At 34.8% G+C, this 60,948-nt stretch overlaps 10 protein-coding genes across 10 annotated transcripts; 5 read left to right on the top strand and 5 right to left on the bottom strand.

Annotated features, from left to right (window-relative positions):
• Nucleotides 1-1,833: 1,833 nt before the first annotated feature.
• On the bottom strand, nt 1,834-25,757 carry LOC122611131 (DExH-box ATP-dependent RNA helicase DExH14). Its single transcript, XM_043784103.1, has 49 exons — nt 25,542-25,757; nt 25,325-25,386; nt 23,509-23,677; nt 22,892-23,318; nt 22,711-22,776; nt 22,209-22,313; nt 21,808-22,107; nt 20,800-20,916; nt 20,652-20,711; nt 20,300-20,371; nt 20,108-20,224; nt 19,863-20,024; nt 19,654-19,719; nt 19,388-19,540; nt 19,220-19,303; nt 18,816-18,890; nt 18,603-18,734; nt 18,456-18,521; nt 17,672-17,737; nt 17,457-17,579; nt 17,154-17,303; nt 15,349-15,561; nt 14,322-14,477; nt 14,003-14,227; nt 13,420-13,521; nt 13,249-13,329; nt 13,061-13,141; nt 12,259-12,462; nt 12,054-12,170; nt 11,839-11,961; nt 11,020-11,109; nt 10,699-10,824; nt 10,495-10,557; nt 9,619-9,707; nt 8,898-8,988; nt 8,555-8,704; nt 8,261-8,452; nt 8,040-8,105; nt 7,028-7,183; nt 6,810-6,953; nt 5,872-5,939; nt 5,623-5,788; nt 5,394-5,456; nt 4,999-5,094; nt 4,740-4,907; nt 3,771-3,938; nt 3,053-3,199; nt 2,831-2,962; nt 1,834-2,402 (listed from the first exon to the last, which is right to left on the bottom strand). Exons 1-49 carry the CDS (start codon nt 25,652-25,654, stop codon nt 2,319-2,321), a joined length of 6,246 nt encoding a protein of 2,081 aa, XP_043640038.1. The 5' UTR covers nt 25,655-25,757; the 3' UTR covers nt 1,834-2,318.
• Nucleotides 25,758-30,044: 4,287 nt separating this feature from the next.
• Nucleotides 30,045-32,516, top strand: LOC122578477 (PLASMODESMATA CALLOSE-BINDING PROTEIN 2-like). Its single transcript, XM_043750450.1, has 4 exons — nt 30,045-30,264; nt 30,365-30,604; nt 31,251-31,284; nt 32,175-32,516. The coding sequence occupies exons 1-4, from the start codon at nt 30,213-30,215 to the stop codon at nt 32,410-32,412; spliced, it is 564 nt and encodes a 187-aa protein (XP_043606385.1). The 5' UTR covers nt 30,045-30,212; the 3' UTR covers nt 32,413-32,516.
• A 2,154-nt stretch (nt 32,517-34,670) lies between these two features.
• Nucleotides 34,671-35,241, top strand: LOC122610645 (putative disease resistance RPP13-like protein 1). Its single transcript, XM_043783615.1, has 2 exons — nt 34,671-34,833; nt 34,919-35,241. The coding sequence occupies exons 1-2, from the start codon at nt 34,671-34,673 to the stop codon at nt 35,239-35,241; spliced, it is 486 nt and encodes a 161-aa protein (XP_043639550.1).
• Nucleotides 35,242-35,287: 46 nt separating this feature from the next.
• Nucleotides 35,288-38,233, top strand: LOC122610644 (putative disease resistance RPP13-like protein 1). The gene is made up of 2 exons (XM_043783614.1): nt 35,288-37,429; nt 37,975-38,233. Exons 1-2 carry the CDS (start codon nt 35,288-35,290, stop codon nt 37,981-37,983), a joined length of 2,151 nt encoding a protein of 716 aa, XP_043639549.1. The 3' UTR covers nt 37,984-38,233.
• LOC122578395 lies at nt 37,566-53,208 on the top strand. The gene is made up of 4 exons (XM_043750351.1): nt 37,566-37,581; nt 42,403-42,407; nt 52,086-52,206; nt 52,745-53,208. The coding sequence occupies exons 3-4, from the start codon at nt 52,132-52,134 to the stop codon at nt 53,153-53,155; spliced, it is 486 nt and encodes a 161-aa protein (XP_043606286.1). The 5' UTR covers nt 37,566-37,581; nt 42,403-42,407; nt 52,086-52,131; the 3' UTR covers nt 53,156-53,208.
• On the top strand, nt 39,188-39,707 carry LOC122610643 ((13S,14R)-1,13-dihydroxy-N-methylcanadine 13-O-acetyltransferase AT1-like). Its single transcript, XM_043783613.1, has 2 exons — nt 39,188-39,452; nt 39,568-39,707. Exons 1-2 carry the CDS (start codon nt 39,188-39,190, stop codon nt 39,705-39,707), a joined length of 405 nt encoding a protein of 134 aa, XP_043639548.1.
• LOC122578394 (AT-hook motif nuclear-localized protein 16-like) lies at nt 40,886-41,590 on the bottom strand. Its single transcript, XM_043750350.1, has one exon. It carries the CDS (start codon nt 41,588-41,590, stop codon nt 40,898-40,900), a length of 693 nt encoding a protein of 230 aa, XP_043606285.1. The 3' UTR covers nt 40,886-40,897.
• Nucleotides 41,985-46,012, bottom strand: LOC122578393 (glycerophosphodiester phosphodiesterase GDPD6). Its single transcript, XM_043750349.1, has 8 exons — nt 45,851-46,012; nt 44,320-44,498; nt 43,932-44,115; nt 43,771-43,845; nt 43,269-43,378; nt 42,972-43,190; nt 42,729-42,884; nt 41,985-42,346 (listed from the first exon to the last, which is right to left on the bottom strand). Exons 1-8 carry the CDS (start codon nt 45,861-45,863, stop codon nt 42,101-42,103), a joined length of 1,182 nt encoding a protein of 393 aa, XP_043606284.1. The 5' UTR covers nt 45,864-46,012; the 3' UTR covers nt 41,985-42,100.
• On the bottom strand, nt 48,215-48,988 carry LOC122610642 (protein PFC0760c-like). The gene is made up of 2 exons (XM_043783612.1): nt 48,706-48,988; nt 48,215-48,621 (listed from the first exon to the last, which is right to left on the bottom strand). The coding sequence occupies exons 1-2, from the start codon at nt 48,986-48,988 to the stop codon at nt 48,215-48,217; spliced, it is 690 nt and encodes a 229-aa protein (XP_043639547.1).
• Nucleotides 53,209-53,481: 273 nt separating the features above from the next.
• Nucleotides 53,482-58,706, bottom strand: LOC122578392 (nuclear transport factor 2-like). The gene is made up of 9 exons (XM_043750348.1): nt 58,539-58,706; nt 57,931-58,122; nt 55,776-56,079; nt 55,103-55,341; nt 54,834-55,014; nt 54,549-54,670; nt 54,396-54,461; nt 53,996-54,059; nt 53,482-53,898 (listed from the first exon to the last, which is right to left on the bottom strand). Exons 2-9 carry the CDS (start codon nt 58,120-58,122, stop codon nt 53,657-53,659), a joined length of 1,410 nt encoding a protein of 469 aa, XP_043606283.1. The 5' UTR covers nt 58,539-58,706; the 3' UTR covers nt 53,482-53,656.
• Between the last annotated feature and the right edge of the window lie 2,242 nt (nt 58,707-60,948).

The raw sequence follows: 60,948 nt of genomic DNA, 5'->3' as shown, positions 1-60,948 counted from the left end.
AGGGTCCAAATTGTAAGGGTCACCAAAGATATATATATATTTTTTAATAACGTTTGTCATCATTTATAAAAGAGTAATGATAGATCTACCTAACGAATGTGTTTAAAAATATGCCTAATCCATTCAATCTTTGACACATGGATTCCACATTTTCTGTTTTTTTAAACTTTACCATTGATCATGGCATATGTCAATCTTTCCTTTTTAGAAATACTTTTAGGCGTACATTTTAGACACATTAATCATTTTCCAAGTTGTAATCATCTTTCAACACTACATACTTATGCGTATGAATTCTCCTGGGCCCTCAAGACAAGTATTATAAGCTTTTTATCTGCAGATGTTAAGACTTTGGGTTATTAAAAAATATGGGTTGGAATTGGGTCAGAATGAACATAGTGTATGTAGAGGTGAACAAAAACCGGTTTCTACCCAACCCGAAACCGAACCCGAACCGGTTTTTCGGTCGAACCAAAACCGGGTTTGACCCAACCCGACCCGGTTTGAAACCGGTTTGGGGTCAAACTTTGACCGGGTCTGACTCGGTTTTTTTGACCAAAAACCGAACCCGACCCGAACTCAACCCGGTTTCTAACCGAAAATAAACCCGAAAACCCAAACCGGTTTGTAACCGCCGGGTTGGGTCAAACCCGAACCGGTTTGGGTCAAACCCGGTTGTTGACCAGTTTCGGGTTCGGTTTCTTTTCGGGTTCGGGTTCCAACCCGGTTTTTTTGTACACCTCTAAGTGTATGTACACGTTTCAAAAAGCAATAATCTAAAATCCTATATTTTACAGAGTTATAGAATTTTCATTTTGGATTATACAAGGAGTTTATGCTCAACCTCTTTAGAGAAGAAAAATAAAAATCGAGACAGACTTTTCCTATGTCCTTAATCATTTCTTTAAGTCATATATGTATGGAACCGAATCGTTTCATCTTCAAGTATTATCTGTATAGTACCATCAAATCTCGAAGTAAATGACAATTAGTCAATTAGTTCAAGATTTGAAATACAAAAACAAAAGAGCATGTTACTATTTCACCATTTGTTGATCAACACCATACATGCTATGCATCATTGTTTGAAAAACAAAACAAAAGAACATGTTATTATTTCACCATTTGTGTTCAAAAGCCATAGAAAGTAGTAGAGATATATAAAAACATGGCCTTTCAAGCATATACACAAAAGAAAGAAAACATACTAAATCAGTTGAAAAGGGAATTTAAAACTGTCTAACACCTAAGCTTTGGTGTAAAACCCCTCACATACTAATATTTTATTATTTCTTGTTTAATAAATAAATGTTTAAGCCCCATGATTTTTATGGTTTAAAAAATTAACACCCTTATATTCTCATCCCTCATCAATTAAATAGCACATCTTGAACTTCTTACATATTGATACACAAATTTAATCGAGATTGAGACCAATTGGTTTGATTTGGTCACAAAAAGTGATGGGTTGTTCAAAGTGGTCATATTTGGTGTGGACTTTTAGACTTTTTGTATAAATTTAGCATGTACTATAAATCTATAACAATACAAAGCGAATACTATGTGATTAGCAATGAATGACTGTAATTGTAAGTCGTAACTTGTTTAAATAGGTATCAACAGTTATGTAAACAATTACGAGACTGTAATAACAAATTATTGGATAAAGATGACTGGTTGTTGTATAAATAGGATAATTGTGATTAATTGTAGTGGATGTTTGAAAATAAGTGGTAACAGGCTAACAGCCTTGCAGTAACAAGTTACTGAACATATAAATATATATGAATGAACGTAAAAGAATAAGGACGCTCAAAATACAAATGATAGTCATGAATTAAAAAACAAATATTATATTAATTTGAAGTACTTTTACTTGCAATGGTAAGTGGAGAATTTGGTTAGAAAACACGAAAGCAGGGCAATTCATGTCATAGAACGAGCCATGACAAGTTTGATTATATAACATGTTTTCCAGTTTCATTTGCCTCCACGAGATCACGATCCTAAAACAGTAGCAACACGAGTAACATCTTATTCAAACAATAAATAAGATCATATCTTATATTTTTTTTCGCATGATAAGTTGATATCAATAGTGCAATACAACTCAAGGATTTAGAATACCAAAGAGTGTTGAACCATTGATATCAAAAACTGATGATGGTTATTAGCTGAAAGGGCTCAGTCGAAGAAGCAAAATTTGAGATTATCATGCTGGTTTCTATATAGATGCATATACTGCTTCAAGTTCATGGTATTAACGGGTAACTGAAACAGCATCCTTGTGAAAAAGCATATTTACACCAGATGTTGATTTACCAAGATTCCATAAGTTGTTCAATAGAGTATTCTTGATCAAATCCAAGATAACAATCTGAGATAAGAAGTAGCTTCATTCCCTGACAAAAAAGATTAATGCAAAAACAATTAATTACCTCGACGATATATGCAGATCATGAAATCATTTTTCTGTACCAGACAAGAATCAAAATATACAATTGAAGTAGTCATGGAAAAGAAGGGTGTTGTAAATAATGGAGCAGCAACGACTTTGATTTAAATGTTTACTTGCTTACACTCGTGTCTTGTGAGGATAATTGGATAATTTCGGTTTAAGCATGCTTAGACTCATGTTGGTTTAAGTATAGCCTATGAGCTATCATGAGGTAATTACATGCGAAGTGTTTGTAAACAGAAATAAGGATGAAAGAAGGGGGAAAAAAAGACCAATTGGAACATAAAGAACAGTAAGCACTTACCAAAACAAAAAGAAAAATAAAGAATTTTTTCCTAAGGTGCAGTATAGATACGGAGAAAACAAAACTACCTGGAAACTAGTGGTGCTTTGCGGTAACTTCATGCGGGTAACCAAACGTTCTGTGAAAGAAATCCTTTTTATAGCGTGTAATTCAGAAGTCAAAGTGTTTCCAATAACCAACCACCAGGCTTCATCTTTTAACTGGAGAAAAAAAAAAAAAAAAAAAAGAAAGCAAGAAGATTAGTGAATCTAAATTGTGTGAAAAAATCAACTATGCAATGAATACTGTACCTTGGGAAAACGAGGTGTAAAAGCTCTTGCTGTTTTTCTGCGGTTGGATTTCTCCAACCGAATGCTAAGACTCGGGATTTCATCATTGCCTACATTTGTTCCTTGAATTCTAAAGTTGACTTGAATACGGGGAAAATGCTGTAGATCCTGAAGAATAAGAAACAAGAGTTACCAGATCGATTTATGACAATAGAGAATAACAGGCTATATAGTATATACCCTAAATATGTTATACGCATCATATCAAGAGGTGGAAATTTCAACCAATTAATGACAGCAGCTCAATAGGGTAAATTTAAAATAGAAGGGCTTAAAAGAAATGGGATGACGAGATCAAAAGTCAACCAATGTGCATTTATAATGCACAAAACCCTGTCATTTTAAATAACAGTTTTCTTGGTTGGTTGTTTTTTAATAAAAGTAATTGAGGTGGACACATTTAAATTTAAAATAATATAAAATATAAATGCACAAACCTCGTCATTTTATTTATAGATTTAGATATATTGAGATATACTTGGATTATCTTTAGTAGACAAATTTGACAATTAACACACTAAATATTTGTAAAAAAATTATATATTGTGGAATAATGGTGTTTAGCGTCAAAGCGCCCCAACCTGTTTTGACCCTTACAAATAAGTATTCTTACCTGACCTTCTGTGATCCCTATTGAAATTAGATGACTTATTTCAGATAGTTTTGTAACTTATATTACCTGCTGTAGTTTTGAAGTGATATTTCCAAACCTAGATTGCATATTCGTCTTTGATAGATCCAACAGTTGTTGTACACACGAAATTCCACCTTTTTGCAACAAACTGACAAGGTCATCAGTCATGCATGGCAGCATCCATAGGGGAGAATCCCTCTCAAACCACATACCCTGGTATCAATCACAGAACACAACAAAAACCATTATAGATATCTACTTTAGTAGAAAAACAGAGCAACTATCGGCGTCCCAACGCGAGGTCCCAATATAGAACTTCTCCAATGATGCCCTATTTAACATTCAGAAAGGGCTGCCATACTGAAATTTCAAACTAAAAATAATAGCCTTTGCATTTGTATGGCAACTCTTGTAACTTTTATAGAGCTATTAGACTACATGTGGTAAAATGGGCAAGTTGGACAGGCTGTATAAATGACTTTTGAGTATTGCACTTGATTACAAACCATCTATTTCACAACAGCAATGTAACCACTTGAATAAGATATTTAGCAAGCTGTATGCATTAAGAAAATACATTTTGAGCAACTTTTGACACGTTTACTTTTTTAGCTTAACATTTTTATATCCATTTGATCCATGAGAGATCAAACATAACCCGTGCCAACCTATTCATTATTATATAGGTCAAGTCTCAAGAAGGGTCTAGGATAGTATTCTTTGTCGCTTATCCATGACTTTGTAATTGTAAGTGTACTCTTTCTGGCGCCATCTAGTGCTTTGCTAGATGCCGTTATGTTCATTTTATAATATATCGCCGTTCCAAAAAAAAAATTGTCACTTCTACATTAGATATATCTTATAAAAAGCTGTGGGTGGTGAAAGATCTTTTCCCACAGCAAATATGTGAGAATTAAATGTAGCCAACTTGGAATCAATTATAGATAATCCTAAACAAATGAGAGATAGAAAGAACAAGACAGAAGAAGGTAGAAACTTGATGACCAGACGCACCTGCATGACCATCTGAAGAAGATGCATACACGTAATAGAACTCGAGAGCCATCCACTATTTGCACATACGTCTATCATTGCTTGTATTACACGTATACTCTGATCCAACACTGACTTTAAGTCGGTGTAATAGTCGCTGATTGGTAGTTCTACCTGAGAGAAATGTGCCTGTACAAAAATTTGACGTATGGTATGTTGAATAATAAATGTTAAAATGTCAACTGTATATATTCCTGAAAAGTTAAAATATCATGCGGACCTGAAAAAGTAAATTTGTTTTAACATGTGGATCATCAAAGCGATCCTTGTCCACTGCATATGGAACTTTTGCTGACAACCCTTCATTGTAATTTTCCTACAGCAGAAACAGGTAGGATGAAGCCCAAAAGATATTGCAGATACAATACACTAAAGTAAGATTTGTGTATATAGAATGTAACAAGTAATGGCTGTTTTTGCAAAAAAATGTCATTGTTTGCAAACATGAACACTCTGCAATATCAGCCATACACTCTCTCTCTTTCAAGTAGATATGATAGTGATTTACAGTCTAATAATGACGATTGCACTTTTTGTATTGTATTAATAACCCCGTTAGAAAACTTGTTTATGGTTCTCAATAACATTTGGTTATCCCTTTTAGTTTGAATTTACCTCATTATGACGAACAGGAAGTTCATCGTATTCAGAAGCAGCAGAAAGTACATTAAGGAAAACCTGAAAGAAAGACAATACAAAATATTGATCACCACTAGCAAATAACATGTGGAAGATGAAGATTAAGATGGTTACAACCAAAATATAAAACCTTTGGTTTCTGAAATGTTGCTTAAGTGAGAATGGAAAACAGATAGATGATCCGTAGTTGAAAAAATTTACTTACTTCAAGAGAGGTATCTGGCCCTATATTTGAAGCGAACATGGAAATTGTCATGTATTTCAAATAGTACTGTGATGCTATTGAGCCCAACATTGTGGGCTCCACATTATCTTCATCCATTTTAATGCATCCGCCATCTTCTAAATCTTCAAATGTGTTCTGTACTAGGCTGCAAACAAATTACAAATTACAAATTGAGCACTAAATGGTCAAACAGATGATGCTCAAGCTTTCAGGAGGCAATGCCCTTACCTGGATAAGTAAGAATTTAGACTTTCAGGATCACATTCCTCCAACCCATAATAAGCTGGATTAACCATCTGTAACATGTGCAATGATTTAGTGGCTAATAGTGATGCAAATGACAATGATGCACACAAATACCAGAATAGCGTAGCTGAATTCTAGAAATGCGTCGACTACTATAAGCGCACATTAATAAGTGAACACCCCGCAAGCAAAGTATAGTAGCAGAAATCCAAAATGTTTTATGTTTAATAGCTAATAAGCTTTTGCTTCATTTGTATCCCGTCTCTTTTCTTGATTAAAAAATTAACATGTGAGGGATTTCACCCAACTTGGGTGCATAACAGCCCCCACCTTCACTTTTCCCATATATGTTATTATCTATTATATAAAACTAAATACTCAAGATTAGAAATCAAAAATGACTAGGGTTTGCAATTTCTTTAGTCACCATAGCGTGACTATTTGTTGTTTCAAATTTTGTGTTCTCCATTGACACTTTCCCAGCAATGCTTCATTTAAATGTGCTTCTGGATGATTCCTTCAGACATTCAAATTCTCTTACGTGCCCTCAAGGACCAACTTTCTAAATACAGTACTCAAGGCATAGAATTTCAACATGTTAAGCTAAAGGATATACACACCTAAAATTTTCAATATCTATATACAGCTTTCGGTAGTTTGACAACTAGAATTCTGTAGTTTTTTGTAAAGCTAACCTTCTGTAAACCGTACAAACTTTCCATAATAGTGGAATAACACAACTACTAAAACTTCCAGATATTCATGACCTATATATATATATATATATATATTTTATTATTACTTTTGAACAGCTTCATGACCTATATATATTTACACCAATAAGTAATCAAGTAAAACAATAGTGCAATTCTGGAAGAAAATAGAACTGTTTTTACACATTCAGATTAAATAAATCTTACCAGCCTGCGGAAAAGATATGTCCAGGTCAAATAATGTACTGCGTCCTGCTTATGAGAAATTGTCCCAGAAACTATTTCAGCATTAATGTGATCATGGAGCTGGTCTCGAAGACTGCTCTCAACTGGAAATGGTTCATAAAGGAACTGCAAGAAAGACAGCACATCAGTAGTTGTGTTATTGTACTATTTATTTGTTTTTTCACTTGAAACAGCTTTACCTTCTTATAAAAGCTTTTTTTGGGATCATGAACAAGAATAACAGCTTTCCCATGCTGATCATACTGAGGACGACCTGCACGGCCCATCATTTGCAAGATGTCTGTAATTGGAAAATCAACATAACGCTTGGCCTTCCCATCATAATACTCTGTTCCCTGATAACATGTGATAAAAGCCTAACATCAACAACCAACCAAATCAACAAGTCTGATATAAAGTTTGACCTAACCTAAACTCTTTTACTTGTACCGTTTGACTCATATGATATAAAGAGAGATCACGATTTGACTAAATCATTAGTAAAGGAGTCAAAATTGGTAGCTCTATTGGTTATGCTTTAGTGGTCAAAGTGAATGGTACTATAGTTGATTAATTTTTAAAGAGTTGTAATAGACAACCATTTGATACGAACCAATGGGTTGTATAAAATCATAAGAACAATAATACTGATAGGCTGGTAATCTGGTATTCGAGAACCAGTGAACTCCCAAATTAACTAACAAGAGCAACAAACTTCTGACTAATTTTCCACATCCTTCATAATACAAATCATAAAGCCCTATATATATAGATAACCCCTAACTTGTTCCCTAAGATTCACTTAATTAAACAAGATCCTAATAACACTTTCTTAGTTATAAATTAGATAATAATAATAATATAATAATATGGAGACGTATCACTATCTCAGAGTCATAAGGGTATCTGCTGAGCTTTCTATTACTGGTTTTAATAACTAAAAATGATTTCTGATCTTCACTTCAATCACAACATCCTACTTACGTCTAATCGTCTAATCATACCAATCACTACTATCTGAAAAGATAGTAAAATGTTACTCTTGCTAGCACTTCCCATTAGAAGCTATAACATACAAGCCAGAACCAAAAACGTAAGATCTTAAAGGTCAATGCAGCAACGAGTTCAGAGAATTATTCAGTGCAAGTTTGTACAGGACTCAAAGCTACAAAACTTTTCTCTATTGATATATATCATACACAACCAACTAACCTTTATTATAACCAAATGAGCAGGAAGGTTTACCCCCCAAGCTAACGTACTTGTGCAAACCAGTACCTGAAACAGTAATTGTTGGATGTAGATGAAGGGTAATTTCCTATAGAAATTCATGAAAGCAAAAAGATCATATAGCATGTCAAATAGCTTATTTTGGTTCTTATCAAGATGAATATTTCAAAAAACATATCAGCAATCAAGGAAATGTTGATTGCCTGAATCTTGTTGTTTGCAAACAGTTCCTCCACGAGAGATCTATCTTTGTCATTCAATCCTGCATGATGTAACCCAATACCAAATTGTAGAGTGTGCCTGAGATTCTGATCAGTGATCTGAGAAACAACCATTTGCAATGCTTCCTCTTGCATGGCCAAAAACTGTACTGGATGTTCATCTGAAGCTGCAAACTTCACGTTGCAAAAGAGAAACATAAAATCACAAAGAGAAATAGCCAGCGTCTACAGCCTACAGCTACAGGATCTGTCACTTGAAAATATCTATTCACATACCTGAATGAGGTCTAATGCAGTCAACCTTGTTTGCCGGCGAGATGAAACAAATATTAGAACAGGCTTTGTAGGTGAATGTGTACATATGGCAGCATAAGTAGGCTTATTCATGCTATTCATTCTTGGACAGTAGAACTTCCCTGGATATCCCTATAAAAAGAGATCCAGTGAAGAACGTCAATGCTACTGGTGAAATAATAGGCTTCACTAATTTCTTCTTCTTCGCCGATAGAGAGGAGTTGCAAAATTATGATATTTTGATATTTAACTTGTAGACCCTATATGAAGCATCTTGTCTAATTGAGATTTATAAAGTTATAACTTGAACAGAAACTTCACTTGCCTGTATATGAACTTCAAGAGGCACAGGCCTTACACTTGGCTTGAAATTAAACAAACCAATCTCCTCGACACCCAACCAGTCAGCTAGATTCCTATAAAGACATTAAAAAATGGGGATACAAATAATTTATCTAGCAGAGCATATTTATAATTAAAAAAGACAGCAGTAAATACAAAGAAGACACCAAAGAGCAGCACAATGTGTCCTTTAGGCCGACCAAATCTCAAGGTCCCAATCACCGCCACACAAACTCAAACTGGGTTATACTCTCCCAAAGAGAGACCGATGTGTCAGCACACTCTTTTCTAGTTTCGTTCACTATCCAAGCTTTGAAACTTGGACCTCCAATTCCCTAATCTTTAAATTAATGTTGATAACCACTTTAACAAACTTTGGCGGCTAGTAAAAAAATCATCTAGTTACTTTTATCACTCAGTGTAAAGTTTGATTTAGCGCGACCTAAAGAATGTTTGAGTACAACATGTTTTGGGATCAGTAGTAATCGTTAACAAACTTTTTAGCCAATTGGGTAGGCCGGATATCATGGAGGCCAGTGAAAGACAGTTCAAGCAAAGATGGGATCAGTAGTACTAGTTAACAAACTTTTTAAAGCCAGATTGGTATGGCTGATATCATGTAAACCTGTGATGGACAGTTCAAGCAACGATGGACAAGGATAAGGAAACCACAGATTTCATGCAAGGTTCATGAGCAGACTCACTGTGCATTTGCTAGTGCTGTTGACAATCCAACAAACCGAACAGGCCGCTCCGTTTGTGATGATATGTATCTCATCCTTGAGACGATGACCTGGAAACCAATTCGAGAAGAGTAAAACATTAATACTATAAGAGTAGTGTACATGACATGTAGCTCATCAATATATTACCTCTAGAGAATAATGTATAACACATTACTATTTGGGTAAAAGGTTACCCGGATGATTCTTATTCCACATAAACAATACAATACAAGTAATAAGGCTGAGTACCATACTAGTTCATATATACGATTGCACACATCATCAGGGATTTATATATGCCAGAAAACATTATCATGCAATCACAGCACAAGAATTCTTATAACCTATTTACCATGTAACAGATGTTTCACAATCAACGACTAGTAGTACTTGCATGAAGAATGGTCATCTTTCAAAAAGATTCGCCATCCACCAGTTATTAGTCAAATCCATATCAAAGCTGATATATATTTTCAAAGATCTGACACTTAACAGGAGGTTATCAAGTAAATACATGACAATTAGTTGTGCATACAAGTTAAAAGTAGATGTTTTGCCACGATTACCATGGGTGATATATGACTCGTGTGTGAACAAACATATGTGGTGTCTGTTTGCAAGTACATGCCGCTACTATACTATTTCTAAGAAATAACATCATTAACCCAAGCCAGTTGTAATGTCCCATATTGCAAAAACAAATCCCTTGTTTTTTTCATTTGTTTTAGCAGTTTCAGTCAATTTGCTAAAACCTTGATCACTTCTAAGCACGAGGTCAGTCCAAAATGAGTTATGTACAACATATACACATATTGTTCAAATGCTTCCTATACATGCAAGTACATAAAATTGTACCTCAAGTATAGGTCCTCGATCCGCTCCAAGTAGGTGAATCTCGTCCAAAATCATAAGACCAACCTGCCAACAAAATAAAAGATAAGTTTTTAACATTCTATACAAAGTCATAGATGACACACAGCTCTCCAAAAGATAGAATAATCATATGTACGGTTGTCAAACTCAGTAAGTTAAATTTTGAGAAGAAAGTACAAAAATAACCTTCGTAACATAACTTCGGCTGTGCCAATTACGACTAATACCATCCCACTTTTCAGGAGTTGATATAATGATATCTGCTGACATGAGGGCCATCATATCTGGTGTGTAATCACCAGTCATTTCAACCTGATATAGCAGCATGTATAAACATCAATTCATGTTTGACAGATAATATGTATTCTTATGCCTGTTATAAAGCAAATTTCCTAGCCAAAAAAAATAAATAAAAACATCACATTCAAATTTTTACAGTAAAGCCAACATAAAACCAAGTTTTGCTTACACAAAACAAACTAAGGTGGAGTTCTAAGATATGCTTACCATCTTCTTTCCAAGTTTAGAGACAAGTCCATTCTTCCAATCATTCATTCTTTCTCGAACAATGGCCTTCAATGGTGCTATGTAGATAACCTGTAAAGTTGTATACCGTAAATGAGATAATCAGGTTTTTAATATGTGAAAGCCACTAGATACTGATCATGAGGTAAATAGCAAGCTATATAATCCAATTTAACTATCTAGACCCACATTCAATTTTACATCTATAGTCATTAGTTCATTAAGTTACTTTTAGTTCATTAAGTTACTTTGTGTGTCCTATCAAATTGCAAAATTTCACTCAGTATATAAAAAGTTACCCTTTCATATAAGCAAACAAACAAAATTTTGTGGAACTATACAGATATCATCAACTCATTTTTAATGATGATATTGAGTTGATAGATGGCCTATTCTCCATGAAGATTATAATGACTATCTCGTCTATGTACTTAAGATTTTGCTACATCAGACATGTCTAAACAGATCGCTGATATTTTAGATTATGATAACCGTCTTGTCTACACAGACTATAACCATCATCTTAGCAGGTACTTCAGCATTCCATGGATGTCAAATACATATTGCAATGCCTTCAAATCTCAAAAGAAAACACTCAGAAAATTGATCAAAAAAAAAGGCCAACTAATGCCTATCAATCTGTTATGATAAGCGAAGGTTACTAGTTTGAAACCTATTGTCCAGATAGCATTAAGCATCTAACAACAACAACACATGGGTTTGTATCAAGGCCTTCTATCACCCACCAACAATTGCACCCATGACAAGCTACTTTTGTAATTAGAAAAATGAAAACCATACCTTCATATCAGGAGCTGTATTGAATAGATGAAGCATAGCGAGCTCTGCAGATATAGTTTTACCACTTCCAGTAGGAGCTCCTAAGAGGATGTTGTTCTGTTTGTGATATAAAACATGAAAAGCCTGCCAAATACACATAATAGCATCAGCAGGACACAACATGATTGGCGATAACATGGTTAGTGCCTAGCATAAAAAAAACTAGGAAATCACACCTGAGTTTGAATAGGATTGAAGTGCGAAAATCCGTACAAAGCTTCATAAACCTTGTTGCCAAGTGCAGTCACGGGAAGCGGCTTCAGATCTAGAAGTTCGGTATGAGTTGTATGGCTCTGAAACAAAAAATGGAAAACCAAATTAAACTTTTGAAGAAGAATAGGGAACCACGTATGTTTCTGGCTGTTTAGTGAGTATGATGACCTCTGGCAGGGCAAGGTTCTTAAAGGAAACTGTATAAAAAGCCTCAGCCTGCAACCATGAATCAGATACAGCACGAATGTAGTATTGGGGAGGATGTGGTTCAAATATGGGCACAGTGAAAGAAAGCTTCCGTGGCTCTCCTTTTGCCGCTCGCTTGGTCAATGTGAAAAGCTCTGAGTGGTAGATATGATCATTCTCTGAATCCTGTATAAATTAAATCATGAGATTGGCTCCTTGATTGTAAGTATCCCATGGTTATGTATTAAGAAACCTACAGATGGTAACATGATTGGTTGAAGGGGTTCACTTAATGTACCAAACAAGCCAGTATGATAAAATTATACACAGCCCCGAAAGTAAACAAGAGTCCATCTTATGATGCATAAATTGCTTATAATAATAGTAACTGATAGTTTATTACTCCTCAGTCCCAAAACTATTGTCCCCACATAAGAATTACTATGCAAGTGCAATCATTCAAGAAACAATATTTTACTATCTGCTGTTCAAAAATAAAAATAATTGCCATCTACCATTTAAATGAATTTGATTGGCTGAATGCAATGCAGGTGGACAATTATTTTGGGACATACCAAACTGGAAAGGTGAACAATAAAAATGGGGCAGAGAGATGTGTTCAAAAGCCACATGGTTAACCATAGCCTTAAGGGCAATTGGTAGAAAAAACCTTATATATGGTTTATTACTGTTAGATGGCATTACAAGGTAAAATAAATGGATTGGAAAAATAGAGAACACGATTAGCCGTTTCATATAAAGAAAAGTTAATGAAAGACGAAACCTCAACAAGAATCCACCAGCGTTGTGCGGCACCATGCCAACGATCTTTCCACACAAAATCTGGAGATAAGACCAGATCTATCTGAAAGATGGAACTAAGAGATCAGAATGTCTCATTTAAAGTTCATCGACAGAACTAAACTCCATATTAGGCTTGTTAAAACTTGGATTATTAGCCAACAGAATTACCTTTAACACGGTTCTGGTGATTGGACTTACTGTAGCAGTCAACAAAATGGATGGGAAAAAGCCTAAATACTGCTTCACTACCTTCAAAATTTTAAAGCAGCTCAATAAAATCTTATATCATACAAATTGAGCAATAAATAAGCATAACACCAAGTATGCGTATGTATATACCCTTCCACCAGGTGCGTAACGGATCATAGCTCCTATTTCCTTCTCCTGCATCTCTTGGAGATGGTCCAGGTCAATTTCTTGTTCTTCTAACTTCCGAAGTATCTGGAAACAAAATGGAGATTAATGACAGAGATGCAGTACCAGCTAAGCAATATACCAAACCTAAAACCACAACTTCGACCCATTTACATATGAATGGGTCGAGTCAGAATGTTTATCTCTAATAGGTCAGGCGAATTAAACCAATACACTACCTACAAAAAGGACATGCCAAAAGAATCTAAAGACGCAAAAAGTGTAATTTTAATGCACAAAACCTCCTGTATCATTTAGTTTCAAGAAAGTAGATTACAATTAATATTATATAATAACTATTATGATCGAGATAATACAGATTTTGTGATCAGATGTGACATGGTAATTAGTTATCACACACCAAAAAAATTTAAGAATTTGGATAAGTGTTACAGGTCAACATAACCTGCCGCAGCCTGTTTTGACACCACTAAGTTACCAGTATTGACCTGTTACCCAGCCCACCAATTGCCACCTCAAACAGTAACACCAAGATGGCTAGACATACCTCTGGTGAGATGTCTCTGTCAAATTGTCTGAAAGGATGCTGATGGGGCCATATTTGACGGTCAACAGCCTTGCAATACTCTAACATGAAGGACGTCATCTCACACCATCCTCTACGCAAACAAATTTCGAAAAGAGCCCTCATTATACGCGCCAAGCTCGCACTTATATATGCTGCATCAGAAATTAAAGAAAATGCATCTATCGATCCACGAGATATATATAACTGCAAAAAAATATGATTTCTTACTTATTGTTAGATAGACCAATCACATAAATTAATTGTTCAAAGTACCGTATTTGATCTTCAAAGCTTATACCTGGATTAAAATAGATACTTTTCCATATTTATTAGTGGGACCGCCCTTAACTTCTAATGGACAGACCGTGCGTGCCAAATTTTCTAATTCATTTTGCTCCTCCTCCCGAACAACGATATTTTCAAACTCCGAAGAATGAGCCACCATGTCAATTATCTAATAAAAAAAAATGAGTCATGAAAATCGCCAGTCACAGTAACAATATTAATTTTAAGCTATGAAAGTAGTCCTCTCGGTGACTAGACTTAGAAAATGGGACAATATGATGATCTTAGAAAAGTCTCAACTATTAACCTTTCCACGCTTGCCAAATCTTTTATAAGATGACATTCAGCTCGCTTTGCAAAATAAATATATAAAAATAAAATAAAAATAGCATTCAACTTCGTTTCAGTTCTGTAGCATTCTATAACCAAATTTCAGTTTATAGAAGGTGATTGTGCTTGGCTAGGTTACTGTAGAAAACTTGGGACTAGAAAAATATATAGTAAGATACATCTCTTAACATTTATGAACTGAACCTAACAATCATTTAGAACAGATAATAAATTAACAGACATATATAATCAGAAATAAAATATACAAATATACAAAAACAGAGATACAAAACAAAAGACATATGCCCTGAAGACTGAAGTTTATATGCAATAACAAAAAGCAAGCAAAAGAACCCAGTAAGCTGCTATGCATACTCCTCTTTCTATTTTCTATAATAGATAATAGTGACAATCATAACAATTACAACAGATTTTCCTTCAGAGATTAGTAGGTTAGTTATGACCAAATTGATTGTTAGGAATGCTAAAAGTTCTAGCTCCACGTCTATGCAAATAATGAAACTCATCACTAAACATGACCACCTCCATAAACCGCCAAAACTATTCCCCACATAGCTTTGTGCAGATACAAGGCTACTGAGCATATATGTTGCTAACTTTAAAATAATTGATGTAGAAGTGAGATGTTTGAAGATAAGAGTGACACAGACTGAGACGTTATGCAAGCATATCGACAATAATTCTGTTACCTCGCTATCACTCATATGGCGCCTAAGCATCTCATTGTATGTCTCAACACTAGAATAATGGATGTAGAAGTGACTAGCAATGCGACCAAGTTCAGTACAATAGAAATTCCCACTTTTTTCATCAAACCGCATCATTTTAGCTTTGTCAAGTGCACGTGCAGCATCAGTAACAAAAGATCTTTGCTTAAAACCCAATGAAGGATCTGCAACAACCTATCACAACAACAGCAAGAAAAAAAACGTCAAGCATTCCTTCACAGAATAGTAATTAGAAAAAATTGCGAGATTATAGGAGACAAATTAATAGATATCACGGATCTTGAAAAAGATCAGTATCATATCCCAATGGATTAGTAGATTCATCTGTCATGTATTTCCTCCAAAACATAAACCACGAGAAAATAAAAATAAAAAACAAACAAATATTCTGCTTCACCGGTGTAGAAAACTCAACATTAATGTAATCCCTTAACAACATCAACTAGCTCTACGTTTATACCGGGACTACGAAAATAAAACGGGCAAACGGAAGAGATTTCCCTGTTCGGGTTATCCGGGAATGGCAAGTCATTTTGTGAATCAAATGTAGGGACCTAACAGTTCTACTTTGCCCATGGTCAGTTCAACCATTTCTGACCACCCCCTAAGTTATTTGCCAGAGCAGGATTCAAACTTGAGACCTCTTATGAAGAAACAAGATTCCTTGCCACTAGACCACTTGGTGATGGTGATACCACTACAAAAATGATAACACAATTATACTCCTAACCCCTATAGATCTGAACTTGGATTCCATAAAAAAGCCTCTATAAGCATTCCATAAAAATCTCTCCCCCAACGATAGGAATGGTCTACAAATAGCAAAAAAACTACATAAACTTCCGCTCAGACATAGTACCAGAACATCTAAATTTTTTTTCTCCCCTACAACTCACAGGTTCATTACTGAGAAGTCCTCAAAAAAGAAAACAAAGTCAAAACAGTGCTACAGGACACTTAATAATATGAGAGATAGTGCTCTCGCGTTGCGACGGTGAGATGGTGGGGGTGATAGGTCAAGTCATAGAGTATGATAGCCAAATGCCTTAGCCCTACAGGCTCCGCCCTCGGATTTAAAAATTCGTCGAAAGTATATCGAATGACATCTCTAATGAAAGAGCAAGAAATTTTAAGAACACCCATACAATTTTTATAATCTATCGATATACGGTTTTTGAGATAAAAGATTTTGAATGAATTAGAGGAATAAAATGATTTATTGAGAGAGAAAAAAATAAGTGGTTGAGATTTGAGGAGAGAGAAAAAAATGAGTGGTGGAGATTTAAGATTATTATAGGTATATTAGGTAGAGATGTTTAAGTTAGTGAATAAAGAATAGGGGTATTTTGGGTAGTTCAAATCATCTTTTCTTAAAAAAAAAGGCAAAATGCATTATAAGATAGTATTAGATATATTGTACCATAGTTAACACTTGAACCAGCCTAGGATGGTAAGCTACAAGTGTGAAATCACATCAAATGTTGTGTTAAAGAACTCACTCTAATCCAGTGATCTCTAAACATGCACAAAAGTTGCTCAAAACATGGCACATGAGCTTGTTAAAAGTAATATTATGATACACCAAACTTAGCAAGCAATGTAGCAATGGTACTAACAAGTGTGGGTTGGGGGGGTATTGAAGAAACTAATATTGAGAGTGAGATACAAACATCTGGAGAAATGAAAGTAAAGAGTACAACCCTTGGTAAGCAATACATTTGGTGCATATTAAATTAAACAATATATATGTATGAAAATGACTGTACCTCATCCCACCCAATACCATATGCCAAAGGATTCATTTTCATCCTTATGAAAAGGTAAGTGTATCCAAGCCATGCACATGCTTCCTTCACATTTGTTACAGTTCCCAATGTCACCTCTGCATTTAAGTTATCTTTCAAGGAGCTGAGAAACTGCCAACATATTAAAACCACTTGTTATCATTCTCAGTAAGTAATGCCCAAAAGTCAAATATAGTTATACAGTGTGGGGTATTCATTTCAATCCAAAAGAAATACACTTTCTGATTTTAATTGAGATACATTTCTGACCGAACAATCAAATACCTGGCTTTCTATGGGAAGTTGACTTGTCAAAAGTCGCAGATAGTGGGATAATTTATCATGAGACGTAATTATAATGCCTTCGCCACTTTTATCAAACTGAGGTCTTCCAGCACGTCCGAATATCTAGCGCAGAGCATAATAGAAGTGTGAACACAACATTAGAGCTCAACCCACGGTAAAGGCTAAAAATAAGTAAGTGAAAAGATTGATGGTACCTGCATAACATCCAGCATACCCAGATCTCGCCATCCACCAGCCTTTGCGTCATATATTTGAGTTCCCTGTGCCAAGTGGACAAGACAGTTGATAAACAAATAACTGAATCAATACTGTACAACATGAACTTAAAACTCTAAAGCATGATTGCATTCAAACTTCTGAGAAATCAATCAACTCAGAGTATTAATATCTACCCCTAAAACCTCTTCCTATTTATCCTACTAAGAACAAGATGAAGAAACATGGCAAGAGAGAGAATTAGTGGATGGCACTTGTCATGATCATATAGGTTTAGGAGGATTTCTAGGAACAATTATAGGAGGATATATCGTTTCTAGGTTCATCACATTGGACTATATTAGGTGTATCTGAGTTTAAATGTAACTAAAAATCTTCTTATTGAAGTACACCGCAAGCTCCTGTAGAAAGAGTGGATCTCATTCACATTTGCAAGTTTCAACAGGTTGAAAGTTAACGTGCCTGTAACTATAATCAAGTAATGAGAATAACGTAAAACATGTCAACTATCCTATACATTTTAGAAGAGTGCTTGAAATAGATAAATGTACAATAGAAATACAATATTCCCAAATATATTAACACTAAGTAATTAATTATTTATGAACTGGTTGATTTCTTACATGCTCATAGCTCTCTACAAGTAATAACTGCCTCAAGTTAGAATCAACTAGCCTGCTAAATTTCATCACATAAATTGGCATACTCTGAACTAATACGCAAACAAGTGTGACATATACAAGCATTCCACGTATTAACAACCTTGATCACAACAGTGTGTGCAGGTAGATTTACTCCCCATGCCAAAGTTGCCGTACAAACAAGGACCTGAAAATAAAACGGTGGCTGATTAAGTGACATGCCAAAAACTAAAAGGCTACAAAAGCAAGTCAAAAAAGTGCAACGTACTTTCAACAATCCATCAGAGAAAAGCCGCTCAGTCAAACCTCTATCAGCACGCAACATCCCTGCGTGATGAATGCCAGCTCCTAATTCAAAGAGCTGGGCAAGCTGTTTGTTTCTGGACTTTGAAACTTCCATCTGAAAGCAAACAAAGTAGGTTATGGTGATATACCATGATAAACAGTTGTGAGAAAGTGTTGTGCCTGATAGTGTCCCTACCTTGAACAGCTGAAACTGAGGATGTTCATCATTTGCAAAGAGATCTAGTTCATCATATTTCCGAGCAAGGTCAATCTGTATAACGTCGCACCACAAATTAAAGTTGCAGCTTACTATCTTTTAAAAAGTTTAGCACTAGTGTGATTAGCAATATAATATTAACTTTAAGCTGAAGATCAGAGATCTTCAATTAACAGCCAAATGAAAAACAAAATGATTTACTTGTCTTTGACGTTCAGTTGCAAAGCAACCAGATGTGTTTTGCACAATATTGCACACCAATACTAAGGTTCAGTACTTCCAGTTAAGCAGATATGAAAGAGCTTAAACTTCTACCATTAGGGACCAACTATACAGATGTCAGAAATCTGATGACGGATTCTAATATACTAAAGAATTATTACCAGCTTATCCGCTGTCTTTCCAGTGTCTTTACGAGAATGAACAAACACCATCACCTGGTGCCCTTGCTTCAAGGATTCAACAACCTGCGCATACAAACTTTCTCTAAACAAAACAAACACCAATCTAGATGTACAGAAAAAAATTTAGTCATGAGAATAACACCAGACTTTTTTGTAGCAAATTTCATTCAACAGATCATTCCTTGCTAGATAGTTCGGTTCCGAAATTCCAATATATTGCTGTGCGAGAGGCACAGGACGGTAGCTAGAATCAAAGAAGAAAAGACCTGCCTCCGGATTAACCCTCAAGAATTGTGCCACCTGATGTTAGAGAGTAAGAAAATCATGCTACACATTATAAAGACTAGTACGAGTGCTCTGCATATCAAGGGTATTGCCAAAAATCAATTGAGAAGACATTGGTAGAAACCAACCTCCAAATAATTGGGAAGAGTAGCTGAAAGGCCCACAATACGGATCATGGACTGCGTTGACTCCACCTGTCAAAGTCATCAAGATGCATATTTAAGCTTAGGTTAGCATTAATCATCCCCATCAAAAAAATTCATACCAACTTAATATGTACTTCAAAATTATGAATTACGAAGTGTTCCCGTATTGAGCCCAGCTTTTATTGGTGTACCTGACGAAGAGTACGAGCCACTAATGCTTCTATAACAGGCCCTCTATCATCATTCAGCAGATGCACTTCATCAATGATTAGGAGCTTTACCAGCATCGAGAGAGACATGTCACTACTTTTACGGGTAATTACATCCCATTTCTCAGGTGTTGTCACAATCATCTGTGAGCACAGATATATAATATAAAATCTGAATCAGAAACTCCATGAATTAATTTCAGAACTTCATATGGGTTGCAAAAAACCTGAGTTTCTTCAAGTTCATTCTTTGAAAGCTGCATGTCGCCAGTAAGTTCTCTTACAATCATGTTCAACGGAGCTAATCGATGGCTAAATGCTTTGGTAACTTCAGATGCTAAAGCCTAGATATTGCAAGTAAAATGAAAAAGATAGTAAGCATCATAAAGATGAGGGGGTTAAAAAAAAATCGCCTCTACCTTCATTGGAGCAACATAAACTATCTTAAACTCATCTTTATGCAAGTAACCATCTTTGAAGTGCTGTCCTATCTGGAATAACAGCAACACTTGAGTTATGTAGATTCCACAAGAGCAAAATACCTTTTTATACTATTATACCAAATTAACAGTTACCTAGGCACGTTCTAAAAAAAACAGTTACCTAGGCAGCATTTATTACAAATTTATGGTTACTCAATGACGACTCATTCTGCATCATTACTAGTCAAGCTTTTATATTCATGAACAATGCAACGGGTGTTGTCGTTCAATTTTCAAAAGCAAGTCATGTAGCAAAATGATTCTCAGTAAGAAAGTTCGTAGTGCGCACCTCATGCAGAACAGCAATCATAGCTATGTTTGTTTTACCGGCTCCAGTTGGAGCGCAGACCTGGAATACATGATGATTGCGTGAGAACAAATGATATCATTACCAACCCTCATTTTTATTAGTGATCTTACTGAAATATCGAACTGACCAGAATGTTCTCATTAGTATGGTAAGTAGTTTGAAATATTCTGCTCTGAATACGGTTGAGTGTCTTGTAGCCTTGAAAAGCAGCTTGTGCAAATTCATCCAACTCCTTTATTTCAATCTGATAGAAACACAACATTAGACAGAAACATGTATTTGATACTACCACTAATACATCATATCTTGACATCTACATTGTCACTAATCTATCAAATATGCTTCATGATATATAAGAATTAAGAAATATAAAAACAATCTTTACATGAAATATAGAATAGCTTTCTATTATACTTTTCCTGGAAAAGGCTTGAAATTCGATGTATTTTAAAACTTTTTTAGGAAAATTACTGGCTGAATAAAACTCGTGGAATATGGTAGAATGTTTTCGTAGTTTTGACAACTGAAACTTTAAAGATTTAAGCATTCAGAGATACACTGAGAATTCTGAATGAAGGTAAAACTTATATTTTTTTTTAATTATGTCAACTTTCCATAAGCTCATAGTAAGAACATAACTAACGGTAACAGTCATAAGTTGATAAAAATATGATCTGTAAAAGCCAACACATATGACATTCCTAGAAAGAAGCAGAGAAAACAATTAATTTAGCTGACCACAAGTAAAAGGAACAAAGGCTGGTTCGCATTTAATTGGATTAATTACATCCCCATGTCAAGTATAACCTTCTCCTATCAATTCAAAGACTATTTGACGGCCTATAATTAGCCACTGTCTTCATAAGCTACATTAAAATTATTGAAGTTTATACATGAGAGTAATCTTAGAGAACTAAAACACAAAATTATAAAATTATCACCACAGAGATCCCAATGCAAAGCAAACTAGCATATAGTCCACTGTCCAAGTATAAAAATAGAACATAATCTTCATCACAAACAGAAAACTATAGCCATGCATTAACAGCACAACAATAAACAACCAAAAAATAGAAGCCCACACTCATATCACAAGATGATAGTAAAATCAAATAAAGCTGCAACTAGAAAGTACCAGCTTTTCTCCAGGCCTCATGGGTGCAGTCTGTGTAGGTGGAATGGAAACTTCTTCATATCCCTTATGATGTTTCCGAGTAGTTCCCTCAGGAAGTGCAGTAGCTGCTGTGTTGGACCCTTCACCATGTCCAATCAGATCATCAAACGGGCTTTTCTTTGCACTTGCTTGAAGCAAAGAATGAAAACTCATTACAGACAAATCGCTGTCAAACCCATAATCTGTCCCGCGTTTATGTTTCTTTTCCTCTTTGCGTCTTAATTTATCAAACTGTTTTTCCGATTCTGTTTGAACAGTAACCTGTAAGGATTGCCGAAAACCAAATGTGACATCTGGGTATGTGATGAGACCCAGTGAACAATGACAGCAAAACCCAAGAAAACATCTGAGCAACTTCTAACCTGAGTACCATAGCTAGGCATGCGTTGTTGAGAACTAGAAACCACCTTTTCAGATTTTAAGTTCAACATTCCATGGTGAATGGCATCGACAAGATCCTTCCTATGCTGAACGGAGAAATTAATAATTAATTTAGATATAAAAAAATGATTAATATAGATATAAAAAACAAGAAACAATGATGACAACTGAAAACAATGAACGAACGAATGCAACAACCTTCAAAAATGTAACTAAAACCTATAAATAACGATAAACATATTGCAGTATAACTCATCGGTTATTATAATCCACTTTTCGGTGATAACGTGACAGCTGATTTTGTTAGAAGACAAATTTTTTTCTGTGTGTACATTTTGACCACCTCCAAAAATTTATAGCAGTAGTCCCACCCCAACTATATACAACACGTTCTTAGGTTCACCATAATCTCATGACAGGTGGGGAATTAGAAAGAAAAAAAAAAGGTTTAAATGGCATATTTAAGAGTGTTCAGCCTCTCACCGCAATAAGGTTTTGGACCGTTTCAAATGCACCGTCACCTACTAGATCCAATAAATCACCAGCTATCTTCAAAACAGAATTAACAATAGTTAAATAATCTATGAATCCAAATGTGAAACCAAGCTAAAGCCTCTCCGACTTCAAAGCCGACAAGATCATATAAATAACATAATTGTGTTACCTCATCCCCGGCCTTGTCTGAATCAAGTACCCGGCAAATTGCCATTGCTAGTTCATCTTGAGGAAGCTGAGAAGTACTACGATTTACTATTCTGCTGCATTCATCGCTTAACCATCCTAAATCAAATGTTCCAACAGCAGAATGGCGATTTGTGCTCTCACTGTGATCGTACCACTCTCCATGAAGTGAAGTAGAAGTTACATTTTTAAACTCCCCACACAGATCTCCCTCAAAAGAAGCATCAACCAAGAACCGGGAAGGGTTATGAAAGACCAGATCCGCACCAAATTCTTGACCATCATCGTTCCCGTTTACTTGTATCTCATGGTTGTCTGGCTGCAAATTGGAAAGACTTTGAATGGCATTAACAACTTTCTGTAGCTTTGCATCCGAAACCACATGACCAAGTAGTTTTTGCAATTCAGATCTGCATTAAAAAAAAAGTGGTATAAAGATTTTGTCTAAACATCACATATTGTAGACTTCATAGATAACAGCTAGATGTGACAACATCAACACAATTCAACATTGATACATGGCAAGACTTGCATCCAACAGTCGAACTACAAGATACCCTGTTGCAAAAATTACTGCAGGATAAAGGCAAAGTAACTTACTTCTTCTCGATGAACCTTCTATTTACTTCTTCCTCCTCGCCATGAGAACCAAACAGCCTATGTACTGCCAATGCCACTTCTTTAAACTCCTCATTTATTTCCACTCCATCAATCAACTCGACCACAGCCCCAACAAATTGTTTGTATGCTTGTCGAACTTCAGTAGACGCTATACCAATAATGATAACCACAGTTAGATTTTAGTTTCAGGCCTCAAGTTATTGTACTATTGCCCCGAGAAATTGTAGATTCTTATTGCAGCAACTTGTAAGTTGTAACGGTTCCCAAAATAAAGTAAACCCTAGTCTAATACCATATACCACTCCATTCAATATATTGAAGTTTATCGAATATTATTAATAAATGTAATATCTTCGATTTCCTCATTCCGGACTTGAATGTGATCATAGTATTGTTCAATAATAGAATAAACAGCATATACTATCACAATTAGCCTAAAAAAATAAGTAAACCAAAAGTTCTTTTTTCAGAACTAAAGGAATAAGTATATAACCATATCAGTGTTACACTCGATAAGTATAAACATAAACAACAGACCCTCCACCTGGAACACCCCCGTAAACAGTAAACTTAGTTTTGTGGTCAAATCTGGTAAGTAGTATAAACGCAGCTACATTAAACTAAAAAGTTACTACGAGTACCATACCTCATAATGTTCCACTTTAGTTCATAAATCAGTTACTGAAGTCCATTCATGGTGTCTATTTTCAGATTGGGAAATTCAACATACACTTTCACCTCTAAAATCAACCAACACCTCTGTTTCCTTAAATGTCAGGAATATCTTGTGCCACCAAACTTCAGTCAGAGTTTAATTCAGTATTGTTTGCCTTCTAGAAGCATGCTAAACCTATATACATCATACTTCTGTTCTAGACATATTCTTTCTAAATAAAACTAACTACATCTAATGCTCACTAATTCATCTCTTATGACAAAATTGTGATACAACTATATATTTGCAAGTTGTAATACATCCTACGCGTAATATTCGGATAAGAACAGTGTTAAGAACATTCCAATTCAATCATATAAACCAACATAGGAACAAAATTGATTCGGTTTCATCGCAAATAAGCTCTAATAGATGGATACACCAATGCCAATTTTCATTAGATTTTCCTATAAATAAAACTGCACAAAATACACGCCGCAAAAATCAAAAGAGCATAATTTCTTTAGCTCAGATAATCATAATTAAGTCAAAACTAGATAGAATTTCCTCTAGTTACTGTGAAATTTGTTGTTATTTTAGAAGTGTTTTTACCTCTAAATAATTACTTACTATAAATATATATATCTATATCTATACTATATTATAAAGCAGATTTTCCCTAGATTTTCAACATTGAACTTGAAATTTTCAATATTGATTTTAAGTACTTCCCCAAAATGTCCCTCCTATCTATTCTATATTTTTCTAAAATAACTATAATACCCTTTCTCTCTCCTCAAATCTCAACCAATCATCTTTTTTCTCTCTCCTCCATAAATCATTTATTCCTCCAATTTATTCAAAATCTTTTATCTCAAAAACCATACATCGATGAATTATAAAAATTGTATGGGTGTTCTTAAAATTTCATGCTCTTTCATTAGAGATGTCATTCGATATACTTTCGACAAATTTTTAAATCCGAGGGCGGAGCCCGTACGGCTAAGGCATTTGACTATCATACTCTATGACATATCAACTCCTATAACCTATCATACCTATCATACTTTATGACCTAGGTATCACCCCGCGCGGGTACTTGCTCTCGTGTATATATATATATATACAAAAACTGAATACCTTCGTCCCATCGATAAACAATTTTCCGAGCAACTTCGAACTCATCATGTGATTTCTCTGACCTAAATTAATAAAGAAAAAATTCAAAATTCAGCTAAAAATAATAACGCATCCTTCTACAGAATGTATATATATTATATATATATATGTGTGTGAGTATGTGTGTCAGGGTTATGGAATAAATTAAAGTAGGGGATAATAAAGTAATTGGAAGTACCTGTGACGATTAAGGTGAGCTTGAAGAATAGATTTACGGTGAAGGTAAGCTTGATCGGCGTCGAATGGTTCACGGAGTGAGTTTGATAGTCGTGGCTGCTCTAACAACATCATATTCTACTCTTTTTCTTTTTTTTAATTCATATGATGGTGGTGAGGGTGGTGATGACGGCGGTAGCGGGAAGTGGTGGGGGAATGGTGATATATATATATATCGAGGAAGAATTATAGAGACAGAGGAGATACTATTAATTAAGAAGAACCGACTCGAGGTTAGATTTCGTGGCGGGTCGGGTTGGTTTCGGGTTATATTATACTCCATTAGCTTTGGGCTTTTCGGTCTGTATATGCCATTACGTGGGTCCAAAGTTACTTAAACGAAATAATGATTTTGAACTTTTTATGATATGGGGTTTTTCGGGTAAACTGCTCACAATGAACATGTTTCCGAGATCCATGTTTATAGAAAAAGAAAGTGAATATGAGGTTTTTACATATTTAATTTTGATTAAAAAATTTATCATATATTATTTTTTTTAATATTGAAAAATAATGAAATCCAATAATATATTCATAATATTAAAATATTTAATGCGTGAGAGATTTTTTCATCGAAATAAAATGTCTAGCGGGTTTACACTCATTTTTCCCTTGTTGTAGACTTGTAGGTAATGATAAAAAGGATATTTATCAAACATGTTATACTTTTTTTTTAACGACCGATATATTATTAGAATAAATAAAAAGTCAATTAGCAAGGTACAAGAGGCTAGAGTACAAGAAAGTTACAATTACAATCTATAATTCACAAAATTATACATCTAGATCCTACTCGTAACTTTAACTGCTGAGACCACAAAAAGGTTGAAAAAACTTGTGTCAATTACAAAAAGAGACACAAGAAAAACCCCCGTCTAAGAAGGGCGAGCCACCGGTTTTCACTTCGGGACATTTTTTATGCGATCCCAAACAAGTTTCGAGGAAAAAAACTGAAAGAGCAACTGCATAAGAAAAATATGCAAACAACCATGAAGAATAAGCTCAAGTCATGCCCATCGAGAATCATTACACACATTCTCGTCATTACCAATTTAACCATGTTGAAAAGGAATCGCATTCCACTTTTCCCACTTCAATTTATCCCTTTTTTAGCTTGATGATGAATTCATGTGTACGCCATAGAGACAATAGCATCAAAGATCTCTAAGCTAGCCTATTGAATATTATTATCACCAACAAAAGATTATCGCTTCCAATCTATTACAAGACCTTGCAGACCAATTAAGGTTTTTACACTAATTCAAGATGTCTTTAAGAGGCATGCTTGGAATGTCCAAACCCTTAAGAGGGTACCCAATGGAACCGTCCTTGATTCGTGCAGCTACATCGGACGAGTCCACACTGTTGGGTAGGACTCGTCCTTAATTTGTGTAGGTAGCTCGTCCGGTAGATTGGTCATTGCAGGGACGAGTGTTTGTGCGGTTTAAATTTTTTTTTAAACTTCCAACGGCTATATGAAGTTTGGAAGATTGGCAAAACCGGTCCCTTAATCAAACACTTTTAGTCCTTAATAAAATAAAGTGGTTCATAAAAGTGTCACTTTTAGTCCTTAACGGCTATTTTTTTGTAACAATCAAACACATTTTATTATCAAAACACATTACATGATCAAAACAAAGAACACATTACATGATTAAAACACATAATAACGTTTCGTTTACTCGTCATCATCTTTGACCGACATTTTCCCCAAGCCACAATTAACATATTCGTCCAGCCACCACTTGTCGTGTTGGGGACATTTGACTTCCCACGTTGATTTGTCTTCTCTGCAGTTGTCATGTTGGGGACATTTGACTTCCCACGTTAAATTGTATAATGTTTCAAATACTGTAATGTTTATTTTATAAACAAATTGTGTAATGTTTTATGTGTGAATAAAGTGTTTTTAATTTGTGTATGTTTTAGTTTGTTATAATTTTAAAGGGTTAAAAGTGTAAAGTTTTGATAAATTGGTATAATTAAATAATTGGTGGGTCCAATTGTAGTTCTTGAGGGATGAGTCCATTGGGTGCATTTTGGGGGGATTAGTCTTTGGATTGTTTTTTGCTGATGTAGCGCTGACAGAGACTAGTCTTTGGGGGATGAGTCCCTCCCACTCGGTACCCTCTAATAAGCTTTCTAACATGCGCAGTTAGCTTACAATTTTGGAATATATGAGCTATATCCCCATCCCCCCTCCCCCATCGGTACCACCACTACTTTGACATTGGAAACATCTAAAGGTATTCACATCTATGTCTTTGGTGAATAAGTTAATGTTTATCGAATACAGTCGCGCCTCAATCTCCAAACAAAGATATTATACATTTAAAAATATTTATCAAAATAATGTTTTTTTTTATTTATTTTTATTTCTTCACCAGCCAACCCACTTGTATTTAGTTATTCCTTCACAGTGTTTGCCTTCTTTTTTGACCTAATGGACTGAATAGACCCATCAACTGATTTAATAACTTTCTTTTTAGGCCCAACTCTAGGCCCACCTGAATTATTATTGAGTGGCCCACTCCAACATCTAATTGACTTGCTCCAACCTCACCAGTTGGATTAAATACCGGTATCTTCCCTTCACAAACTACTCTTACCTATTTTTATTATTATTATTTTTTTTTGTCATTTTTCACTATCTTTAACTGTCTCCTAGTCTCTATTGCATGTGCTCTGACCAACTCTTTTACCTCAGCAGGTGAGCCAAAGGTTTGAGCTAAATGAAATCCAGTTTTACATATGTTCATATCCCCACTTGGTTGTTTATTTCCCATTTTTTTCAACAGCCTATTCCTAATCTTATTAACATTATCATATGGATCTGAAGCACTGTCAAATTGATCATTATGTATTACACCAATCTCTGGATCATTTTCACCATCTCCTGGTACTTCCTGTCTACCTACATTCCCCCGCCCCCCCTCCCCATGAACTCTACATCTTCATCTGCATGCAATCTAAACTGTCTCATGTCCACTTCCACATCTTCTATCTCATTATTCTCATTCACAATGTAGTCACTGTCCTCACTATCATCACTGTCATTATCACTAGTTTTTACATTTGCTTGACCCTTGCCCTTTTCATCTACATTCACCTTGGCATTGTCACTAACTAAGTTTTCTTGAGTGCTAGGGGTTAAATCAGGTTCCTCATTCCAATCAAGTAATAATTTTCTATAAGGTCTAGTTTTTTGCTTTGGCAAGGGCCTAGATAAAGTAGCAGTGTCATCATCAGGGATCTCCTCAATCACAACTTTGGATTTTCTAGGCACAAAATAATCTGCTAAGTTTGTCATGCCATGTTCTATGTAAACAGATATCAGATTGACATTCTCTACATAGTTAGACAAATTATTAACATCTTGGTCACTTACTAGGGGTTGCAAACCATCATCTAATGAACTTCATGGTTTTAAAAAATGATAGTACATAACCTGTCCTCCAGTGTAACCTAAATCCTCCATAATGGAGTCCATTTCATGAACTGAAAACTGATCAATATTTATGCAGTCAGCATACTTAATCTTACCCTTTTCATACGATAGACCTGGCCATTCGGTGAAAAAACCTCCATGGTGAATCATCAATGAGAACAACCCAGCATAAGAATCTATATGAAACATATAATGAAAAAAATAATTACTTTGACAGTTAAAAAGAAAAAAAAAACAAGAATAAGTATTAAACCCTAAAAAAACAAAAAATATAAATCAAAACCCTAAAAACAAGAAAAAAACTTACGATATATTTGGTCGAGGTTCCATAAGTGGTCTTCTCCACGAGCACGAATAGTATGCAATGGACAAGACATTTTTTTAGGGTTTTTTTAGAACATTGGAAAGGGAGAAATGAAAAAGGTTTTGTTAAATCGTTTGTTTATTTTTGGGATTAATAAAGAATGAAAAATGGGTGGAAAGGATTATTATAAAGGAGAAGAAAGAGAGTACAGCCAAAAAGGGAGTGGGAAAAGTCTGGATTACCCCTCATGTGGGACGCACGTGGGGGTGGTAGCGGAGGAGGTATAACGGTCGTTATCCAAAAGGACTAAAGGATAACTTTATCCTCCTATAAAGGACTGCCGGTGAGGTTATTGAAGCACAGGGACGAACGATGATGTTTTGTGTAAACCACAGGGACGATTTGTGTCGACAACTCTAATAACAAACACACTTTTGTATATATTATTTTTAGGAATTAATACTTCAAAATGTAAATAACTATACACGATTTGTTATAGTAAGTATCGAATTTTAATCTTGTGCATTACATGTAATAAACTTTCAAAGTTTATTACATACAATAAACATTCAAGTAGTTCAAACATAAACATTTGTTTATAGTTCATTACATTCGCAGTTAGTTATCCCTGTTTTGAATCACAAAAACTACATAAATGTATATTTAGTGTCAATTAACAATTATCTCGAGTAAAAACACATTGGAAAAAGAGCTCGGCTATCTCCCCAACTCTTTTATGTTCCCAACAACCCACATAAACCCCATTTCATCAACACACTTCCCAGTCTATCTTTTAGCTTCTATCTCTACTTTTTATCTCTAAATTAAACTTCATCTTCTCGATCTCAAGCTTAACTTTTAGTCAACTAAAGTAGTAATCAATGGCTGCTTTACTCATTTCCGTTCTCATCTTCTCCATGGCTACTCATTCAAGTAAGCATTATTACTCTTTTCTCTCGATCATTTCCACACATATTTATGTATGTATATGTACATCTAGGTAGCTAACAAATATGTATCTGTTTATGTGAAGGTGCAACATGGTGTGTGTGTAAAAAAGGTGGTGATGACAAAGTGTTACAACAAGCAATAGACTATGCTTGTGGAAATGGAGCAGATTGCACCCAAACCCATCAAGGTGGCAAATGCTTTAACCCGGATACAGTTATGGACCATTGTAACTATGCGGTCAATAGCTATTTCCAAAACAAGGGTCAGACTGCTGAAGCTTGTAACTTCAAGGGTGCAGCCATGGTCACAACCACAGATCCCAGTAATTAGTCTCTCTATCTTACTCACTTATCCTCATGCATATATAAACAAATTTTTTTTTTCTTTGTTCATTTAATCCTAACAAAATATAACTTTTTTTTTTTGCTGCATATATATCATATATGAGTTGTTCAATCATGTAGCTTTGATAATAGTGTCCCAGATATTATTAAGTGATTGAAAGCAACTTTAGACATTGTACACATTTTTGCATACCCCAATGTTTTTATTTTGGTTTTTTTCTTGTGGTAGTGCTGACTATACATATTGATTACACATCTGATTTTTTATTAGTAACAAAATAAATGTGTAGATGTAGAGGAAAGTAAGTAAATATCACATAGACCATATAAGTTGCCAAAAGAAAATAAGTATCTATTAACAGTAGTGCAATACTATGATCACTATAGATTCGCTGATTATGGAAATTGTAATACAGTATTATTTAAATAATCAAGTATATTATTGTTTATGCTCTTTATATAAATATTTATACTACTAAAATAATCACTTTTATAAAGATTTATACTATTTGACCAGTCGAGTAATGTAGTATCTTTCTATTTTTATGTCTAATTCATCGTTCTAACAATTTTTTTTTTACCTTTCAAAGAAACTTACATTTGTTCTTTTGGAATTTTTGATAGGTTCCAATGGGTGTACCTATCCTACATCAGCCAGGTATATGCTTTCCATTAATCTTACATTTCACTTTAGTTAATTATCATACATTCACAATAACAATTACAATGTGGCCTTAAATATACAATAACGACCGTACGTAATCCGGTTAATTAAAAATGAGATCTATCAAGCAAGTATTTTTAGAAAGTGTTACCCCATCTGAGGATAAAAAGCAGCCTTTGGAGTTCGGACTGTTCTTAAATTTATAAAAAATTTAAATGTAACACCCAATGCTGTTTTTTACAAGTTTTAGGCCCCAATTTGTATGAAGAGGTTGAGATGTAGACAACCTTTCCTCTACCGAGGTAGAGAGACTGCTTTTAGGTTCTACGACAATTACATAGGGTGGTATTGAACCTATAACTTTTGTCTTAAAAAACAAAAATGGTAACCATTTAATCGTTAAAGATATGAAAAAGCTGAAAAGGCAAACACAAACCAAAATCTTACAAAAACATTAGATATATTCCCTAAAACAAATCAAAATAAATTAATGTTTATCTTGTATGAAAAGATGTAGTAGCCCCCACATGCATTTGATTTGTATAGTGTTGTATCGTACGGTCAAATAATGGTGAAGACTGTGAGGCTAAACAAGGCTCTGCCCAATAAATTTGTCCATATCGAACCCACCATTGTACTAGACCCTGTGACATGTCTACTACAACCACCACCACCACCGCACACACATATATAAAAGTAATAACTCAAAATCATAGCCGTTGGTAACAAGTCCAAATCACCATTTGAGATGTGTCCTAATCTTTTTAAAATACACAAAACATTTAAAATAGACAACCAAATATATGGACATATTTAGTCGTGTTACATTCTTTTGGGACTCTTTCTAACATGGCAACAATTTTAAAAATATTTGATATATGCAGTGGCACGACCGGGTCAACTACCAACACACACACGCCGGGTTCCAACCCCACTACTTCATTTGGTAACAACCCAACAAATACTGGTGTGTTAGGCGGCGGAATGGGATCGTTGGGTCCGTCTGCATCTAGCATGGACACAGACGTTAGCCATGGTGGAATGATGTTACGTCAACGAACAAATGTATTATGTTCGTTGGCTATAATGGGTGCGGCAATCGTTATGCTTACATGGGGTTAATGTAAAACATTAGTTTAGCTAGCTAGCGTTGGTTCTACTTGACCACTTAGTATTCTATTTTGGGAATATATATAAGAGACAACCTTAGATTTTGGCTTTTGTTAGTTTCAACTTCTCAAATTGGGGGATTTTACTTTTTGGTGGTGTAGTGTTGTCTCCTCCCTATTTTATGTAGAGAGAACGTAACATTCATTTTAGCTTTTTTTTATAACTAGATGTATGACTTCAAGAATTTTATGGGCTATTTCTTTGAATAACTTTTCCACAAAGACAAAATATAATAAATGAGTAATGATAGTTTGGGACTAAAATATGGAATTACTTGATTTTTACTAGTGATAATCTTTAGGGTCTATTATATGTCTTACGTTTTTAATAATGTATATCAAGGTAATGTTTGTTTACGACCTTGGGATGGCCAACTAAAGTCGAAAATGAAATTATAGCCATTCCAAGACTTGTCATCATGCCTTAAAACTTTGTATTGCATTTATCAAACTTTTAATTATTTCTATAGTACGTAGCTCATGACCTTTTGTCTTGTAAGCAATGTTTTAAAAACCGGTATTTTAATTATACTAGTGTAGAAAAAATTTCCGGTATTATCGGAATTACCAGAAATAGCGGCCGATACGACTATTTTACTTTATTTTATTATTATTCTACAAAATTGTCATAGTTTAACGAAAATAGTCAAACAACAATTATAATTCATTCAAAAATAATACCAAATAGGTATTTTATAACAAAATATAAGGTTTAAAGTTCACAAATAACAAAAAGTAACATTAAAGTATTATAAAAAAATATTTATAACATTTTTTTAAAAAAATACCGAAAATGCCGTAATCGTAATACCGGAAAATTCTAGGAATACCAGAAATACCGGCCGATATGAAATAGTGAAAATACCGGGATTAAAATACCGGAGTACCCTCAAATACCGGTAATACCGGCCGGTATATACCGACATTTAAAACATTGCTTGTAACCTTGACATGTTTTCTCCTTACTTGACAAGCATACAAGTTGTCGTGTAATCTGCCACGTTATTAAATCCTGCACGTCAATTGTTTGCAAGTTATAAATGTCGAGTATATACGATACACATAATAACCGAAAGTTCGACCAGTTATACTTTTAGTACATGCATAACAAGGAGTAAATATGTTGAGTACATCTAGTAACATTTGATATTTGATCTGTTAATTCTCAAATACAACCCACTAATAACAACTGAACACTTGACATTTGATCTTTTAATTAGCCTATAACTGGGTCGGGTAAACCAATTCAACATATTAGGTGTTGAACAAAACTAATACTAATAAAGGAGGAGGACCGGGCTTAGCTCAAACGAGACCCTTTTGAAACCATTTAGTTGATACGATTATTTGTGAAGCCATCTAACGCTACTACATAGTATACAAAGAATATGTTGATACCGTGGTCAAACAACTAATGTAAAAAGCAATTGTAAGAAAATGAGCTCATTGTCTGTAGATAAAGCTTTGATTAAATGAAGCATTTTATGGCCGTCAAGTCTGCAGGTTTCTTAAAAGTTATCAAGTTGCTTGAAGTTGAAAGTGTCTCTAATCTTTGCCTGCATATATGAGTTAATTGATTTTACCCTTAATGGGAAGTGGAGATCCCATACAAGCAACAAACTTGTATTGAGACCGTGTGATTTTGATGTGCAGACTAATATGCTAATATGTTTTTTTAACTCGAATCACACAGAATTCAGTATTCATATATGAAATCTGAACCACCTGCGTTTTTAAGTGTAATCTTTTTCATAGTTACATTCTCGGTTGCAGACAAGTCAAGCCTGAGATCGAGCTTAGATCGTTTACTTTAGGCTAAGCTCAAGTTTGCCTTGATAGCTTAGGAAACTCACTTCTGTAACTTAGAGAATCAAAGAGAAATGATGTTCAAAAACTGAAAGCTTCTATGGCATACACAAGAATATTTGATGGGTCCTAACAAACTGCCCACAGTGGCTAATCAGATTGTGAGCTATTTTCTATTCGCTGGTTCAGTGGCATCGTGAGCTCACTGAACCTCCAAGAAACATCACCACCAAGGTAAAAAAGCTCATTCCATCTTGTTGCACCACTTGTACTTTTTCATCATCATCATCAAGTACTATTCTGATGCACGGCAAATTAAACGAAATTAGCACGAGGTTACAAGAACTATATGATGAAAAAAATAATCTTGGGTTGACTGTGATACCTGATGGAAGATCCAAAAATATGAATAGAAAATACCAGACCTCTTTATTACAACCTGATATTTTTGGACGTCAAGATGAAAAGGAATTTCTTCTCAAAAAGCTATTAGGTGATGACGATGACGAACCAAAAGTGAATCAATACAACTTCAGCATCGTGCCCATTGTTGGTGTGGGTGGGATCGGCAAAACCACTCTTGTTAGACTTTTGTATAACCAACCAAAAGTCACGCAACACTTTGAACTCACGGCTTGGGTTTGTGGACTCAGATGAGTTTGATAGCTTCAATATAAGCAAAATTATCTTTGAAGCTACAACTACTGAAGAAAAGAAAGGGAGGGAATTCAAAGATCTAAATTTGCTTCAAGAAGCTCTTAGAGATCAACTTTCTGGAAAACGAATTCTGCTAGTTTTGGATGACGTGTGGAGCGAAAACATTGAAGATTGGGAGACCTTAGTGCCACCATTTCATGCGGTGGCCCCTGGAAGTAAGATTAGCATCACGACTCGGAAGAAACAGTTGCTTCAGCAGTTGGGAAATGATAATCCATATCATCTGCATAAAGCTATCACAAGACGATTTGGGAAATGATAATCCATATCATCTGCATAAGCTATCACAAGACGATGCTTTGTCTATGTTTGCTCATCATGCATTGGGTGCAACTAACTTTGATTTACATCCAACACTTAGACCATATGGTGAAAGCATTGTGGAAAAATGCGATGGCTTACCTTTGGCTTTAAAGTCGCTTGGAACTTCATTGAGGGCAAAAACTAACGAAGAAGATTGGGAGGAGCTGTTGAATAGTAAGATATGGAGTTTAAAAGATGAAGGCGGCATTCTTACGGCTCTTCGAGTAAGTTACCAAGAACTTTCTGCTTGTTTGAAGCAATTGTTTGCATATAGTTCCTTGTTCCTCAAAGATTACGTGTTTGAGAAGGAGGACTTAATTCTGTTGTGGATGGCGGAGGGCTTTTTGCACAAATTAACTACAGGCGACCCAATGGAAATGGAACGCTTGGGTGAGATATATTTCAATGAGCTGCTGTCAAAGTCATTTTTCGAATATGTTGACGACGATAAATCGTTGTTTGTGATGCATGACCTTATGAATGATTTGGCAATATATGTGGCCAGAGAATTCTTCTTAAGGTTAGATTTGGAGATGAAGAATAAATATGAAGGGGATACTTTAAAAAGGTGCCGACACATGTCCTTTGTTCGTGAGAGATATATGGTTTGCAAAAAGTTCAAGGAATTTGAGAGTGCTAATAGTTTGAGGACGTTTCTAGCGGTTCCAGTGGTATCGAGAAATAGCCTGGAGCTATTCTTCTTATCGAATAAGATTTTAGTCGACCTACTTCCCCAATTACCTCTACTAAGGGCTCTTTGTTTGAGTAAATTAATGATAGACGAGATACCAGAGTCCGTTGGCGATTTGAAGCACCTGTGGTATCTTAATCTACCTCAAACTCGAATTACACATATGCCAGACAAAGTTAGCAATCTTTATAATTTACAGACCTTGATCGTGTTTGGCTGTGAAATGTTGAAGAAGTTGCCCGACAGCTTCTTGAAACTTAAAAATCTACGTCATTTTGACATTAGGGACACTCCGCTTTTAAAGAACATGCCGTTAGGTATTGGTGAGTTGAAAAGCCTACAGACTCTTTCCAAGATCGTGATTGGAGGAGAAAACGAGTTTGGATTAAGCAGGCTTAAGAACTTGAAGAATCTTGGCCAAAGTCTTTCTATTCATGGGCTAGAGAAATTGCAAAACGGTGATGAAGCACGGGTGGCAAACCTATCACAAATGAGTCTTAGGGAGTTAGAGTTAGAATGGAGCGAGGTGTCTAATATACCTGCGAAGCAAACACTTGCTAAAGAGGTCCTAGATGTGCTCAAGCCTCATAGAGATAATTTGAAAAACCTTGAAATTAAGTCATATGAGGGTATAGATTTTCCAAAATGGGTTGCGGATCCATCTTTCGAAAGGTTGACTGATGTTTCGATCAATAATTGTAGGAATTGTGAGTTTCTGCCACCATTTGGGCAGCTGCCGTCATTGAAGAAGTTGTATGTTGGAAACATGGGTGATGTGAAGGAGGTGGGATCGCTTTTCTTAGGGACTGGTCGTGCTTTCCCTTCACTTGAGATTCTACAATTTTTTGATATGCCAATGTGGGAGGTATGGTCAATCAATGGTTGTGCTCTAGATGCAGTGTTTCCATGCCTTGAAACGCTTCATATAGAAAAGTGTCCTAAATTGGTACAAGTATCACGTGAAGCACTACCTTCATTGAGGGTTTTAAGCATAGTTAAATGTGATTATGTATTGTTGAAAAGTGTGGTTTGTGTAGCTTCGTCAGTGACCAAGTTGAGTATAGGGCGTATATCAGGACAAGAAGAAGAAGACGTCCAAGAAGAAGAAGAAGAAGACCTAACTCTGTGGGGTGGATTTGGATCTGAACAAGAAGAAGAAGACGTCCAGAGGTTCCCAACCTCACTTCTTCCGTTATCATCGTCTCTTACGTCACTTTCATTAATTGGTTTTAAGAAAATGGAAAGCATATCAGAGGGTCTCCAACGCCTCACCTCCCTCCAACAGCTCTTCATTATAGGTTGCCCACAAATACAAGATCTACCAGAAAAGCTGTTGCCTTCACTTTTGAGCCAGTACTTCTCTAACATAAATCAAGAACTAAAAGAAAAGATGGAGAGTAGAAGCAGCTCCTATTGGCCCCTTCTCTCCAGATTCCTTGCGTTCAATATAATGGTATTTTTAGTTAGCACAACGTTTTCAAAAGATTTAATATAACTCATAGAATCTGAATGAATTGGTTCACCTGAATGGACTTCATTCAAGAATAATGGCAATAGTGATAATATTAATAAAGTTTTATAAAATAATTATAAGTTTTATAAATAGTAGTAGTAATAAACTTTTGTAAATTAATCCAACCTCTGGTTCAATCCTCATATTTTATAAAATAATAAGTTTTTGATTTATTATAATGATCTCGAGTCAACAGTATGCTATATTAGTTATTTTATATTGTTTTATAACTTTATTATCTCAATATAACAAGATTAATTCTACTGTAATTTTTGTAAAAAGATTGGTAAATAAGTTTGTTTATGTTGAGATTTACCACTGTAAACTTTTATCCTCCCAACAGTATGATTTGAGTTTATGTCTTGTTAATATAGGTCAAATACCTTCTTATCATTTTCATTTGATAGAGATAGGATTTTGAATTTCAGCTTTGTTATTCCACTTTGACTTTCAATTAAAACAAATTATGTTGTGTTTGTTTGCAGATTGAATAAATGTCACATAATATCAACAACAGCAGCAAGTTTATGTTTTTATCTTGTCATTCCTTCATGGATTCACTCACTTCGAGACTTTTCCATCCGATGGAGATACTAGCTCGCTGGAGGTGTTGACCTCTTTTAAACTCTATGTGTAGAGGCAAATAGGTAGCTGCTTTTTATTGAGTTTTCGTATAAATTTATGTTCTCACTATAGTATAAACGCTAAGATGCACAACAAATAAATGATTTCTTCTTTTTTTTCTTTTTATGTTCTTGTTATCCGTTACATTTTCCATTGTGCTGCATGTCTCTATCCATAGTCTGTCATCGTAGAGAGATATACGCTTCCTGCATATATGTGTGTTTCAAAGATTCATAATTATTGGATCACAAATTACTTTCTAGACCTCGTGCACCAATCAAACCTTCTTCCTAATTGTTTTGTCATTAATTAATAGCAACCCATCTTATTCAAAAAATAGTTCAGGAATAGTTAGTTCATAGAACTTAAAAGACCCTCCCCTCCCCTTGCCTCCCTCCCGAACATTAAAATGAAGATCATTGTGTTGTCAAAAGAACTTATTGTATCATCTTCTCTAGCTCCATTTGAACTCGAAACCTAAAAATTTACCTACATAGATCAGCAAATTTCTCCTTATTATACCTCATCCATTCATTACTATTCATATGATGAGCAACATGACACAATCCAAATGACCATCAATCTCAAAACCTCTGCTCTCTAAAACCTTGACTCATTGCTACCCTTTAGCTGGAAGGTTGTCCAAAAACCGAAACTCCATTGACTTCCATGATCAAGGGGTTCAGTTCTTGGTAGCCAGAGTTGAATCAAACCTGGCTTTTAGATGATGTGAAAAATCCAATAGTTGAAGAACTGAATCAGCCTGTGCCTTGTGATGGTGGAATCATCATATGTTGAAGAACAGTTAGCCGTCCAGGTTAACTTGTTTCATTGGGTGGCATAGCCGCTGGTATATCCGTGTCTCATTGAACAATGGAGCATATAGTCGTTCATCTTATGTGAGCCACTGGTTCGGAATGACAGAACAGTCGGATACTCCATTGGTGGGTCCCATTCTTGATTTGGCAGTTCTATTCCCTTCAGTGGAGTCAGATAAATACAGATGAAACCCAAAGGATCCGACTGTCCACGTCCCTTCAACCCAAAGGATCTTGTAACAATCTGAAATACGATATGGTTAAGAGTGGTCATAACCTGGCGAATCCCACGAGGGTCGAAGTTGTGACTGCTTTCATATGGAAGTGTGCAACCGTCGCTTTAGGTGATTATAAGGCCTCGGTGGCTTTTCATGTCGTGAACTTCAGGAAAAGAATGGAACCGTCGTTGCAATATCAACAATTTGGGAATCTTTTTCAAATGGCTTGTGCAGTAACGCATGATCAAACAGCAGGCATGGCTAATCTTGTGAGGAAGTTGAGGGATTGGTTTAAGAAGATCGGTAACAAGTATTTGAAGAGTCTAAAGGGCGAAAACGGAGCCGAGATAGCAGTAGCTAATATAAAAAAAATAGGAAAGTTTATGATTCAGGATGATGTGGGGGTCTTCTGGTTTAGTGGTTGGTGTAGATTTGCAGTTTGAGAGTAATTTTGGATGGGGAAAGCCACTTTGGCTAAGCATGGCAAATCTTTGTGATGAAAATTCAGTCATTTTTACAGATTCAAGATGGAATGATGTAATTGAAGCATTATTGTGATGAATGACATTAATATGCAAAAGTTTGAGTAAGATGCAGAACTTCAAGTATTTGTTGGTTTGACCCGTTACCCAACCTGAGCAACCCACCCATCTTGCCACCTCTAGTTGAGACAGTTAGGAGCTGAGATCGGCTGTAGAAGATAAGACCTATCTACCTACCCATCAATACTGGTTGTTTCCCATTCTATAACTATGCTATGTTAATAATAACATTGCTTCTGAACTATTGCATGAGTCTGCAATTTGGAAAACCACTCCATGTACAACTTTCAGAAATGCATTTTAAATAGTATCAAATACATATCAATAGTCATAATGCTGACATCATGCAAAGTTACAGGGTGCAAATTCGAACTCTAAAAAAACATGAAATAGCATAAATAAATATGTTATTATATATGAAACATCAGTTATTTACAATAGAATAATTAAAATTTGGGCGAAGGTGCTTTGGGTCAACCAACAATTAAAATTTGGGCAAAGGTGCTTTGGGTCAACCAGCAATGTTGCGTTACCCAAAGTCCCAAACCATTCATTTTGTTACCTCCACTTCACATATTACTAGTGCATGACAGTAAATTCATATGAAAGAAAAATAAAATTTAATCACTTATTTCTGTTGGATTCAGATATAATGTGGGCCTCAAAGTTTTCTGATACAAGTGGCGGAACTTGGTTTTTATCAATAGCGAAGTATTTGAGAATCAGCTGGTATCTGACGAGCTCAAGGTTAACCTTTCATTCTATTCTTGTTACCATTGTCGTTCTTTCAAACACTGCTGACAAAGTATTTTAGATGAATAAACACTGTGCAAAGTTCTTTAAAGTACATATTTTTATGAATCCTTCAAAGATATAGCGTAGAACTGTAGAAGTATAGGACATCAGAAAACACCAGTTTCGAAATTCGTATATTTTCACTAATAAAGTTCAATATATCAGAAATTAAACAATACTATTTGGTCTCACACAATCCTAAGCAATAGAATTTGTAAACAACAGCTGCAACTCGAAAAGGAAATCATAGATGCATCAACCATCACCAAGTCCTGGGTTTTTGCTCGATCTTCTAACACTCTGTTTTATGTGTCAATATTACATATAATCTAATATAAAGAAATAAAATTTGAACATATTATTTTTTAGATTTTGGTGCGATATTGTGTGTAAAAATGGTTAAGAAAATTCTCATGCCTTCGACAATGGTCGCCCTGTTGACCAAGTATAGATGTCCGGAGGAGAGAGGTTGGGGTTAGAAAGCACACTCTGTGGGGGCCCATAGATATCCGAAAGACCAATGAAACGATGGTGACGTTGATCGTGTGTGGTAGTTGCTGCGACCACTTCGTCCTTGTCCATCGGCAACCTATCAAAAGTGGCATTCATAAATGTGGCAGCCATTATCACAACCGGCCCTGAGGCCATCAGTGGGCCTGCAATGGCACCACCCACAACCTGGCCCTGAGGGCCAACTAGATATATTGCTAAGCCAGCTACCCCCGGTGGAGCCGGTGGTGGCAGTACTGAACCAACCAATGATAAAATCTCGAACCGTCCGTGAAGGGTTACTACAGGCCCAGAACCAGGACTGCCCGGTGATTGGGATGGTTGGCGCAACATAACATTGCTTACAAACCCAGCTGCGCTTAGCACCCAGATCCCCTGTTGCTTCCTCCTAGCAAAAGTAGTTAAGCTCTCGCCAATGTCACACCCTGGGCTAACCTCCATGGCATGAGCCCGAAGAGTATTTGCACTGTCTCTGGTGATAACGATGGGTGGTTTAGGCTTGTTTTTGGACCCGGCTGGCCTGCCTCGTGGCCTTCTAACTGCATGTTCACCTGTTTTTGATGTAATAGCTCTAAGGTCTGCGCTGCCAGCCATATTTCTTATATCGAGTTAACCAAAGTCAATTTTATGTAGGACATTCTCTTTTGGAAAAGCTTATGTAGATGATCTTGTTGATATATTTATGCTGAAAAATCAAAAGAATGACTAAAGATTAGGAGAGTGTTAAGTAACACCAACCCTTCTAAACTTTTTTTCTTTAGTTTATGCTTTTCCAATTCCTAATTCTCAACTACCACTGAATCAAATCTCCATCTAAAAAGGCAATCCCAGTGAGTAGTCGGTTTCACCCAGGTAGCGGTGGCATGGGCAGAATAGTTATTTCACAAAATCCAAGAATTTTATTATCAAGAAAACACTACTGGGCAGCAAAGAAGAACATATACTGGAAAACAGTTGGGTGGGTACGGCTGAAAGAGTAGAGCAGTAGTTTCACATAATCCATGATTTCATTATCAACAAAAAAAAAATCACAAACTATTTGTTTCACTAATAGATGATGTTTACACAATAAGACACACCTAAAATAATGATGTTTGGAAGGACCTATGTTCTGACAGGAAATTCGTATTTTCTAATCAATTTGGAAATCTTTTGCAATGTTTTGGTTGCGTCGACCTCATTGGGTGATCGAGAGGTCCATTCCTGGTAATGGTGGAGGCTACCAGCAAAATCTGTAAAAAGCCCGTCAACTCCCATTGTGTTTATCCAGTAATCAAATTCCATATAAGGGTCTTGACAGAAGTTGAAATGCAAGTAATCATTTTCATTGCGAAATGTATATGGGTGCACCTGCAAGTTGCATTAAAGAGGTTAAATTTAAAATTTTGGGGTCAAACCGAGAAAAGTCATCTCCGTTTTATACATTGTCCATAAAACTTCAATATAGTATTTGATAAGTGGAGTGTACTTTCTGACATAAAATAGACGTGGAACTATTGGTATTAATAATTAGTATCGAAAGCTAAATTGATGTCAAAAAAAAAAAAAAAAAAACAGATGTTTTGACCTAAAATTCTAACCATGTCTATAAATGTCAACTCCATTTTTGATACAATGTTAAAAGTAAGAAAAATAAAGATTCCGGGGAGATTATAAATAAACTTTTAGCTATTAAAGATGAGGAAAAGACTGAGGAATTAGTAATCAGATTCAAATACATCTGAATCTTAACCTGTAAATTGTGGGCGTGTGCTCTGGCCACAAGATCGGTAGGCGTTTGGAGGTAGTTATCTATTACAGGAACAATGGTATCCTTCCATGGACCAATCCCGACAACATAATCCTTGATATAGTCAAAATAATGATTTGAAGTGATTTCCGCATATGTCTGCAAAGAAAAAGAAATTAGATCAATAAAACCCCACGTTCTTTGTTTTAAACTATTAATGCAACGGTCGGATTCTATTTCATTAACCTGGTTTGTGTCCTGTGTTGTTACATCCACATCATCAATTAGAAAGACTTTTGGTAAATCGGTCTTATTGTGGATGTAAACGAGTGAAGATGGAGCAAATGACTGAATAAAACATGGCTTTTTCAGCCATTCTTTCGATAAATATGAACCTTCATATCCGTATTTCTTTAGGGTTTCCACAAAAACGTCTTCAAATTTCCTCCCTTTTGACCATTTCACCTGTTGAAACGAAAGTTAGTTTCTTTAAACTAATATAATGTTATGGTATATGAAGTTCAAGGTTGACATAAATCTCACTTGCTGATTCATCAATATAGGACTTTTGATTTCAGGATATATCCCAACGACTCTTGGTGCATCAATTGCAATTTGAATGTACTCTTCGAATGTAATGATAGGATACTTTCCTGTTCATGGGCATAACAAAGATGATATGTTTAATAATCATACTCAAATTATCATTTATTACAAACAGACTATATAGATAAAGATTGAGCGTGCTTCCTATTTGAAGTTGTAATAAGCCTTAATAAGTAAAACAGATGAAAATTATGACTATGCAACAAATTAGCACTTTAGAAGGTAACATGACTAAATATGCCATTTTTGATAACAAATTAATTAATAAAGACGCCTTACGAAATGAGAGTAAAAGAAAGAAGAGGTAGATATGTCAGTTTTTAGCCTCGGATTACCACATGAAACTACTAATCCAAAGCTAATTTTTTGAATACTTCGAAGAAGAGCTAGTTTATGCAAACATAAAAAGAAGATAATCGCAATTGATAAGAGAACTAACCATTATATTGCTGATCACGGAATGCATACCTCTGCTTTGCCCTCAATGTTTTCAATTCTTTTAATGTAAAGTCAACTGCAAAAGAAATTAATTTTAAATCAAACGAATTACACAAGGAAAACAATCAATCGTCTTTTCAAGTCAAAAGTCTAAGAGCATACATATGAACAGTCCAGTTTTATTAGCTCCTTCAACTTCATATGTCTTTACTCGGTCTGCAAACTCCTTGTGTTCTGCAATATCAGTTGTATCATCAAGTGTAACATCATGGTGGCACATAAGAACACCGTCTTTGCTAGTCAATATGTCGGTTTCTATGAAGTCCGCTCCTTCCTCAATTGCTCTCTGTAGGACACAAAAATGGAAAAACATTGAAAATGATGTGTATAGTTAGATAACCAAATCTTGATTTCTCTTAAAGGTGTTGATACTAGTTAGGATTGTATAAGATAACGCGTGGAAAGGCTTCATGTAATGAATCTAATGATCATAGTATTGTTTGAGAAATTTATATTTGAATATGACCAATCAGTAATCAAATTAAAGTACCAGGTAAGCAGGACCAGTTTCTTCTGGTAATTCTCCATTTGAACCCCGATGAGCAATGTTAAATGCACGAAACGTCTGTAAGGTCTGTTTGGCGTTTTCACTTTCACTTGGATGTGGATAGAGTCTCCTTGCAGAACACCCAACAATAAAGAGTAGCAAAAAAGTAATGATGCCGCAACCTGACAACAATTTTTTATTAATGAGGTTTGAAGTTTTTATTTTTAAACTGCATATTGGGTGATAGTTCATATGAATACCAAAATAAGTTTATAAACTACTGATAAGTTTAAGCTTTGTTAAATGTATAAATTAGCAAATGGATCTATGCAAATCTTGGTTCCTAGAATAGTAAATTTGACCTAAAATGTCAAAGTGGTTAATTATTATATGCGGGGGGTGGCGATTGTATCGTTTTTGGTTAGACAGGTATCGGGTTGGAATCACCCAACCCATATACTAATCATGTGAAAAACCTTGACCCAAAACAGGGACATGCTTAAGCCTAGTTGACTCATACACAACCTGTGTAGCCCGTTTATCCAAACAGGCAGCACGGCTTGGCGTGTCAAAAAAGTTCATGGGTCAAAAACATGTCTGCAAAGGTTGAAGCTTGAAGCCTCGAAAGTGACTGCAATGTGCTTCTCTTTTTTCAGTAATCAGGATTAGGTTCTAGCAATAGAGGCTTGTGCGATTAAAATGAAAAGCATATATACGATATAGAATTGAAGAGCCACAACCATTTCTAATTTACATTCTCTTAAATCCTGGTATAAATAACGCGTCGATAACTGCCCAACCCAAAACCCAGTTATGTCATGCCGTGATCATATCGTCCAAGCTGACGCGTCTAGCATAAGTAAACAGCAGTAGTTATATCTCGAAATAGTAAACGACACAAACTTACTATGGCCCATTAACTCTTTCTAATTAAAAGTAACTGCTCAGTGCCGCCTTCCGCGGGTTTTGAGCCCCAATACCTCGATGGTGTATGGGGAAGGTTAAGATGTAGGCGGACCTTACCTCTACCTAAGTAGAGAGGCTGCTTCCAGTTTTTACCTAAATGGTAGAAAAGGCCCTCCAACCTTTGCATGGGATGAGTATTGAACCCATGACCTCTGTCTCTAGAGGCAAAGGTGTTTACCACTGATCCAACCATGCTCTTTTTAACTCTTTCTAATTAAATTCAAAACTACTGCAGTTTTTCCTTATTAGGCAACAAATCAGCTTACCCAGTAATTACTTGAAATCATAAGTTCTAAACTTTTAATTACAATTTTTGTTATATCTAAAATCTATTTATTTGGATCATTGTATTCTTTTATGAACTTTTAATATAGCAACTGATCAATGTAAGTTCGTAAATAAAATCAAAGATTTCTCATGATTAAAAATGAACATTTTGAAGAAGAAGAAAAAAAGTATAGTTTCATTTCGATGACTTTAAATACTTTTTTCAGTAATATTTGAAATCAAATACATGAAAAATGAAAAAGAAAGAATAAAATGAAGCTGAAGAAAACAAGATGCTTACTTGATGAATTCATAATGATTGGATCACGCACAGCAGAATGACAGATCAGATCATTAATTTAAGCTGAATATATTATTACGAGTATTATATATACATACATATATATATATATACATATAGGGAAGGGAAATGAGTGAAGTGATGGATATGTGAATGGAGAATATGCGTTTGGGATCAACTCCCATTATCCACGCCGAGTTTACATTCAACATTTGAATTCTCTTTCGTTTTTTTTTTTCTTTTTTTATATCGAAAAATATTCCATTTTCTTTGTAGGTTTACACCCACATGTAACATATATTAAATGGGAGAAGATTTATATATCACCAGTTTTTGGTCATACACCATTAAATATATTTTATTGAGTTATACAATATAATAATTTAAAACACATTTAATGTTGTATTGCCAAAACTTGATGGTGTACATATCACTTTTCAGATTAAATAGATAATATATTCTTATTGGAACTAACACTTTACATTAACTCAATTAAAATATGAATAATTTTGTTACTTGAAAAATGCCCAATAATAAGAATTTGATTTTGGCTACCTATTTAATACATGTTACATGTGCCCTTAGGGCATATATTAGAAAAACCCTTCTTTTTAAAAATTACATAATCTTGTCAAAAATAAAGGTGTATCGATAAGATTTAAATGTTTTTAGCCTATTTATATTATATTATAGAAAAAAAAATCATTTTATTGTTGAAAGTATTGAAAAATATGTAATATTTTTACTTCAAAACTTTAAATACATTTACGGCTTATAATTTGGTATAGACACTTGATCTTTTAATCTTGGAAATTTTTTTTGAAACAGTGATATTTCAAGGGTGTTTTCTCAAACAAGTTTTCGAAAAAAAAAATTATACAATCGGGTAAACCGGTATTTCAAAAACCAGGTTTGAATTTTTGGCTCGAAACCGGTATTTGCATTTCCGGTTTCAGAAAAAGGTACTTTGAAGCCGGTATTTGGATTACCGGTTTCAGGTTTGGTACAGATGTACAGTGGTTGTGCAGGAGGACGAGACGTTGATTTGACAACACACTCAAACCCGGTATTTGAAAAACCGGGTTCAGAGTCCGGCCAAAAAAAGCTTGTAACGTTGCTCAGTCTTCGTTTTATATATATACATGCATATATTCTGAGATGTTCACACACACAAGCAAAACATTTATATATTTCTCATTTTTCAATCAATAACAAAAGCAATGGCGGGTCAAGCATCTTCAGGTAGTGGTGCATACCCAAATATCACTAAGGGTGGAGCGTGGAACTCCATTGAGTCTCACATGGCTGCTGATTACAAGGTTCAAAAAGACGTGGCAGGCATAATTGATGGTTTAAAAGAAAGAAAGTCGGCCTACGGGGCCGAAATTGCAAAACATAACTCAGTGATCAATCCGAAGAAAGTAGACAGAAGGTACGTGACATATTTGAAAGAGAAAGTCGAACAGTTGCAACTAACCATTGACCATCTTACTGTTGTCGGGTCCACAATAAATATTAGTTTATAATGATGTTTTATATGTTTTTGATATTAAAAGTTGTCACATTACAGGTATTTGATGTATCTGAAGTCGAAGGTCGAATGGATGAACCTAACCATTAACAATCTTACTCATGGCTCTATGTCAATAACGAGCCAACTTGATGAAGCGCAACGCTTTCAACCTGAATTTGGCCAGGTGGGTAGGCGGCCTAACGGTTACGTGACTGATCCGGGAGAGGAATACACAATACAAGACCCCGAAGCTGCAGCCTCACCTGACTATGAGCCCAGTGAATACATTCACCGTAATGATGGTGATAGTGACGTATCCTCTACAGATTCCCGATTTGGTTCGCCATATTATTCGGTTCACCGTAATGATTGCAACATGTAATTGTTAGGATTTATGTAGTTGTTTCCATTTTTAATAAAATTGAATTGCTTAATTACTTTTAAATGATGTTTTGTATGTTTTTTTTAAAAATAAGGGACAAAAGGATACCTAATAAGAAAAAACAAACATAAATTTCATATTAAAAGCTTCATAAAAAATAGATTAAAACAACATCATCTTACATTAAAACGCCTGAGAATTCAGGAAATAGACGGATTAAAACAACACACAAAAACAACACCCAAATACAACACAAACTAATGGAAACAGATAAGCGACAACATTATTGTCATATTCAAAGTTCAGGGCATGTCTTCCTGTTATGGCCCAATCCACCGCAAACACCACATCTAGCTTGTTGTCTTGAGGTTGAAGATCTGTTGGTAGAACTCTCATCCATCTCGTTCCGGTACCGTCTGGTGCGTCTCCTACCCATTTGTGTGACCAGTTTTTCCGAGTCTCCCTGGATCTACCAATCTACATGCGCCCAGTAATTCACGTCTCGGAGGGGAGCAAGTGCAGCATTATACTGATTTATCCACGTCCTGGTTGTGTACCTCTTACTTGGAAGATTAGCAGCTCTCTGTTGTTCATTATCATCGATAAGATTAAGAAGTTGTTCATGCTCCAAAGGACCTTGTGCATGGGTCCCTTCTTCTTCTTCATCTCTAGATACATCCCCATCAACGCTATATCCGTCGATGGTATCATCGCTTGTATAAGGTGCCTCGTTACTTGATCCACCACCCATTGGGTCAATTTCATGATCTTGAACATGTTCATCGTCTTCATTGTCTTCATCATCGTCATTGTCTTCATCATCGTCATTGTCTTCATTATCTTCGTTATCTTCATCATGTTCTGGCTGGTTACTCCCTTGAAAAAAACATTGGCTTTAAGTCAAGCTTAACATTTGGTTTGTAAAAGTAGGCTCGAACTTCACTTCAAATTGCGCTTCACCCAGATGATAAATCATTGCCAAAGTATTATCATCTGTAATTAAATTCCTAAAAGGAACACCCTTAAATTCATACCACAAATATAATTGCAGTTTGAAGTCTTGTTTTGAAACACCAAAACAGCTGTAAGTCATATCACAAATTTGTGAATAAGTCATTACATGAAAAAGAGGAAAAGTTCTTCTTTTCGATGGATCTGCATTTTGAAGGATCTCATTTACGAATGATACACAATCATCCCGTATTAACTGAACTACAAGTGGGTTGAATGATGGAGATGTCATTTTTTTTTTGGAAAATATAACTATGAAAGTGTTTGAAATGTTATCTGAAAATATTTGTTTGAGATACTGATCAAGATACATCACTACTATATATAAATATTAGGTTTACAAGTTGAGTTAGGGTTTCACCACGACACGACACATGTTAGGGTTTTGGCCGAAACCGGTATTTCAAAAACCGGTTTCAGGCTTTAGTCACATCGTCATGTTCCAGTCAAAGATGCTATGCAAGGTATTAGCTTTCTCTGAAACCGGTAATCCAAATACCGACTTCCAAGTCCTTTTTCTGAAACCGGTAATGCAAATACCGGTTTCGAGGCAAATTTTTGAACCCGGTTTTTGAAATACCGGTTTACCCGGTTGTATAATTTTTTTTTTTTTTTTGAAAACTTATTTGACAAAACATTTTTAGAAAAATGATAATGACAGCCCTAAGGGTTGTTATTAAGAGCTTATTACATGCATAAAAAGTAGTACTTTATATATCAATAAACCCCCCCCCCCTCGGAATTTTCACAAGACAAAATACAAATTTTAATGCATCAAATTAACCAATACTGGCAGCCTGTATGGCTGTCATTAACAAAACTCATTTTTTTAAACCAATACGTCTTTTATCCTATTTAACTTTCGAAAAGTAAAATAACAAGCCTTGTATAATTATTTAAACCAACATTTCTTTTATCCTTTTTTTTACTTTAAAAATGTAGAACAAGAATTGTATAGTTTTCTAAACCAATATCTATATTTCAAAATGGTTAAGGAAGTTCATTCTATTTTATTTCGCTATTTATTTGCAATGTAAAGTTTTTAGATCTTCAAAAGATGTTTCAATTATTAGGAAGGAAAATGATTAATCAATTTAAACAAATCAACCTAATAATCAATTTAACAATAGGATGATGACATTTGACATAATCAAAGGAAAAGATCGAGAGAGAGAATGAGTGAATTACACTTATCATGTGAGATGTGATAAATGCTTTAAGTTGATATATCATTACTTTTGGTTGGTCATTCCCGAATATCTCGAACATGAAAGTTAACATAAGTCGATATGTTTGAAGTCTCTTATGTGAAAGCTAACACATACGTCTATGTCAAAGTGGTTAGTTAGACACTTTCAATTTATTATTATGTAAAATTTTAATACTCATTTGGTTATTTAAACTAATTTGTATATAAAAAAACAACCTATATAATCAAGAGTTCAAGACCATACGTGGTGGGCACAAAAACCTTTCATTCATCAGTCGTGTTCATGATTTCCTTTATCTCTCACCAGCTTTCGTTTTACACCCATTTCGGTACAATTGATTTTAAATGTAACAATCAAAATATAGCTGACTCTTTTAATAGATGACATTTAAAACGCCAAATTCATCATTTTGTATAGGCATTTTTCTTCTTTTCAATAGTTAAAATATTTACAGGAATAGGAATAGGAATGTAACTACTCAGTGGCGGAAATTGATTTTTTTTTTTTTGGAGGGGTCAAAATAAAGCAAACATATACTATACACTAGTTTAATTAGGTTATACTCCATCCGTTTCACTAAGTGTTATGTTTTCAATTTTCAAAATTTAATATTTGTAATTGACTTTTATCAAGTTTTATATAACAAAACGAAATATATTTAAGATCAAAGTATAAAAATAAAAACTTTAAATATTCAAAGTAACATCCTATGTCACTGGTCATAACCACTTGGACTACGTGGAACTTTGGTCAATGAAATGCAAAATTTTAGTATATATCTCGTTAGTCGATGGTTATTTTGGAAGGGTCATGACTCCTCCTGTCCCCATTAAGTTCCGTCTATAGTAACTAGATGATACTTAAAATATTCAAATTTATCTGATATTTGTATTAAGCAATTTTTTTTAGTAACTATAGGAACATTAATGTTACTGGATGTATTGAAAAGATGTTTTGTTAATGTATCGCTAAGTTAGCAGTGTATTGGAGTGTATTGAAAAAACACATTGGGAGTGCTCCTAGTTGAAGTGAGAAGGCTTCGTAATAATGGTTGGATATGGATAACATGTGAAGTCAAACATCATTGTTCAAACGTCAAAATGTGGACATGTAATTGTATTATATCCTCCAATTTTTTAATTAAAGATTCAAATATAACTTACTGATATTTTAGGGGATGCCAAGAAAGTAGCCTAAACAGTCAAAACTCAAAGCATTGAACAAGATCATATTTGGCTTTGGTAAGTTTGAATTTTGAAATGGTTCGATTTTCTTATTAAGGACCGGAATTCAACTAGTGTTGTGTCTTTAAATTCGATATATTCTATTGATGGATTTGCCGGAGATACATAAATATTCACTTGGGACAAAGAAATAGAAACAAGCACTGCAATTTGTGACCTTAACGATTATTTGGTTTATATGGAAATGAAAGAATGATATACTTTTCAGTCGGAAACCCTTAATTCTCGCTATACGCCATCAGAAGTAACACGTATTGGGTAATAATGGATGGTTAGCCGAACAAAAATGAAATTCTTAGCTTTAGATCAATGCAGACAACTCTCATTTGCAGCGCATGTTTTCTAGTGTTAAGTTGTTTTTTTCTTTTCTTGACTGTCATATTTTTTTAACATAAATAATGTGTAAATCTGCATAGCTACATCTCCGGACCTAGTTGTATGGTACTCACATTAAAGTTTTATGGTTTATGTTATCCACATTAGAAGTTTTGTGGTAGTTTATAATTTTATATTTTATTATAAACGTTGTTAGAGTGACTAATAACGAATGAACAAGAATGACATTGTCTTTTTTTAAAGTAAAAAATATAAATCCTTACAAATTTACACTATTAGATAGTTAGATATCTTTCCAAATCATTAGCCCGTTTAAACATATCGTTATACTAATATGTGAAACTGGGGTGTGTTTGGTGACAAATGTTGCTAATATAAAGGGTTAAAGATATCCATGGATAGAGAAAAAACACCAACAAATTTCCCAAACAACCAGTAAAAGAATGACACGTGGACAACCCCAATAACAACCACCATCCATCCAAGAGCTTTGTAGTTTCTTTCTGTATCACTCAAAGTACACCAAAAGAAGATTTATAAATATCATCAAATATCATCAATAATTAAAAAAAAGGGACAGAAAGATGGCACTTTTGGTTCCATCAATGACTACACAGAAGCCTCTTGCATTTGCTACTAAAACTTTTGGTTATAAGCAGGTTAGTTTTGTTTGTATATATATATATATATTCATCAATGCATATCAAGTACCTTAGATGTTGTTTTATGTATTGGCTGTCTTTGATTTAAAACACTGTATATAGATTCAAGTTTTGTTTGTAACAAGAAAGAAAGAAAAACACTTGAACCTAATGGAATGCAAGTTCCTAAAAACTTGTTGGATATTATTGGCTACTCGATGTATAGATTATTGAAAGTTAAGATGAGAAATGATACAATGCTAGAGTTGCCAAAGCAGACACATTTAGTAACAATCAAATTGGCTATGCAGTGATAACCAGTCAAAATGGGTCAGGCTAAGTTTGACACTTTCGTCCATTTTTATATCAAATCAGGTTTTGTATTGAACATTTTATAAACATAGTATAGATCAAAGTGTATTCCGGTTTGTTCTTGTGCCAAACAATCTGAATATACATAAGAAAAGATGTTTTAACCTAAATACGCGTCAAAAATGGTATCAAGATGACACTAACTCTAACTAGCTTCTTTTTTCACATGACCCATTGTACATAGGCTGCAACAATGAAGAGTACAAGCAGCAAAAGATCAACAACCAAATCAAGTATTAAGCTGCTAACAAACGTTGAAAAGCTAAAGCTGCTAACAAAAGCAGAGAAGGCGGGTTTGCTTTCAGCAGCAGAAAAGGCTGGGTTTTCACTGTCATCAATAGAAAAACTAGGGCTGCTTTCCAAGGCCGAAGAACTCGGGGTTCTTTCAGCTGCTACTGACCCATCGACACCGTCAGCCTTATTGAACCTAAGCTTAGCTCTACTAGCTTTGGGTCCCTTTTTTGTATACTTGGTACCCGAGGATTATCCATGGGAAATAGGTTTGCAGGTGGCGGTTGCTCTTGTAAGCATTGTTGGTGGCTCTGCTGCTTTTGCAGCTTCAAATTTTGTGTCTAATTTGCAAAAGTCAAGTTAGAGAACTTGTGTTTTCATTGTCAGTTATGTTGTATGCAGTTTGGATTCTTGAAATTTCCAGAGTATCAGGTTAAGAGCTTGCAGCCTTGCATAAGTCTCCTACTTTTTGCAAGTTTTTGCATCCATGTAATATAACAATGGTCCATAATATATGATGTTTATGTTCCGTAGATAAAAAAAAAAAACGACTCACATAAACTAACAAAATGGTAAATGGAAGAGTAAATTGGAAAATTTTGATTGATAGTCTAGGTTGAAGTGTGCTTTCCATTGTTATTTTTGTACACAGTTTGGTTTCTTGAAATTTGGAGATGTTAAGCTAGAAACTTGCATAATATGTCTACTTTTTTCCAAAAAAAGGTGTTATCAAGATCCAAATCAAACACCAATGGGCAAAGGCCGAAAAAAGAAGACATTTTTGCCAATTGAATATACAGAAACAATAAACGTAAGCTAAAAAACAGAATTCTGACATGGTCAAAACTTTGATTACTCGTGATTATTATACCCGTTCAGTCTCTTTATTTGGTTTATGGTTGTGTCTGCCACCACCATTCTGGTCAACTCGCTGATAGACCTCTGAATTTCGGCCAGTGGAACCCTTTGAACGGTTGGAAAACTCGCCTTGATATCTTCCCTCGTTCCTACTAAAGCTTCGACCACCAAAGTAACCACCACGGCCTCTGAAACCACTACCCCTTCTAGAAGAATACCGTCCTCTTCCACCAGCACCTCCTCCACCAACTAGAAAACCAATTTGATATGAACTTGTTAAGCCAGTGGTTAAGTAGATACGATTAAATATTTTTAAAGCATAATATAAAAAACAAAGTATGGTTACCTCGTGTTGTAGTTCTCTTTTCTTCAACAACCACTTGACGATTGCCAATTGTTAGAGAAGGTGCCTGGAATCAATTTCATAGAAAAATCAATATATTATATATGTTGTATTGCTGCAAGTACCAGAGGTTACAACTTTGACCCATTCACTTAGAAATTTGTCAATTTGGGTTACAGTCTATCTCTAACAAATCAAGCAGGTAATATAAATATAGCTAGAAAGAAGATGGAGCACACAGATGGTTAGCCACGCTACTATACAACATTACCCAACTATACACTCTTCCTAACTGATACTTTAAACAATTTAAAACTCCACCTCAACTCACTAATCTAACAACCAATGAATGATCTAGGCACAGATTAGAAACAATAAAATAAGTAGGGTATCAAGTTCATACCTTTATAGCACTATGCATGGAATCCAGCGACTCGAATTCCACAAATCCAAAACAAAATCCCTGTTGCTGGAGATAAGAAAAAGAGAAGATATAAATGTAAATGAAAACCATATAAATTTGTAGTGCTGATAGACGACACGATTAGAAGCAAACCTTATTACTTCTGACTTGGACACCATTTCTTTTAATAGACCCAAACTTCTTAAATTCCTCCTCAAGTTGTGTGACCGTCGCATTCATGGGCAAATTCCGTACATATATCGAGTGACCTTCAGCTAATGCCCAACAAATTAGCATCAGTAGATGTACTTAAAACCTCTCCGGCTTGAATAACAACTCAATATGAGCTTATAAGAGAATGAACCTTAACTATCTCACCAACTGATGCTACTGTTAGATTAACAAAAGGTGAACAAGTAGAAAAACTAAGTTAGTTACCATCATTATGAACTTTGCTGCTTTCGGGATCATTAACCACCACAGGGACCGATGTTTCTGGTTCTGGGGAAGGCTTTGCAGGCCTAGGTTTGTGTTGATCAGTATTAGCAGGTGCCCACCTTAAATTGCTCGTTTGAACATGACCAGAAGCAGATGATCCGGTAGCCTTGAATACCCGTAACTGTAAAACAGATTGGATCAATTAACTGAGAAAAACCTGAGAACGTACAAAAAGAGATGCAATGAAAAATTAGTTGCCACAAACACACAATTGATGCATATGATTTCTTATCCTCTTGGGTTGCAAAGGCTTCTGGTTTCTTAATGGGAACCGTTTCATTTAAACTTTTTTTAACGAGAGCAGGTTCATCCAGAATTTCTTCCTCAAGATCCGATTCTGACCCTTCAAGATTATCAGGGTTACAAACTTCTGGTGCATTATTCAGATCATTAGCTGACGTATTAGTTGCAGAATCATATGTGGAATTCTCTGAAACACGAGTCAACTCTGAAAGCATAGAGAAATATGTAAGCATGTGTAAACATTACTTTTTTGTCGTAAAGATGATAATAATCTACCTTTTCTGGAAAACTTCCCGTGTTTGAATTACTAATTTTTATTCATTATCGACATTACAAATAACTTTAAATTACATGATTCCTTCATATTATTTACATTAGAGGATATTCTAGATAGTCAAATGTTTCATTTAAACAATGTGCCCAAATGCTGCAATTTTAATAGGACAAGGGAGTCACGAGTATTAGTAGAGTTCGCAATTTCAAATCATTTCCTAATAAATAGGTCAATCAGGACATTTTCAGATTTCTAGACAAAAAGTGATTCAGGTCAAACTTACACGAGTGCTACAAAAGGTACCAGCTTTGAACAGCAAAACCTGCTACATCTAGAAATATGACTCTGAAGTATTTGAAACAAACCTGTATTCGGGACTGCCTGATCTGCTGGAGCACCGTCTACAATATTTTCAACAGTTCCAGAACTAGTCTCCAGTTGTACACTTTCGTCAACATACCTAAAAACATCATTTTGAACAAAGTAGCCCTTTTCTTGTGGAGCAAGGAAGAACGTTTGTGCAAATTTCCTTTCAATATTGTCTTTCCCAATTAAGCTTCCAGTTACAAGAACAATAACCCCTCCCAGGTGCGAAACTTGTGCATCTGCGGTTTTAATCTCTGCCTTATAGTTTTTGTAATCAAGGGACTGAATCTTCACATCAATTGCCTGGTATCAATTAGACAAGAATTTCAAAGCTATGGTTTAAATTAAGGATCTCGATGTACCATCCTAACTTAGAAAGATAAATTTATATGATACTCCAATAATTATTGGTAACGAGTGTCTTGAATACAACATATACTTAAGTTCAGTAATGCAACTTCTGAAGTGGAAGGCCAGTGTGTAATATTGAAAATGTTATGAGAATTCTAACTAGTCAAGACTCAGGAGGTTATATCTCTGATTCTCTACTTAATATAACAACACTCTAACTTCCATCGTAGAAAGAGAAAGAGTGATTTTTAAAGAGAAAGGGTTGAGATTGTAGTGCATTTTTAAATCCAAACGCAGATCATATTCCTCCCAGTATCTAGCTGCCCAAGGTATATAGATCAAAAAAGATATATAGCTCGTTGTGATCCACAATTCTTATATTGAGATGTATTTATGCAGCATGACCATGAACAAGAAATAAAAATACCATATAATAAAGTTCAACAACCAAGTCATAACACGTGCCATTGTATTAAACGCAATGTAAAGACTAAAGTGGCAATATATCTTAAAAGCTGAAATATACATTAATATAATCCATTGTCTATGTTGCACCCAAAAAATTCCCACTTGTCGCATATAAGGTGATAAATGAGAACTATTAAACTATGTTGCACTTGCAGTCGCAATTTTCAATCAATTGTTCTAAGTTAGTTACTATCAATGCAAGAATAATATGAGACTAACTTCTAAATAAACATGTTTGACGTTGTTCTTTATTTGCTCGTTGTCGCCCAAAATAAGCAGACTGATCAGGTATAAAAGATCAAACGCAAGCGTTGGAGAGACCGTATCTTATTTTGTGCTGAAACTACCTATATTCATATATATATTAATCGAGTCAAAACAAATTATTCCTGTAGATAACAGAATCCATTAAAGATTGGTGTGCCAGGTGGCCCAGGTGCCAGCAAAAGCTGTTCCCAATCAAATTCTCAAAGTGAACCATAAGGCCATTATGTGATTGGTTTTCTGATATACTAGTACATGGTAGTTAAAAAGCACATCCCTTATTCTTTGTCTTATGATTAGGTTCCATACAAAATCACATACAACAAGTTGGTTATTGAAGTTCATAACAAGCATACGCTTCATAAATACATCACAAAACAAGTTGCAATCAGCCCCCGTTTAAGTTCAAACTTATATCATATACATTGAACTACATGTCATCGGCTAAGAGTACAGATAAACAAAACAAGAACAGCAATACCCTTATCTATACTATATTATAAAGCAAATAGGGTTTCAACTTTCAATTTCAACAATGTACACATGATAATACATAATGTACACATGATAATACATAATGTACCATACATCAATGTCTACAACTTTCTCTCTCCTCCATAAATCATTTTATTTCTCTAATTCTTTCAAAATCTTTATCTCAAAAACCGTACATCGATAAATTATAAAAATTATATGGGTGTTCTTAAAATTTCATGCTCTTTCATTAGAGATTTCATTCGATATACTTTCGACGAATTTTTAAATCCGAGGGCGGAGCCCGTACGGCTAAGACACTCTATGACTTATCACCTCCTATGACCTATCATACTCTATGACTTATCACCTTCACAATCTCACCGCCGCAATGCGCGGGTACTTGCTCTCGTACTAAATGATTTAAATCAAACGCCAAATAAGAGAACATATACATAAAGACAAAAGGTCACAAATAAGGCATGTCGTAACAAAACAATCAATTATATAAATATGTGTACAAAGGCATAAACATAACTTGACAGTCAAATACTTAATAAAAAACAATGAATGAAGAACGGAAAAAAGGAAACTCACTTGCATTGTTGTTACGGAAGTCATTTGGCCATTAGTGTCCGGCCGGCTTAAAATACTCGAATCCTGATAAAACTTATGAACTAATTCAGGGGACTGATGAAGAATATGGTAATACTGTTCCACGAATGCATTACCGACAACTTGCGCGCTCGGAAGAACAACAGCAGGACTTGCTGCCTGCATAGTTGCCATCTATAAAACAAACAAGAATTGGCAGCATTTAAAACACATGAGCTAAAATACTAAAATATATAAACAGCCATAAAAACAGAGGACACTATAATTAATACTGTAATGCATTATTAGCATAACTACCTTAACAAATTAAAATCAATTCACAAATAATCATTAATTACTAACAACCCATAGTATTCAAAAAACAAAAATAATATAACAGTTTTTTTGTTTCAAAAAATAAAAATAATATCCTGGTCATCCTAAGAGGAAATCAAATCATTTTGGATAAAAACCCGAAAATAAAAAAGTTTTATTAAAAAAGAAAAACGTAAGGCAGATCTACCACAGTGACACTGACAAAATGGGTAATAAGTAGGATACAAATAGCATATATTAAATTAAAATTAATACGAAGAAACTAAAGTGAGCACCTGATTTTGGGTGTTAATTAAAAACAAAAAAGGGACAGAAGAGCAAAGATTTGTGTGTGAATATTATGTTTGTTTGGTTGATTGAAAGCGAAATATTCTAGTTTTTAGATTAGATTAAGGAGAGGAGAGGAGAGATCAAATCTAACTGAAAAGGAGGTTTTTGTTGTTGGAACTTGGAACAACTATTTTTTCTTTTCACTTTAACCCCCATAGTATGGTTTTTTTTTTTTTATTATCCATACACCAATGTGATGCAAAAATAAAAAATTATAAAAAAAAATCTAAATCCGCAATTCAAAATTCTCCGGATTTTCGGATTCGGATATTGGATGATTTTTTTAATAAATTCGGATATTCAGGTATCCGAAACTTATATGCTTGAGACACTCGGTTGGCCTTGAGATACGGTTGTGTCTTGCTTTGATATATATATGTATATGTATCATTGTATTGTATGTATCAATAGACCATAGCTATTAATTTATATACATATTTACAGTACGTACATAAAAAATATAATCCTAATCTAGTTTAAGAAAATGATATGATAAACATATTATATCTTCAAAACAAAATCTTCTCTCAAGGACGGTGACTTCAATATATCTAATTTTATCTTCTTTTCTTAAATAGGTCCGTAACTAACAGATAGGTTGACAATGAAGTGGTTGCAACTTTGCTAGAGTAAGTTTATGTTATGTATCGACACTCTTTTAGTTGGATTTCAATTTCATTTTCGTTAGCAATTATGTTTATGTATATTGATGAAATTTGTACAAGATGTACAATGTTTCTGTTGCCAACACAAGTTTGTCTATGCATTTGTTTTTCGGCTAATATGTATGAAAGCGTTATAGATTTAGCAAATCCGAAATTATGGATATCCAAAAATAGTATATCCGAATTTTTGAATTCGAATTTCGGATGGCCAAATCTGCTATCCGAATTTTGGATTTCCAGTTTAAACACCCCTAAACAAGTACATAATTTATATAATTAATGAAAGTTTAGAAGTTTTAGTGGAATGAATTTCAAAATTATCGTTAAAAAAAGAGAACTTCAAAAGTTATGCATTGTGGCCATGACAAATTCTTTAAACAAAAGTTAGACACACACATAACGGATCAACAAGGAGAGCGAATGCAAGAGAAAGCCCAAACATCTCGGACACACACCGTCATGCATGCCAAACAACACGGAGTCGTGGTTGCTAGATGCAACACCAGACCACCCCGAGCCCCATATATACCTCATGCTTAGTACCCCGTAAATTAACCTGATAACCAATGGACTCATGTATTTACAATGGCTCAAAAATTGTTAATTTTAGACTTTTAATTTACAACTTAGGGACAATTTCATGTAATAATGCATGAAGAAAGAGATATTAACACCATTATATATATATGTGTGTGTGTGCGCGCGCGCGCACATTGAAGAATTTTTTTCAAGATAGCTTATACTCCATATATATGATGGAAATGGAGATACTTTGCATAATGACCCGTAAGAATGTGACGTAAATACCACGACTAACAAGTGTTAGACGACATAAAATCTTTCAAAAAATCAATTATTGTTAGATTTTATAGTAGTTAATATCATATACTTAAAGGGCTTAACATCTGCAGCGGACTGCAACCATTTTTGGCTACGGTAAAATGAAAATCAGGGAAGATTTTGTATATATATAAATCAAAAGGTTTAGATTGAAAAGAAAAAGTTCAAAATTTGTATATGACGGCAGCCATGATAGTTGCGGTCCGCTACATATTCGATTCCCCGATACTTTAAATAGAGTACTAAAGTATTATTTGTGCAAATTTCGAGGAATTAAACTCATAACAAAAATAAAAACAGAAAATCTCACAAGTATACATGAAAGTTCATGAGGAAATCTTCCATTGCTGGTTAATTAAAGCATCGACACGGTATATTCACTTTTTCCATATATACATGAGCTAGGAGCCTAAAAACATCTAAAATAGATTTTCGTACGTTGGGTTAATGAAGTGCTGACCATACGTACACCAAAGCTGAGCATATATAAAGTTACGTACAAACATGAAGGGTGGAAAAACGTCGTCGATCATACAATGTAAATCGATCGATTGAGCTGATCGAATTCTTATAAACTTAGAGTTAAGTCGATATCTATGATCATGATATGTTTAAAGTTCATATATGTAAAATCGAACTTAATTTGCTTTGGACTTGAAAGAAACAATCTAAATGTGGATACATGTAGATGCATGATGTACGTATCCACATTATTAATTAGTGAAGTAGAAATAATTGCATATTCGTTTTTAGATACAAGAGACAAACATCAACTGAGTAAATCTAAAAACCCTTAATTTATAAACTGATCGACCGATGTCTTAACCAAATTAAAAACACTACTACTTAA

Source organism: Erigeron canadensis, chromosome 8 (assembly GCF_010389155.1).
Source record: "Erigeron canadensis isolate Cc75 chromosome 8, C_canadensis_v1, whole genome shotgun sequence".
Classification (NCBI taxonomy): Eukaryota; Viridiplantae; Streptophyta; class Magnoliopsida; order Asterales; family Asteraceae; genus Erigeron; species Erigeron canadensis.
This window is presented reverse-complemented; position numbering and strand designations above follow the sequence as displayed.

Bases quoted from the DNA above. Each gene is read 5' to 3' on its own strand.
- LOC122611131 (XM_043784103.1), bottom strand. From the start codon at position 25,654: ATGATGTTGTTAGAGCAGCCACGACTATCAAACTCACTCCGTGAACCA. The intron at 25,387-25,541 runs GTACTTCCAATT...TTATTAATTTAG, and splicing joins GCTCACCTTAATCGTCACAG to GTCAGAGAAATCACATGATG. The intron at 5,789-5,871 runs GTAAGGGCATTG...ATTTGTTTGCAG, and splicing joins CTAAATTCTTACTTATCCAG to CCTAGTACAGAACACATTTG.
- LOC122578477 (XM_043750450.1), top strand. From the start codon at position 30,213: ATGGCTGCTTTACTCATTTCCGTTCTCATCTTCTCCATGGCTACTCAT. The intron at 30,265-30,364 runs GTAAGCATTATT...GTTTATGTGAAG, and splicing joins CTCCATGGCTACTCATTCAA to GTGCAACATGGTGTGTGTGT. The intron at 30,605-31,250 runs GTAATTAGTCTC...AATTTTTGATAG, and splicing joins GGTCACAACCACAGATCCCA to GTTCCAATGGGTGTACCTAT.
- LOC122610645 (XM_043783615.1), top strand. From the start codon at position 34,671: ATGAATAGAAAATACCAGACCTCTTTATTACAACCTGATATTTTTGGA. The intron at 34,834-34,918 runs GCAAAACCACTC...TTGTGGACTCAG, and splicing joins TGTTGGTGTGGGTGGGATCG to ATGAGTTTGATAGCTTCAAT.
- LOC122610644 (XM_043783614.1), top strand. From the start codon at position 35,288: ATGTTTGCTCATCATGCATTGGGTGCAACTAACTTTGATTTACATCCA.
- LOC122610643 (XM_043783613.1), top strand. From the start codon at position 39,188: ATGGTTAAGAGTGGTCATAACCTGGCGAATCCCACGAGGGTCGAAGTT. The intron at 39,453-39,567 runs GTAACAAGTATT...CTTCTGGTTTAG, and splicing joins GGATTGGTTTAAGAAGATCG to TGGTTGGTGTAGATTTGCAG.
- LOC122578394 (XM_043750350.1), bottom strand. From the start codon at position 41,590: ATGGCTGGCAGCGCAGACCTTAGAGCTATTACATCAAAAACAGGTGAA.
- LOC122578393 (XM_043750349.1), bottom strand. The intron at 43,846-43,931 runs GTATGCTCTTAG...TTTCTTTTGCAG, and splicing joins TAAAACTGGACTGTTCATAT to TTGACTTTACATTAAAAGAA. The intron at 43,191-43,268 runs GTGAGATTTATG...TCGTTTCAACAG, and splicing joins CTATATTGATGAATCAGCAA to GTGAAATGGTCAAAAGGGAG.
- LOC122610642 (XM_043783612.1), bottom strand. From the start codon at position 48,988: ATGACATCTCCATCATTCAACCCACTTGTAGTTCAGTTAATACGGGAT. The intron at 48,622-48,705 runs GTGAAGCGCAAT...GTTTTTTTCAAG, and splicing joins GGCAATGATTTATCATCTGG to GGAGTAACCAGCCAGAACAT.
- LOC122578395 (XM_043750351.1), top strand. From the start codon at position 52,132: ATGGCACTTTTGGTTCCATCAATGACTACACAGAAGCCTCTTGCATTT. The intron at 52,207-52,744 runs GTTAGTTTTGTT...CATTGTACATAG, and splicing joins AAACTTTTGGTTATAAGCAG to GCTGCAACAATGAAGAGTAC.
- LOC122578392 (XM_043750348.1), bottom strand. From the start codon at position 58,122: ATGGCAACTATGCAGGCAGCAAGTCCTGCTGTTGTTCTTCCGAGCGCG. The intron at 55,342-55,775 runs GTTTGTTTCAAA...CTATGCTTTCAG, and splicing joins TCAGGCAGTCCCGAATACAG to AGTTGACTCGTGTTTCAGAG. The intron at 55,015-55,102 runs GTGTGTTTGTGG...TCTGTTTTACAG, and splicing joins AGAAATCATATGCATCAATT to TTACGGGTATTCAAGGCTAC.